Source organism: Salvelinus namaycush, chromosome 3 (assembly GCF_016432855.1).
Source record: "Salvelinus namaycush isolate Seneca chromosome 3, SaNama_1.0, whole genome shotgun sequence".
Classification (NCBI taxonomy): domain Eukaryota; kingdom Metazoa; phylum Chordata; class Actinopteri; order Salmoniformes; family Salmonidae; genus Salvelinus; species Salvelinus namaycush.
The window spans coordinates 65,343,749-65,415,691 of NC_052309.1; the positions used below are offsets into that span (position 1 = coordinate 65,343,749).

Here is a 71,943-nt window from a genome sequence, read left to right on the forward strand (position 1 = left end):
TGGTCTGGTCCCAGGTAGAGTGGACTAGATGTTTCACATGAGAAGCTGAATGAACATGTCCATTCCCATAGCGACTCACTTCAGGAGGTTGGGAAGTGCTAGCTTGAGCTAGCTGAAGTTGAGCCAAGAAGTGACTCTCTGCTGAGATGCAGCACTGAGGATACAAGTTCCGACAGTTTAGATGGGCTTTCATTTGGTCAATAAGACACCCCAGTTGCCCTTTTCAACCTTAAACTTGACATGAATCGTAATTCTTCGCCTTCCACTAATGCTAATGTTAAGTTTACTAATGCTAATTTTGTTAACATCTCACTTTGTCAAAACCCATGTTTCCATAGCCTTCACGATGTATGTTGATCAGCTGATATATCCTGAAAGGATCAAGTGATACACACCCTTGTCAAATATGAACACACACCACCTCAATCCCACTCTCCTCTATCTCTGCCACATACACACCTACACACACACACAAACACCAAGGTATACCACTGAACTGAACTGACCCCATTCATTCCGGGGGTTATTTGAACGTTCAATTGATTCATACCTGTCACGTTGTGAGTGTGCTCTGCCATTGACGAGGCAGATAGGGACCTCTGAAGTTGGGATCGATCAGGTGTCTTTGTCTTTCATGGAAGGGGGGAGGGGGGGGGAGTGACGATTCCTGCCACACACACTAGTCTTAGCTGAACCCTGTGTGGACCACTCCAATGTTTTTCCTGAAGGCCCCCTGAGTCTGATGACTCCAAAGGTCTGTGACCCGGTTCTAGTTCTCAGTTTCCTCTCCTTAAACTTGATTCCATGCACACTAGGAAGCCATTCTGGGTCTAGCTGGTGCACACTATACATTTGGTTTCCCCACCAGGAGTACAATGTAAGGGCCATTACTTTGGCAGAGACACAGTAGGCTAAGTAATTGCAGTATGAAATAATGATAGTGTTCATGTTTGATATAGGAACTTAATATCAATGTCTTTAATAAAATAACTCCCTCTAAGTACCATCATAAAAGGGAATATTGGACTAGCTTGTGAGTTATGTAGTGATGGCATAGTAATACTGCTTTATAAGATAACATGTATGTGTGTAGACTATGTGATTATGGAGAGGCGGGTAGACAGGCAGTTGACAAGGAGGAGAGTGCTTATTGGAACACAGATCCAGGAGATGCATTTTAAATAGGTACAGTAGACAGGCTGAGTCAGAGAAGAGCTTCATTTATGTCTTAGGAATACACATTATTCATTGTGAATTTTAGGCCTACTATAATGCATGATTATTAGGCATATTAGGCCTACATAAACAATGCAATACTGCACATAATTATTATTATTATTATAATTTGTATTATTATTATAATTCTTATTCATATTATTCTTATTCTTATGTTATTATTTTGGTTCTGACAATGTCAATAATTGAGGTATAAACCAAACAAAGGTATAAATAGTCAGTAGTGCTAAATACTTCAGGCCTATCTCATTAACATAAGGTACGGTTCAATTACATAACTGGTTTATTTTGATCAATTTGACTATAGGCCTATGTATTACCCAATTATCATTGAAAGTGTTGCAGGATGCTGGGCTGTGAAGCCACATACCCCAAATGTCCTATAATGGCTGCCGCATTATTGTTCATATCTCCCATTGTGTTCTCAGCGCCATTTTGCATCAGCATGACAGCAGCCATGAGCGCCGTTAGCTCAGTCATTCCCTCATGCTACAATGCTAGCTAAAGTAAGCTAAGCTAGGTCGGCTAGCCTACCATGCACCAAATTCCCACCAGGCTAGGCTAGACAAAAACAATAACTTGGCCAACACATTGTGTTCTGTATCAGCTCTTGATTATGAGGATTTCTCTTGGCTAACATCTTTACCCAAACAGTTTTATCATATGTGTCGTGTTTATTTTTGCACAGAATTAATTCACAATAAGAATGCATTTGCCCCAGCAATATCTTATTGGAAGATAATAATTAAAACATTTCAATAATATTTAAAATAGCAAATTATGCGTTTTTGTTTCTTTAATACCCCAAAATCTGAAACCAACGGGCTATACAACCTTTGGAGATTTCATGTGTTGCCATATAATAGATTAAACCATCACAACATAATTGTGTGGAAATAATATTAACGACAATAATAATATTACTTATTATTATTAATATTATTAGAATTATTATATCAACTGTGCAATAGCAAATTATGCATTTGCCAAGACCAGTAACAGATATTTGGTAGACCAAATACATCTCAAACAATCTCTAATTGCAATATTTCTATATGTTTCTTATCTGAAATAATTGTTTCAATTATCATCTATCAAAAATAATTGCACTTTCCATTTACTAGTAACTACATAATCAAAAACACTTAGGCCACATTATAAAAGTTGGTTTTTATTTCAACTATGAAAATAATGTACAATAAATAATTTGAAATTTACTATTAAAGAATCTCAATAAATAAACTAGTTCTAAACCTCATCAACAGGATCAACGCCCGTCTCGAGATCATTTCTAAAAGCAGTTCAACTATCCTTTAGGCTTATATATCTGATAGGCCTACATTTCCTGAGAATTAAAAGATTGAGCTGCACTGAACAGTTTAGAAACATTAAGGAGACAGTATAGTCTATTACTGTAACTGCCAATTAATACTGTCAGAAAACAAGAAGGCAATAAATACCTGAAATTTGAACAAGGGGAAATCCGTATGTGATTTCGATGGAGTAAACCAAAATTATAATGCCAGGAAAGGACATAATAGCTCCTTTGCTATCTCAGGTTCTATGTTATCTTCAAAATAAACCCAGGAATCTTTTTCATAAATGTGTTTCAGGACTGTTGCCGAGAAGTATTCACCATTGTAAGACGGTGGGACATTCTCCTTAATTCGATTGTTCTGTACTATTCTTGTTGTTAGAACTGTAAATGTTGTAAATCTATTGTACAAAGTGTGCTCGTAAATAAGTCAAAGTCCGCCTCGGAGAAATCTACCGGGCTGTCGAGCGAGCTCTGCAAGCTGGGCGATAAAGCGTCAGAAATCTGGAGGCAGGAATCAGCAGAAAAGAAATTCAAATCGGGCAGGGAGGAGGCGTCCTGCTGCTCTGAAAAAGAATGATCCGGGCCAGATGCGCCACCGTCGCCCATTGTTGCGGGGTTATCTGCAGTGGGCGTTGGGAACTGGGTCGACCGCACTGTTGTGTCAGAGACTGATGCGGGCTCCTGGCAGCTCAGCTGGCCTTCCTCAGGCGTGGGCTGGTTATTGTCACTGCTGTTCGTGTAGGAGGCTGCCGAGTTACACGTCTCCTCCTCGGACGCAGCCGAGCCCGAGGCTTCCAGTGGCTGGCTCGAGTAAGGCGAGGACGCATCGGCACCTTCCAGGGGCTCGAACCCGCCGGGGTCGCCCTCTTGGCCTTCCCTGTGGTGTGTCGTTTGCCGCTTGTGCTTCATCCTCCGGTTCTGGAACCACACTTTGACCTGTCTCTCGGTTAGATCCAGAAGGGCAGCTATCTCCACCCGCCGGGGCCGACAGAGATATTTGTTGAAGTGGAACTCCTTCTCCAGCTCCAGTAGCTGCGTGTTGGTGTAGGCAGTCCTCAGCCTCCGGGATCCGCTTCCGCTGTCCAGTCCACCCTGCGCCTCTGCAAGAGCCCAGACATAGAACATAAATAAGTCCAAAATAGCAAGCTAATAGGGTTGAGCCTAGACATTTGGCACGCAGCTACTGAAAACTATAAAAATGAACGAGGCGTATCAAAATCCCAATAGGCCTTCCACACGTGCATTGTTTTCAAATGACTGCAGTGCTTCTCTGATGTCAGTGTATCAGGTTTGCAGAGAACACGCGTTATTCATCTAAGCCCCATATTTTGTTTTGTCCCATTGCCTCCACGTTATATACTGACATCCAACGTGGCTACCCCAAACCCCGAGACATGGTTATGAATATATATCATTAAGACAGCACTGACACTGACTGCGATTCAATCGTTATTCTAGGACAAGATTTGCAATCTGTATCTTGAGAAATGCAACTTGATCACCAAGAATACACACACACACACACATCCGCATTATGCATAGAATATCTGACACACATGCATTACAAAGACTTTGCAATATAGCTAACATATTATGTGTAGGCTGGATCAATGTTTATATGCCTGACATCAAATCACGCAATGCAAGATATGGATATGTTACAGTGAAATACAATCGAAAGTTGTGTAATAGATTAGTAATAATAAGGATTATGACGGGAAATAGCTCATGCAAAGCACCACTGCAGCATAATGCAGGTCTCTGTGACTCCTCCATACACACAACACAGAGCAGAATGGCACTCATATTTCAGAAATAAATGCATGGTTATTGTCCTTTTATTAACATCAACATGAGAAAAATGCCCTGCAACAATAATTTGAGAAATATTAGGCTTCCATATCTGTTTCTATGAGTTGCAGTATAGACCAACATGCAATGGAACCATGCAAATAAAGAAAATGGAAAAGAAAAGAAACGGCAGAACAAATGTATAGCCTTGTCTTTTACATCATGTACCGACCTGTCGGTGATTCAAGTCCTGCAGTGGCGTACCCGGAGGATGCAGGAGAGGGAGAAGAGGAGGCTACCGTGGCATTCCCAGATTTGGGTCCCTTTTTCGAGGATTTCTTCTCTTTCATCCAGGGGAACTCGTGTGCCAGCGGGCCAGCCGCGCTCGCCGGCGGGGCTGGGCCCTGTTGCGGCTGTGGCGTCCGAAGCTGGAGGCCATTGGAGGTTCGCTTTTGGTTCCTCGGTCGCGCCTGGCTGCTTGTGCAGGGACTCAGGCTGGGGATGGTGTGCTCGAAAGGAGGAGGAATTACTGTCGAGTCCTTGATTGATGAAGTTTGAAATGACTCCAGGACAGCGGGAAAAGACGTCAGGCACTCTGCAAGGGAAGGCTGGCTGTTTATGAACCCAATCTCCCTCTCAAATTCAAAATTCATAGCTTATCCTGGTCCACAGGCGGACGGCGAGATCAAAACGAGCAAAATAAAACAAAAACGCGTGATTATTAGCTCCCCGCTATCCCGTATTTGCGGGCTTTAATAATTGTGTATATTGGTGATATTACTAGCGTATGGGGACCTTGGTCTACTAAACTGAAGACTATGGGCGAAATTGCAGCCAATTCCTGGTCACATGACAAGATTCAACCAATGGAAAGCCGGGGCCTGGTGGCTAAAGAAAGCATTATTTTCAGCAAATGCTCAAAAATACCATAAGATATTGGTTTGTGTTAGCAGGGGGTATTATTTTCGAGAAGAAAAAAAAAGTGTTCGGTTGCCAACTGTCTCACCTCGTTGTTTCGAGTGGGAGGTTATGTGAGGGCCTTCATGTCAAACAATGGAGATTTGCATGCAGAGATTCTGCCTGGACCCTGGTGATGTAATCCAGTAAAATTTGGTTGTTGTTAAGAGCAGATATACAATATGGCAAACGGCGTGTTAATACAAAAGAAGCCCATTAATCTTAAAAGTTTGACAGGAGGAGCACACTTAAGGTAAAAATAACTCCACCCTAGATGGGAGATGTCTCAACAAGAGGCTGAGATTCGCTTGGCAAAATACTGAAAAACGGTTTCCTAGAGCCTAGCATAGTGCAGGTTAGCAGCCTGCATGTTGTAATGGTAGACTGCTATATTTTTGTTTTCATAACGGGAAGCTACAGAGTGAAGAGCCAGGTCGGTGTGTGTAAGTGTATAATTATATTATGTTATCTTTCTAGAACTGCTAGCCTAGCTCTTTATCACCTTGCAGAGAGATATGCTACTAAATTATGTATTGTGTGTATGTGCGTGTGTGTGTGTGTGAAATGGTCCTAAAAATATCCAGCCCATCCAGGCCTTCCACTGACTGCTAGCTTGGAGTTTTCTCTCACAGTGTAAAAAATGAACGGCTTGTTTACTGAGCCGACTGACTAAAGTTCACAGCGAGGTCGCGTGTACAACTGGGAATCCTAGCTTCTTAAAAACGAAACACTTGGCCTGTGTTTACACTACGAATTTGTTGTTATTGATAAGCAAGAACGTAGTATATTGCCTATAGGGCTAGGTTACATGTATTTATTTGAAGGATATTGTAGAAGTTTAACACGGATAGTAGCCTAGCTGCTAGGATATTTTTGGAAACGAAGAATTTGTGAAAAAAAAAGAACTGCGGTGATCAATCTTTTCCCAGGCAAAGCGCTTGACAGCAACCAGCCTCAAGAATTCTTCTCTTTCCTTCAAAATCGCAACAAAGAAACGCTCTTTCTATCCCCCAGAATCTAGGCCTACTGATTTTAACGCAAAAAGCCAGTAGTCTAACAACCCAAACGCAGGCCTAATAATTGTTTTCCATTGCGCATAAAACCCTGTTGCTGAAATAAGCTTCAGCATTATCTCAAAATAGACGAAAAGGGCCAAGATTGCAGTGCACTATTCAAATCCATTTGACTTTTAAAAACAACGACGGGAGAAATGTGCGTGGGTGTTTGGCCCATTTAAAGCTAAATAGAAGGCAGTGAGTAGGCCGCGTTTCTCCCATACATGCAGGCTGTAGAATATGGAAAGGAAGTCAGAAGCACGGGCTCTCTTTGCTTATATTGGCGCTGACTGTGCAAAAACTGGGACAACTGGGCAGTATTTCTCACCATCAGGAATTGTATTCCCATTTTTTATGACTATTTGTTTGGACTTTTTATGTGTTTGAGAAGCTCTGCGTTTTTACGTGTGGTTTGTTTGTGCCACAGAAATCTTTACGTTGACAGAACATGGACTTGCAACGTTACTTGTTTATTTATATATTTATTTATTGGGAATCTGCTCTTTCATATTTGGAGTGTGGTGGGAGTGTGCTCTTTTAACTGTTTGTTTTTTTACAGCTAAGCAAACAATTCGAAAAACGATGATTCTCTTTTAACTACTGTTTAGCTAGGCTATATGTTGTCTTTTTATTATTCATGTTGGGTGATGAGTGTTTTCACACATTTACAATTTGGTGTAAGTTGATTTGATCATTTTAAGACAAGGCAAATGTTTTTTGAAGTAGAAGCATAGCACAAACCGTGTATTTTATTACTTATTATTATTATTATTACTATTCTGTTAGTGTTATTTGTGTTAGTACTGCTATATTAATCAACTTCCTCAGTTGCAGTTAGTTTTAGCAAGAATATTAGTCTTGATGGTTGCCTTTCAATATTTAACAGCATCTGAAAGGGAACTTAATTGCATTTTCAACGATAATGAGTATTTTCGGTAGCAATCCAAGCTATTAAACTATATTTTCTTGGATTTAGGTATAGGCATATTCCAACATCTGTGATCTGCTCCTTTGCTTATTTGCCAATAAATGTTGATTTCTATTAAAATAAATGTTATTTTCTATACTTTGATTTTCATACAGTAGGCCTACTCTCGTTAAAATATGATTCGGGATATGAGGCGATCTATGAGTAAATTATGTACTAAACTATTTAGCTTTTTGGCAAAGATTGTGTTGCCTTGGACCACGTGACCAACCCAAGCGCATACCCGAGGGCTCTTTCAGTGGTCTGGCACTATAGCACAAGGAAAGATGCTCCCAAGAAGCTGTGTGCGTGCGTGTGTGTGTGTGCGTGCGTGCGTGTGGCTGAAAGAGAGAGAGGGGAATAGAGCCAGCGAGGGAGCAATAGAGATTGTGCACATGTCTACTATACGAATTAATACCTCTGCGTTTTTTAACAACTTTAAAAGTATGGCCCTCGTTTTGCCTCAGGTGAAAACTTGAAATGACCAGATAGAACTGAATAACATAACATTTTATTAAAGAATTGTTCAACAGACAACTCTTAACAATGAAATAAAAGGAGCTACAAAGGACAAAGGAAGTTCTCCAAAAGTGTTTAGCTATATTTCGTCTAATTCTCGACTATGCAGGAACGGTCTGATTCCGTCCTCGCGCCCCCTGTACAAGTCAAGACATTATTTATGTACAAGGGTAACATTAAACTATTTATTTCTAAAATACAATAACTAAAATTAATTCCTTACAATGACAAGAACACAACGTCTTTATAACAGGTAAATACTAAAAAAATTACATTTTTTTCTTGATATAAATACATGGGGGATAAATAATACAAAAAGAAAGTATTTAAACTGGCTATAACAAATAAATATATATTTATGAATGTTCACTTGAACATACATTGAGAAAGACGCTGATTGGAGGTCTTCCGTTTCCGAAATAAGATGTATTTTTTCCTTAACCATCAAAATGTAAACTCTAAGTGCAACAATGATGCCCAGACGAGAAAGCTTTAGTGTAAACCTACACTTCAGCTTGGTTCCCGGACATGCATTTTGTTCAAATATACCCTGTTTCCACGTTAAGTCAAGACATGAGAAAATGTGAGCCTTTCGCATTAGTCTTGGCTAATGTAAGTGAACCCTATCGATTGAAAGGGAGAGAGTGAGAGAGAGTAGGGGGAGCGAGAGTAGGGAGTGATAGAAAAGAGAGCGAGAGAGTAGGAAGGGGGAGGAGGGGGCAATGAGCCTATCATAGTTTTCAAAAGAGTTCTCAACTCCTTTTTACCCTGTGACGATGATATAACAACATAGCAAATATCTATTTTATGTCCTCGAGTGTGTGTTTGTTTATGGATGTTAGCTAGCATAGCATAGCAATGTGAACCCAAACACCATAAACCCAGTGGGGGTGTAGGCCTACTATGCATCTGCGTGATGCTGAAGGGGCTCTTCCCTTGAAGCCACAATGTTTGGCGAGGACATGTAAAAAAAAAAAAATGTCACTGGACAGTGGGTTAGTGAGACATTTCCAAAGAGAGGTAATATGAATAAGGGAAGTAATCGAAAACAATCCAGTGGTTTGCTTGCACCAATTGAAGAATGCATATTGACCTCAGTCAAGCTTAGCCATTTGTGCTGACTGCAGGGAATCAGGCTAAGCATAATTCCTCGTTGACATAACATGTGTTCCATCGAGTCAAAAAGGTCTGACAGTAATACATCTCCCACCTTGTTAGCTGTCCATTAAGCCCAACTATTACTGTTTAATTACTTGTTTTCGAGGTGGGGCTCCATATTCAAGGAAATAAACCGTTAATCAAAACGCAATTCTAGTGAATGTTACTAATACGCACAATGATAAAGACAACAGACAATACTTTTTTGGCCATGGCAAGAAACCACTGGATCATATTTTTTTTCAACCCCATTGCAGCGTCCCATGGGTTAGTTATTTGTAATTGTAATTTAGTTTTTTCCCCCAAACCTGCTACTACAGATGAGTTAACTTGGGAGCTTCCTGGATTCTACCCTGAGAAGGATGTTGCGCTGCCAACTCCGTGTATGTCGGGTGGGGGTCGCACGGTCCGTGGTGTTGGCTTGCTGACATCTGCGTAGCACCGTTGTAGTCCATGTTCCCAGCCTGGTGGTGTGGTAGATGATTGAGGCCGTACATGGACGGCCCAGAGGTGGGCATCGACTCCACGTAGTTTCCTCCCACATACACGGGGCTGCCCTGCATGTTGGGAGTCCCATAGTTGCCACTGTTACCCTGTAGCCCGTGCGGGTCGTATTCTGGTGCTGTGTTGGCATACTTCTGTTGGGAGGGGCAGTTTTTCATGGGGTTTTGGTAGGCTGAGGACATGGCATATGCGTTTTGATGGGACTTGTTAAAAGATGTCGGGGAGGGGGCGTCGTAGTTGCCTGCCATTGAATGCATGGAGTTCATGAAGCCAGCTGAGGACTGCATGGGTAGGGGTGGGCTTCCGGTTGGAGAGGGCCCCCCTGATGACGAGCCCAGCCCTTTACATTTCTGATCCTTTTTGTACTTCATACGCCGGTTCTGGAACCAAATCTTGATCTGGCGCTCGCTGAGGTTGAGCAAGTTGGCCATTTCCACGCGGCGAGGCCTACACAGGTAACGGTTGAAATGGAACTCCTTTTCTAGCTCCACCAGCTGCGCGCTCGTGTATGCGGTGCGCGCTCTCTTGGAGGCTGCGGAACCCGGGGGGCTTTTTTCACCTCCGCTGCTCTCTGCTGGGGTGGGAATGAAATAAAACATCATTACTACACACGGAAATTGAATGCATCATTTCCTAATAAAGCAGAGGCCAGGAAACGAAACGTATCCCCTAGATATTAGTTGTCAACATTTCCTAACTTTGTCATTTATTAAGAGATTCGAGACCCTACATTGACCGTGTACGTAAATTGCATCATAGACAAAGCCCACAGCCAGAACTGTAGCCTACTATATTTGAAGGAGCTGCACGTTAACTGTTTTCACTTGAATTGTGTCACAAATATACGAGGTTCAATGAATGTACATAAATTGGTGTGTGTGTGTGTGCGTGTTTGTGTGTCAATATGTTCATATCAATAATCTTTGACAACCTACAGTTTAGATTAAGCATTCCTCTTATCTACAAATAAACAAGAACATTCGGATTCCAAACGTATCATCTCTGTCTGATGAAAGATACACAGTATATGCCAAACACTGCCATGTTCTAATGCAATTGTTTCAAATGCTCATCAATAAAGAGAATGACTGCTTCTATTTTCTGCGAGTCCAATTAATAGAGGTCTCAGTTACCAAATGAATGTGATTATGACGAGAGGGCTTTTCCTAACGACCTAACTAGGAAAAAACCCAGGCTTTAAATATATAAATAATAAGTTAGGTCATTAGATACAAGTCCATGATTATGTTTTGTAACTGTGTTGCAGTTAAGCTATCCAGCTTTGAATGTGTATATAAGGGGCATGAACAAGGTAGCGGGCATTGGGGAGGGGGGAGCGGGGCACACACCGTTAGCTGAACTTGTGCTTGGAGAGCTGTTTTTTTGCTTAGTATTCTGCCTCGACTCTTTCATCCAGGGGAAGATCTGCTTGTTGAGGGTAGGGTTGGTGGACAGAGTGTACGTCTTGGGCGCTGATTTGGCGGCCCCACCGCTGCCTCCCGGCTGCTGCGCGGTGGCACTGCTGCTGGTGGCGGTGGCACTGCTGCTGGTGGCGTTGGCGGGGTTGACCGGAGGGGACACCTGGGGTGGTGGTTGGTGTTCAGGTGGCAGGCTGGGCCGCATGCAGCTGCCATTCAGCTCTTTCGTCTTGGCATGCTGCTGGGGAGGAGCGCTGTTGCCACCGAGGGACTGCAGCGAGCAGGCGGACCTCTGGTAGTCGCCTTCGAGCTGAGCCGCGGACTGGAAGGCCGGTTGAGGAGCATCATAGCCAAAGCCGTTGGCCCCTTGGTACGAGTAACCTCCGAAAAGCGTCGAGTTGTCGTAGTAGGTCGTTTTCTGCATTTCCAAAAGTGGAGTTACCGGCTACCAGGGTCCTGACGACCTTCTGGAAGAACATTGGCACCAGATGTCACGTGACGGTCTCTTTCCAAAGGCCTCTTGGAAGCTGACCTGAAAGGTTATAAGAAGCACATAATAAGAGAGGCGCAAAATAAATCCATCTTCTGCCGCTGAAAGGCGCCATGACATGAATAGCGCTTTCCCACAACACGGCTTGCAGATGCCATGTCAGGCCACAGTGCACTGGGCCTACTCTATCTCACTATGAGCAGCACTCCCCCTCTCCCAACTCTCTCTCACTCTCTCTCTCTCTCTCTCTCTTTCTCCTTCTCTCAGACACACACATACACACAACTGCACACGAACACAAACAACATCCAGCCAGTCACTCTGCACTCGCACATGGGAGCACGGACACGATTGTCTTCAAGATGTTGTCCTTGAATAAATAACGAATATAACCTCACAAATATGTGTGCTTGCATTATTTGGGTAGGTATATCCCATTACTTGTGCTGCATATTGTCCGGATTTTCACATTATAACATTTTGAATAATGTTTCAGCGTTGGCCTTTGTTATTTCTACGATAATAAAACGTGTTTTCGTTATCATTCTTTTTTCATACATTGAAAGTCGTTTGAATTGCGACAGAGCGATGTGTTCGTTTTCATACGCAAGGTTGTTTGTATTAAAATACTATCCTAACATGTCTTGTGTTATGGTTGTAATAGAAAAGTCATATTTATTTGCACAATTGAAAGATAAAGACAGAAACCTGCGTAAAGAAGGTGCATTTCGGTGTTAAAAACAAGCAAGGCTATATAGTGGCTTGTATTCTCGTTTGTCTTCATGAATGAAAACGAGCAAAATACAATTAGGGATGTTTGAAAAAAATGTGTCTTAAAATGCTGTCTGTAAAATGCTATCTAGCCTGTGCAGAAAGCTAGGAATGGGCCTTTGCCATGTTGTTGGGCGAAATCAGTGCATATGTCGCGCTTAGCTCCATTTCCTGACAGGTTTTCTCAGGTTACACAACATTGTATTTGGGCAACATTAAAACCCAGACAAAACGGCACTTGAGACTCCGTTGGGAACGTTGTTGCAGGTCCCCATAGAAGGAGAATGAGATAGCGTCCCGGAAGCTTCAGGCTAGTTTGATTCATAACTGTCGCTCGGCCAAAGAGGACTATAGCCCTAAAAAAAGCTCGAGACCTTATATGTGCTAACTGCTGGGGTGGCCAAGAGGGCAGTGTGCGTGGCCCCTGCCAAGCACCATAACGCACCTGGGACTAATTTCGTTTGGACGTTTAACAACCGAGATAAAACGTTGGAAAATAGATTTGAAAAGACCATGGAAGCTTTGAGGAATAGTTAATTTTTTTGTAGTAGGCAGCCTTCAGTTGGAAAGCCAACTAGCAGGTTCACTTACATATAAGTCAAAACAAAAACACATGCTTTGTGTTTGTGGTTACACTTGGTATTATGATGGCAAATCCCCCCAAATAAACAAAGTCTAACAGTGAATATAGTTATATCAATGAAATTGTTCTATTATTAGTCTTTTTGCATAATAATATTGACATATTTTATGTTATTGCCTATTAATATCTATTATAAATTACCCAATAGCCTACAATTACATAAATGGTAGACGGAAATTGAAATGATATAATCACTAGAAAATCCCTGGACAACAATAAAACAATACTATTGCCTGAAAATAAAAAAGACAGTCTGAATAATCCAAAGAATAACCATTATACACGTTTTTAAGGTTAAAATCAATTATCCATAAAAACACGATCATTCTTACACATGCTATTCCAAGAAAATACAAAGCTTGTGTGTCATAAATAAATAATTCATCTTATTTTATGTATATCCTTTGTGAGACTTATAGCTCATCCTAATAATATAGGCCTACCCACTAAAACGACAAACGAAATGGAATATGGAGACATTCTCCAATTTGAATAAAAATATGTGTAAGAGGTAAGGAATAGGCTAAATGAGATGAGAGAAGTGCTATGTCTGAGAGAAGGAAGGGGATCCTGGGCTACAGCTTTACGACACCAACTCTCACCACGTCACAAATGTCGCTCATTTATCTTTCCAGTAGACGGCTGGAATCCTAATTATTTTCTCTAAGGAATTGTTCGAGGGAGACATAGAGAGAAAGAAGGGGGGGAAATGGCTACAGGAATAATAGATATTAAATCATATCGCAATGCCATTAAATGGAACACGTAATGTCCTGGCCTGCTTGTAACACTAACACAATAACTAACTTTCCTATAGATTCGCTCTAATACAATTATGGGGTCCAGAGCGAATGGGGGCTGGATAAAAAGCGATCCCATACAAGGACGTCAACAACAACATGGAGACGAGCTAGACACCAGTTTGGATGTCCAATTTGTAGTTTAGCATGGATAAAATTACAAATGGCGCCTGTAATACACACACATAAAGACATTATGTATCGAGACATGTGTTAGCCCATTTACAGATTGAGAAATGGCAATTATTGCATCAAAACAACCAATGAGTAGTGCAATGGTCTCTCATGTCGAGCCGTCTTCATTCGCTCCTTGCCTTCGTTCAATTAAAAACAAAAGGCCTTGGACGTCTGAATGGCATGTCAAACGAAAAACACCGTATCAAAACATTTATATAGATGGCCAGATAGAATACAATTTGAGATTAGTTTAGCACGGCAGTCCAATAACATGGGGATCCATGCCTCGGTACTAGCTGAAAATAAACGCGTACCCATGTCTGAACATCAAAGCCCACGAAAACAGATAGCCCAAAAATTATTTCCCCGTTGCTTTGTAAATAAATAGAGAGAAAAATGAATCTGTTGGAGGGAGATTCTAAAGGGAAAAAGGGGGGTGGGGGGGTACGGCGTGGAAGGAAGCTTAAAGCATTGTGAACTCTTCTTGAACCGCGATTGGAGTCATATGGTCATAAATCACCGGGACACACTCTCCGCCATTCACAAACTGATAGCCTATTTCAGACCAGCTTACCTTAGCCTCTGACGAAGGAAGCACGGGCAGGCATCATATATTTTTCACATTCGGCCTCGATGCAATCAATAAAACGAGAGCTCTCCGCTTCCCTTCAAAATCTCGCAGCGAATGTAAATCCGCCGGTATCTCGAGGACTGCTGCCCCGAGCCTGAGTCCGGGCGCTCCTGCACGGATCCCCTCGGCTTGGGAAGGGGGGAGACGGTCTGGCATGAAAGATCTGAGGAATGCTAGGGGGGCTGCGAATGGACAGGCAGCAAGTGCCTAGCTGCCCTGTCGACTGGTACGCCCTGCTCGCTGATAACAATGGCCTCAGATTTCCCTTTCTCTCACAGCGCAAACCTTAACATCATAATCCGAGCAGAGCCGCGGCTCGCCGCGAAATTTCCCCCATTGCATTTCCCCCCATGCGTGTGTTTCTCTCCGTGGTTATTCTCGCTCCTCGTAGCTCTTTCGGTGGGTTATTGTATTGTCAACACAAGGCCTTGGTGCAGCTATTCGGATATAGCGGGGTTGACTTGGAGCGCCAGTCGCGGCTGTTAATCCCCATCAAATAACGTCACCAGTGGAAAATTATGCTAATTGCAGACGTGCTGGACAGGACAGGGGCCTACAAGCGGAGAGACAGCGCTAGTACTTTTTGATGATTCACGTGTTTCCTGGTTAGGTGTCAAGCCATGGTAATATTGTTAAGTATATGAGAGGAGCCTCTGTTTTTTTTCCTCCACTGGTGTAGCCTATATTAAATTACTAGGAAGTGGGTTTCCACAGCCGGCTCCCGCTTGGCTCGCGGCAGAAACCGAATTCTCCCTGTATTGTTAATGTTTCAACACATCTCTCCCAACACACACAACTAGTGTAATAACAAATGGACAAAATGAAAAAGGGAGGCTGGTGGGGGGCTCAGGGAACAGACAACAGGCGCACTTGAAAAACAAGGGAGGGGTGTAAAAACAAATCAGTAAAAGGGGAAAAAGAAGAGAGAATCTGTGGTATTTAACAGCTAGGACGAGCCGATGCCACACAAACTTCTTAGAAAAACGTCGATAGCGAGTCCATGTTAAAAATAGAAGAAAGGGCTTCCTGTGTTTTTACTGTAGGCTATGTAGGACTTTAACACCCAACGGAAAGAGAAAAGTTAATCAACAAGAAGAAAAACCGAGAAGGAAACGAGGAGAAATGAAAACACGAAGGCGAAGGTTTTATATTCTCTCTTCACTACCTCTCACCATCTCTCCCTCCCTCCCTCTCTCTCTATTTTTTATTATTCAGGGCACTACCCCCTTCGTTTATGGCTACGTAAGATTTATGACTTCTACCACACAGGACTAGCTGTAAACAGCTACTTTAAAAAGATGCATTTCGTGTGGGAACTTGAATAGAGAGGATCACCAACCGTGTAGGAAGAAGGTAGGAGACAAAAATGTAGGTGTCTGCAACTTTTTCTGCCTGACATTGTTCTGGATTTGCAACTACTGCTAAATGGACAAATGCAACCCACTTAAAATATTACTAATTAACTAAAAACACAAACACTCCAGTATTTTGTATCTACAACTGGTATTTTTTTTCACGACTAAGCACATACCGGAAGAAGACAAGTCATTTTTTTATGTTAGTTATGGCAAGAGAAGAGTCTATACCAACATGATTTTTGGGATTACAACATGCCGGTGCTTGTTAGAAGATTGAGGAAGAGTATTTTCGTTATTTTTATAGGATGACAAGAGATGCATCAGTCTTCCTGATATATTGGAGTTGACTGAGTCATGGATATACTATTTCAACGGTGGAATATATGGACAGATTTGGGGATCCAAGGTTTTCCTTTTTCCTGCAGTGAACATTGCAACCAACATATTACATAAAGAGACTACAAACTCCAATGAGAAATTTCGTTGGGATTTCCTATTTTGTTAATGAGAAGGAAAGCTTTTTAGGTGGAAAGTGTTTTGAATGTTGTGTATTGTTTTTTTTTCAAGGGTAAATGCTTGTGATTGTGTGGTGAATATGCCATTGAGTGTGAATATATTTAATTGAAAATGGATTGAGCAATTGTCTACTGTATTCATATGACAGACCCCTTACATTGCAAGACATAGCCTATCTATTTATGATATATATTGAAAGTGTTCGTTTTCTATTTTGGACAATAGGACATTGCCACCTCTGTGCCTATTTGACTATGTGAGTTACCCTATAATGTTATTGCATGGCTAATCTACATAATGCTACACGCCCATACTTTCATCATCCACAATGTTTTTTTCTCCAGATATTACACTATGGCATTCATTGACTCATCGAAAGAAGAGAGCGCAAGCACACACAAGAACACACACACACATGCACCACCATTTTGACAATGATTTTGATTAATCTGTGGTGCTTTATGCACATAAACCAAGAGATGTTTATTTATTTATTTTTTAAAAAGCTCAATTTAAAAGCTCATACTTATATTCCAACGCCTGAAAAAATATATCACAAGCCATTCTACATGCATGCCATACTAGAGAAGATTAGAATAAACACTCTTGGCAAAGGAAATGTTTATCGATTATGTGAATGTCATATGCAGACTAAATCATCATTGTTGAATGTATGCGATGTATGCATACTTCATTCCAATAAAAACATATTTACTTTCAAATATGTAAAAGTATGTTTTCTTATGTTCAAAAATATTATTTCAATGGGATAATGAAACTATTAATCGAAGAGATTGCATTCAATCGCACATCCGTTTTTCATTCATATTCATAATAACGAGCAAATAATAATTTGCAATGTGTATATACTTGTCATAGGGTGACTTACCGAGATTATGTTGCTTCTTATCACTGGATTTTATGCAAGAATACAGCTTCCTGAAGGCTTGAGGGAACTGCAGAGGAGGGGAAAGAGAAAGATGCAATCAAAGGAGGCCATAAAAAATCCAATACAGTGCATATGACCTCTTGTCTACAAATCGAACACACAGGCAACCTGAGAGTTTACCACAGGTGACAGATATCGTTAACCTTAAATTATTCCTGTGGAATCACGGAATAAATGCAAAGCCAAAGGATAGAATCCAGTGTGTTCTTATGAGCCCACTGTATTGATTTCAATTATCTATCAGATTACATATCATATTTCTCATGATTTATTTTTGAGATTCCGTTATCTCGCGCAGTAGGCCTGCATATAGAGCAAGTCAATCAATCCACACGACAGTGAGGTTCATGTTGAATAAATAAATAAATAAAAATGTTCCCGCAATGTTCATACATGTAAAAGCAATTGTGTGGATATTGATGTAATCATATTATAATCATCCATAATAGTATGCTAGTTGTTGCTATGTTGACATTCACTCATTATTATTAATTTAGCAATTAATAATAGCCTACCAATCAAGGCAGTAGGGATGAAAATATGTTCTAATGACAGTCATATTCTAATAGCCTAATAAGAACAACAACAATAATATCCACCGGCTAATAATAAGGAAAATAATGAACACAATAATAATAAGGAAAAAAGTATAATTATTATAATAAAGGTAGCTATGAAGGTGAGAAATAGCTTACAAAGTCCCAATAAACGGAACAGCTCAACGAATGAAATCGAAAATAAACGAAAGTGTAGCGCCCACTGAGAAACACGGTAAATAAAAGCCCCACCATTCTGGGAAAATAATCCCAAAGTCTAGGGAAATGTAGCACTATATCCAGTTTCAGAGTAAAAGGAGACAGAAAGGGGCTTTATCCAGAGACAGGGCCGGAGCAGAAATGAAATCAAATGGCCATGATGGTCTGCATAGTAGCTCTTATTAAAAGTGGAATAAAAACGTTGGACGCTCTCGTTCGCCGGCTCCTGACAGCTACCCCAAACACATAAATCAAAACGAGGATTCCCCGACCTCCCCGACTTTGCGGCCTATAGCGATATAAAGTTATTTATTGCATCCCCGCACTCACGCACAGCATTGGCTCGCTTCCATCCCCGTTGCCCCGGTTTTTACTCCACTGCTACCCTGGTAGTTTTGAAGATTTTCAGCACCGATAGCTCGCTCGACCCGGAGACCTACTGGACTAACGTAAAGTTACCTACAAAGTGCAGGGTGCTACAGCCCCCGCAGCTAGCAACGCTGCACGCTCAGAACAAAGGGAGGAGGCAGCTACAAGCAGAAGAGCTGATGAGCCAAAAAAAAAATGTGGAAAAAGGTTGAAAGAAGCCAGGGAGCGAGGAAATTCAGAAGAAATGACGACTAACCAAGCACTAATTCAACGAAAATCATCCAAAAAGCCTGGCATGTGCAAAGGGCTATCGGAATAACGGAGACAAACAACATAGGGATTTGGCTGGTTCGTTTCTGCACGGGTTGCAACAAAGGACTCCTGAATAATTTATCAAAATGCATATTAAGTGGATGCACAGGCATTAGGGGGAATGGGGAATGCTTGCCCGCTTGGAAATGTTCTATGAAATCTACGCCAATGATCAAATCCCACAGCCCTGAAGCTCCACACTAGAGCCCTGGTATACAAACAGTTTCTGTCCAACTTTATTACCCCCCCCCCTCCTCAACACTCCGTTGGCTGTCCGTTCACCAGCCTGCGTCTGGCCATGTTTCCCTCACACCCTCAGAGGCCATTCGTTTACCGAAAAACGGTTCTCCACCATCACAACTTCACCATGTTTATGAACATGAGCTGGGTGCAAAACACGCGAAATTAACAAGCATGCAGCGGGGCTACATCTCGATGTGACGGATTGGCGTTCGGTTTTCCAAGTGACCTTTGCGTTGAAGAGCAATAACTCACCAGATTAATGATCAATCAACGGAAGAAGTCTACTTTGCAGTCCTCTCTTAATGTATTATATTTATGTATTAATCCGGGCCTTGCTGTCCAAGGCTTTCAAAGAGGCCGCATGGGCTTCTGGAAGTCAGCGAAACGCCAAAATCCCATTTGTTGTGTAATTACCAGGCAGTTGTTAACAGCAGAGTTAGTGACTGGGCGAAAACACAGCCAGCAAGCAACAATAAGGTCCTTTCCAAATCCAAAATAATGCCCCGGTATCATGCGCTCACGTGATGCGCGTACGTCAACATACTCTGGTTTTGATAGAATTGTGGCTACACTTCCCCCCTTGTTTGATGCTTCCAAAACGACGGAGAAATATATTTTCCTTCACCTTTGCCGGATTGGTTGCTTCTCTGAATTTTGCCCCATTTTGCATGGCACCCCCCACCCCAAAAATTATATTTTTCTCCCAATCTCTGGGAGGATGTCGTTTTTATCGAGTCCATTCGCCGAATTCCCGCTACCTAGAAATGCAATGAGATCTAACGACTGGCATTCCAAATGGCAAGCGACAAATTGTTCTAAACGAGGAGAGACATGATACATCTTATTTTCTCTCCCATTCTGCCGGATGACATGAGATTTTCAACACCACGGACTTAGTGAGCGAGACCAGTGTGGATGCGAGGCCTCTGCCTCCAATCTTTGCGTGATAAAAGGGGTTTCTGCACTGCTCACTGGGCGACTGGTGGAGCAAGTGGGCTTGGTTTTACACCCACGCAGATAGCCCTCTACTAAAGATCTCCAGATTACAATTAAACTCCCATTTGAGGCCCGGTGACCTGAGCGTTATGTCTGTATCGATCCCCGTGGAGCTAGTTGTCATTGTGAAAGAGGACCTACGCAAGTTCAGAAGTGGTGTGCTACTGTTTGAATAAGACATATGGCCAAATATGTCTATGCAAGATTAGCTCTTTGTGCTTTTAGAGTGAATGTCATTAGATGACGTTCTTATGCTGGCGTTATAGCTAATTTTACTAAGTGTTTATTTAATTTGTTCACCTCCTTTCTTGAAGGTGCGAATGGAGAGAGAAAGGTGCCAATGGGGAGGGAAGAAATTGATGCCTTGCTATGGCATTAGTACCACTGACTTCTCTGCATATGAGGGACTTCAGCATATTGGCTTTTGGTTGCAGAACATAGAACATCTTCATGTTCTAAATGCTCAACAAGGAATCCCTTCCATCAGCTAGTTTCATTGAGAGATCAGGGTTAATCTTTATGAGAGAAGGGCTCTAGGTGGTAATCTTTAACCGAGAATTCAAAAGAGGACACTGACTTGGAGACGGTTGGTTGGGGGCCTTATAGGTCACAGTACCCTTTCTGCTCCAGGGAACTAAAAAGTGCCAACCTCACCAATATGACATGTGAGGATGGGGTAGGGGGGACGTGACCAAGCTTTAGGTAATGAATGGTTGAATATAGTCGGCTTTACTGGAACCTGGACCTATTTTCAATATAAAAGCGACTTAAATTGAAAGTTTAGATTTTCATAGTACCTTCTGATATTTCATTTGCTTTAGAGATGATGCTAATGATTGCTGTGCTGCAACGTGATCCAAGGCGTCTTAAGCAGATGCCACTATAGCAAATAACTTGCATAAAGGTCACATGGATGCTGTCCAAAGCTGTCAGATATTATATACTGACACACAGGAGTTTTACTTTCTCTTTTTCCATTGGAGCTTGCCTATACTGTCAGTGATGTATGATAAAATCAATTAAATCATGGCCACTTAGACTTTTGTGGTTTCATTCAGTTTTCCACCCCATGACGCACAAACTGCCAGGTCATGATTTCCACCGAGTTATCCAACTACTGGTTGATATGCAGTACAGCCTATAGCCTATAGACAAAGTTAGTCTATAGAATTAAATGTATTTTATGGAAGTGTAATGGTATTGTCAAAACATGGTCGTCATGTAGTGAGATGACCCATGGACCATGTTCAAATCAAAGTGTATTGGTCGCGTACACAGTTTAGATGTTGTAGCGGGTGCAGCGAAATGCGTATGTTATTAGCTCCTAACAATGCAGTAAAATGTCAAACAGGTTCACAAATAATGAAATAAAATGTTTAAAAAAACAGAAAGAACAACAAGAACAACACAGGTGTCCCACATATGTGGGTGTCTTGTTAGGTTTTCCTTTACGCGCAGCTACTTAGTGTGGGTTAAAGAAGCTATAGTTGGCGTGATGTTCGTGTAGCGTCATTGGTTCCTATATAGTTGCAAGTCCACGTGCCTTGAAAATGTCTTTCACTGACATCTTGCTCGTGTTTATCTCGAGGGTAGTCTAGATAATGTTTGCATAGATAACGTGTTTACAATGTGTACTTGTAAAATGGCAGTTGCAGATAATCGTTTTACAATGGTTTCACATTGTGCAAAGTTGACATCTGCACGTAATAGCATGGCTTCATTTACTGCATCTCTTGCTGTACAAAGTCCTCTTACGCCGTTTATTTTCATGTTCTTGTAACATTAGAACATGTTGTTAGTGGGGTTGTGTGCCATATGCCTTCATCTATATCTCAATATTTCACGGATGGGTCATTTAGAATAGAAACAACATATTTAATCGACTCAAAGTATTTGGTGTTTGCAGATGTACAGACCGAGATGCATGGGAAGCATAATTAGCAATGTGGGTGTAGGCTCACTGAGGGCCTATGAATAACCATCTTACTATTATCAGTGAGCTCTCGATGTCCTCTGAAGTCAACATGTTCTATTTTACTAGAACACCTTCTATTTTACACGCCTAGAGGTTAACAGTTGTAGTATGAAATACAATATCTTTCAATATATCCATGAACCTCCAGGTCGTGTTAGAATCAATAGCGCTAATCTACATTACTTGACATAGCCTAAAACGCCATTTGTAGGTTTGTGTGGCGCACCAGTTGTTCCACAAACAGCAATGTTGAAAATAATAACAAAGAGAGCCCGTAGTGATGGGCTTGATAGTATATTGGGATTCCTGGGGGGAGAGAAAAAGCCGAGGGTAAATTGGGAGCAGCTAGAGTAAGCAATCCTTTCACACGGTCATAAATCAGCACATGCATCTTCTTTTTACACCTAGCCATCAGATCCATTCACGGCTCACCCCACACCGCGAGTCCCCCACTCCCCTCTCTTAACATTTGATACACCGCACTTTACGCAATGAGTAAACTTTTAAATGGGGGTGTGGGAGCCCAGATATTAATGCTTGACAGAGAAGTAGAAAGAAGAAGAAGGGGGACAGTCGGGGAGAGGTAAAGAAATGCACTGAGAGGGAGAGAATGGAGAGAGGGTGAGGGGAAAAGAGAGTGAGGGCAGCGAGTCACCCTTTAGCCCTCCTCGGTTACCTATTCGAAGGCATCTGTCTTCGGCTGTTCGAAAACACAAAAGTTTGCGAGCTCAGGCACACCCAAAGATGGGTCACACAACGGATAATTAATGACTTGTCTACAGAGGAGCATAGGACACTCGGAAGAGCTCAAGCATCCGGCGTCAGTAGATGCCTGAAAACCTTACCTGACTTCCAGCACTTCTCTGGGTCTCACGAGCCAAGCTTGGCCAGCGTTTGAGGGATTATCTATTGTAGACGCGCCTGGAATATATCATTTTTTTGCTTTTTGGTGACCTTGGATGCGTTGTGCGTAATTTGGTAATGATATCTTTCCACTAAACAAAACAAAAAAGAGAGTCTACATGGCGGCTTTGGAAAGCTATATATCCTCAACCACGAGCAGGACGGACTGCTCACAACACATGCGCGCGCGCACCCATCAACACGAGCGGGTCTTCCGAGCCCGAGCACTCCCGAACACGGAGCCCCCCTTTGCACTTCCGAACTCTTCGAACCCTGCATGCGATTCCTTCGGGCTTAGCAGTCAGCAGCAGGCGATAGATTCCACCTCTACCCTCTGCCTCTTTTTTTCCGCCTATAGCTGCTTGCATGGAGCGTTGTGGATTGACAAGGTGAACTACTGAACCAGTGGACTGACAGGACACACAGGGTGGAGAAGGCAAAGGGGTTCGTCTGTCCAATAGGGATCTGACTGCACGGCTGCGAGGCCGACACGCGGGCCATATGGCGATTACAACCTGCGGGCTTCTGCAGGGTTGAACGTGGTCAACCTCATTCCGATACTGCCATTTTCTTGCCAGAGTTGAATTCATTTTTAGGCTGGGGATGGTTGGCGGATAGCGGATAGTACGTTCTTCACGAATGAAATAGGCTTGCATCATAGCAGAGGGCTAGTAAGGGGATATGAAAATAAATGACTTCTGTCTTGATGTGTTTAAAAGCTCTCACCCTGTGATTGTTTTTACTGCACTCACGTTTGTAAATGTAGATTCTTACGTTTTAGAATTTGTGACTAAGTCGGATGCACTTGGCTTTGTTTCTTGGCCGATCCTTTTGTGCGTCTGTGTGTTATCTGCCTACGCTCAGACAACACAAAGAAACACACACACAGACAAACACACGCACACAGTGAGAGAAGGAAATAAATAGAGAGAGAGGGATATAAAGAAAGGGGGAGAGAGAAGGAGATAGAAGGTAGAGGGAGGGAGAGATACCCACACGAATAGTGGGAAATTCAATTATGCTGATGCAAATGTGCCACGATAGTATCCGAGTTATTTTTAGTCCTGCATGAAAAACCTTGCCTTTCTTCTGAACATTTCCGGCTTAGTACTCTTATCGCTCTCCTGCAAGCTCTTCAGCCGGGTGAAAATTCTCCTTGCAGCCTCTGGATACGGTTTCACCGGTCATTTTTCATGCGCCTTTGAATTGCTGCTCTTGCAGATCATTATAAATTAGCGCGGGGCTTCATATTGATTTATTTCCGAAGGGGTAATCATTCCTGCATTACCGAAGGCCGGGGAAATACCTACCTGGCCAACCAATACCTACCTGGCCCTCTGAACAGAATTAGGAGTTTGAAATAGACTACTCAAAAGGATAATAATAATAATAATAATAGAAGTCATATAACTTGGGTTGAAATAACAGCTATTATTTTCAAGTTTAAGACTCAAGTTTAAGACTAATCTGACCACTAGATTTATATTTATCTGTATTTTCATCTGCTTTTAATAGATGGTTTGGGGAGCTAAATTATTGTGTAGCTTTTGGGCAAGTCATTGAGTAACATTATATCGAAATTGTATTAGGCTACTCGAAAGCTATTATGTTAAATTTCTGCTTAATATTATGGCTAAGGGTGGTCAATGTGACTGAAATAAAGAGGATACATATTACGCTTATGTTTTATAAGTGCAAGATATGTTAGATGGTTAGACTTCCATTGCGTAAAAGTTAACCTAATGCTTTCGATATGTTTGTTAACAATTAAAAATATTGCAAATATAGAGCTAAGTTAGATCGAGGTAAGGACAGGCTTTAGATGGAACAATTATCTCTTGTTAGGATATATTAAAACAATCACGTGGCGTTTTGTGGACCTCTTGTCCAGGCTATTATTTCGTGGATAACATGTGTTACTTATTTACGCGTAAATTAATTATTAATGGTACGTCTTTTGTTCTTTGTCCACAGGAAAAGTATTGTGTTCTAGTGAATCTTTTATCGCCTGCAGTGTTATGTATGCATGCTATTTTACATAAAGGTTCCATTATTGTTTTTATACTAGAACGAGTGTGTGGTAAGCAGTGTCGTAGTCCATCTATAATTGTAAAAACAAAGTGCAACAATCGAATTTAAGCTACCTCCAAAACACTAGTATTATAAAGCCACCGTTTTCTTTATGTAAACATAAAAACGGATGGAAATACATTTATCTCGATATTTTTGCTGTAGCACTACAAAACGAATAGTTCGAGGTAAGCGAGAGAATATTCCGGAGAAAAGGGGCTATGCTTATGAATGGTGTATTCTTGGAGGGTCGCGCCTTTTTGTGAGAGAAGGGCTCAATATGGCTGCCATATATTTGTATTGTTCCCAACGCTGTTGAGCGGGAAGATGCGCTCTTGATGCCTCGTCTCTTATGCGTGGGATTCTAACGACCTTGTCTGCGACACAAATGATAAACAATATTCCGACACACTTACTGCATACATACATAGAGCCCTATAAAGATATACATATACAATCTGGATGCCGTGAATCAGTTGCAGGTTGTTTAAAGGTTTTGAAGTGCAATAGCCTATCCTATAGAATGAACCGAAGAGCCATTCAAACAAAGGGCCCACTTTCAGCTTTCAACCTCTAGTTAAGGCAGGGAGGGTAATATAGGACATTTGCAATAGTATTATACTGATGCTATTATAGAAGCCTCATAACCCACTGTTGCTACCATTACATGTTACTTACAAATGTTAATGCTAATCTATTTGTAGCCTATTTACGTGTATTAGAGCTGTGCGTAATGCTAACAGTTCGTTTTTTACTATGATGATGATGCACAATTGTTTCCACCCAGAATCTGAGCACCCAGTCTGGCTACCCATCTGACTGGCATTTTGAATAATTTTTCCAACGCTGGGCTGTCATTGAAATCAGACATGAGGCGGTTTCAGTGAGCAACCGTGATCTCTTACGCGCACAATGTCCCCTTCTCATCGCCCCCTGAGCATCCACCGAAATGAGCTGGAATATTGTTTTTGACACAGCGCCCGACAACAAGTAGCGCCGCTGGAATAGACATTTTGAAAAGTGCTGCCCCTCGCTGCTATGCCCATTAATATTTGATGGGAGCCACAGAGTTGTTCTAATTTTGTTACACAAAGGTTTACACTAGCGAGGCGAAGGGGAGGATTGTGGAAGGAGCCAGCCATGGGAATGACGTTTAAGCTGCTTTTGTATTCATGAATAGAAAAAGGAAGCACTGCATTATAAATATGTATTATTATCATTATTATTATTATTAGGCCTATGATCATTATCCTACAACATACTGATTTCATTATCTGCAATGTCATCCTTTTTCAAACCAAAATGTGAGTAAAGCATTTTCAAATGGAAAACTGTTGCAGTCTTTGTCTGTCTTTTGTAGTTCTCTCTTTCAATAGCATCAATGCAGCATACACATATTTTATATCCACACCAAAACAACGTTAACGCGTCATATACGACATTGACTACGGTTAGCCCAGAAAAGAACATATGCCCCCACCCCCCAAAATGCCACCACAACCAATAAAAATGATGCCTGTGCTATTCTCACAACCTGCAGACATTCGATGGCATAATGGACACAATAGTACACCAAATAATAAAAAATACTATGTTCTGTTTGCTAAACACCACCATACTGACATAAGTTATCGAATGTTGCATCATTTCATGGTCGAACAAAATCCACAGAAAATGTATCGAAAAAAATATGTCGGAAAATATTCTAAAAATGAATCCTTCCGTCCCATTAGCTACTACTTTAGCTAGTCGATGCTATGCCCGTCATGCCACCCTTCTATACAACACATCTCATCTAGCTTAATTATAGCCTACTCTTCTCCTACTAAGTTTGTATTCCAATTAAGTTGTCTATCTTGTCCAAAAAAAACGCCTGGAGCTCAGGTATTAAACCCCTGGCTATGACTAGGCCTATGCTGGCGAGCTCCGGCGCTTTTATGAGATTCACATGGCGACGAGGCGTTCCCGTTTTGCCAAATTTAAACAAATCTTCCCTTAATTGGTAATCGCATATGCAGTAACTCAAGACCTCGAGCTACTTAGCCTTCATATTAGTCGCTGATCCATTGCCGTAAATCGCCCGCGATAATCAACTGCGGGGGGAGAGAGGAGTGTAAAAAAGGCAAACGCTTTTCTCGACCGGCGAGAGACAAGAAGCACCGAAAAAGCCAGAGTGAGAAACGAAGATCCAGGAATCTCTTCCTCATTCCCGTTTATCATCACTCGCCAATCATTTTCCCCGAGAAATGATTTATCGTGGAGACGGCCATAAACAACACAACTCCCTTACAAACACACAATGGCAGCCCGCTGCCGCTGACACACATATCACTATAAATCAAGCGAAGTAGCTGGCTGAAAAGAAGAGAGAGGGAGAGAGAGACATGCAGACATGAGGAAGACCGAGATGGGATGGGGGACGGATGAGAATAGTAATACGACTGCTTTTAAAATATATACATCGCTATCATTGCATTGCAATACAGTGCAGTACTATGACATGTAAAGGCTACTATTGCTCATGTAACCAAGGCTGAAGTCAAACGATGGGATGATGGGTGCAAACACATGCATGATGTCAAAGTACAGCAAGATGAGTATTTTTGACATATTTACCACAATATTACAAACAGCATATAATTCATTGACTCGGGTAAGCCAACGGCGCAGCAATGCACTTGCGTGGAAGTGGCGTCCCCGTTTCCGCTATACTCACAATGTCCACACGACGAGAGGCTCCCGTCCAAATTTGTTTTATTGCAGCCTCTGTGTGTCTCTCCCCTCTCTTTTTTTTTCTCCGCTATAGGGCTTGTTTTTAAAAGGACAGTTGAATTTCACGTCAGACACAAGGAGACCATGTCTGCGATATTCCTGACGAATACATATCTATTCTGCAACCTCTGCATTAATTATTTAATGAATCACGTGACCAGGAGGGGATGGGGTACCTCTCCTTGCACGCTCCCGGGACCACTCTGACCCAACACTCCAGAGCCCACGTTCTAACTTAAATCTTTTACAGAAATACACAATAAAGACTACCCTATAGGCCTGCACCGTTTACTCTACAGCTCTTTGTGAAAGGGAGAAATACGTCTTATGCTATGTGTGTACTATGTAGGCTACTGAAAGAAGTTATGGTAAGTGGCCATATGAGAGGGATGGCATGATACGAGGAGGATAGTGAAACACTTGGGTCCGTTCGTTTGGTCTTTATTCCTTACCACCTCTGTTTATGTATTTCTAGATAAGGGTGTTTTTATTTCGATTGAAAACAAGCAATCCTTATTTAGATATAGATTTGTGCACAGAAGGCGTACACTAAAAGCCAATGTTGTAATAGCTAAACTGGTTCGCTTGGTCTATTGTTGATATTATTGATGTCATGTTATTCGTTGAAGTCCTTGTTGGTTTGCACAAATCTTTTGTTTACACAATAATTAAATACATCTTTGGCCATTCTGGAAGAAATGAAATCGATGCATACGCTCTTTCACCCACAGTCAATTTCATAATAACACTATCGTTACTGATGGTGATTCAATACGGCACAATTGCTAAGAGATCAAAGAAAACAACTACCTTTTTGTGGAATCCTTCTTTTCGAATGACTTCGATAGGAGCTGTGAAGTGATGGCACACATAGCTGCGCCAACGAGATCTCTAAATAGCAGGCATCTAATTATTAACAAGTTTGGTGGAAGCCCGTGGCACGAGGGTGATTAATTTTTACAGGGACCATTATGGAGCGAATAAAAAACAGGTAGCACGCGGCAGAAAGGAGAGAGTTGTATGGGGAGAGACCCTGCCCGCAAGCACTTAGCAACAATGGTACCAATCCTTTGGTGTGCTCTGCCATTGCACTCACTCAGAACAATAGACCTGGGGCTGTGTCCAACAAACCCATGCAGCTATGTCTAAAGGAGAATCCTGAAGGTCAAACAATAGCAGGACTTGCTGCTGTGCCTACGAGTAGCAGAGAACAACAGAACACTGAAGCTGTTTCCCTTTTCCCCAGGAATATCGTAAACAAGAAAATAAACAGCCTGAGGGGAAAACGGCACAAACTGGTTTGATATCAAATGTAATTACCCCGAACTATTTAGGAAAGAAATCAACGCTGTGTAGATAAGCTATTTTGCAGCTATAACTTTGCCCAGCAGGTTCTTTGAAATATTTGCGGCCGGGGGAAAATGTGAACAATGCACGCACGATAGGCCTACATGCGGATGGCAGAGTAGAACAATACAATTGCGCATATCAGATCAAATCGTTATTGTATCATTATTGTAGCTTTGCTCTCTTCGATAACAGAATAGGGGAGACACAAAGAAAGGTACGACTGGGAAACATAGAAATCCAAAACTGACAACACATTTCAAGGAGTTCCAAAAGATCTCACACATAATTTAAATCAAATATTTGCAGCGGTGATAGCACTATTAATGATGGCTATAAATTATACTAATCACAGTGGGCCCATATAATCGCAACAAAGATTACCACAATAAGAACAACAAACGAATACTACTCACAAAAGAATGACACCATATTGTGTAGCCTAATTATAATAATAATATTGATATCAACAACAACACCAATAGCTTAATGAGAATGATAGTGATGATTATATAGGCCTATTTTCTTGGGGGGGGGGGGGGGGGGGGGGTGGGGCGAAATACATTGCAAGAAAAGGTCTAAGAAAAATCCGTGATCGATGGGAACACCCAAAAGCCTTATCCTTGTAAATGATTAACCTAATCACTCTGGAATTGAATAAAACTGCACTTAAAAACGGAAGTGTCCATAAAAAAAAGCAATTGAAATACTGTGTAAATAAAGTAAAGAATAGCCTATATGTGGGTTGCTATTGCTTACAGAAAACATAATAATAATAATCATCATCATCATCATAATAGTAATAAATAGTCAATCAAAAAAAATCTACAAAAATATCAAACAGCAGTCCATGAAAATCAAAGCTGAAGTTTGGCTATGTAAACACAGCGTTTTGCTAAAGGCTAGGTTTATATGGGGAAGCAGAGATTGATTTACGAAGCCCAACATCCCGGCCTTTATTGGGGATCGTAAATCTGTCAGAGCCGGCAGGACACACACAACCTTTTTTCAAATATATTCTGCGAAGGACATGGACTCCATAGGACAGCATCCAGCCAGCATGTAACATAACCTGACATTATACTATAGTTATTTTAGGTATGTTTCAATCAATACTGTATGCTTCTGAAAATAATTTTAAATCTATGGAAGCCAGTCTGAAATATGATAAAACATGAAGGTAAGCCTACATGGTGAACGGTATCAAGGTATTGGCGTTGCGATCATAATTATAAAGATGAATTATGGATGCTGTTAGTGTATGTACTGGTGCCTTTGTATGTATTTATGTACTGTGTAGCCTTTGTATGTATTTACTGTGTCTGTCTGTCTGTCTGTCTGTCGGCCTATCATTATTTGTGCTATTATCATTAGTAGTATAATTAAAGCAGTAGCTAGTAGTAGTAGTAGTAGGCTATAATCATAATAATAATAGTAGGCTAAGTAATAAAGAGTAATAAAGAGATTAGCTAGACGTACGCTATAGATAGGAGCAGTGCTATTATTCATTGCATTATCCATTATTATCATGCATTACTACCCTTGAAACCAAAACTTATTCGCTAAAATAGTAACATGGAACTTTACTTATATTTTCACATTCCGCATTTGGTGACGACATGATGAAACCGCATCATATTGAGCCACACATTCAGTAATAACCCATGGGTCCACAATGAAAAGGGAAAAGACTCCAAAGAGAACAACCACTATTCTAGGTAGCTTGTGCAAGTTAACATTTGTGCACAATGAATGTAAGCTGAGGCATCAGTGTTCACAAAACAACACCCTACACATATAATACAGTAAAACGTTATACTGTACAATGTATTAGTGGACAGTGGGTTAGAAGGGGGGGGGGGGGGTCGTTGCTGGCAGAAGTAACAATGGTGCTTTGCTTTACTTATTAATGTCTCCTTTAAAAAAAAACGCTTCCAGCTTTTGCACACAAAGTGCGCGTGCGTTAGCTATATATCTATGTGACTACATGGCGCTGACCTCCGCTCCATGGCTGTCCACAATAATAATTCAGCAATGCGCGGAGGCTATTTGTTTCGCAATTAGCGGTGTGATCTGAAACAGGCACCACACCACCGCAGCTCTGCGGGCCAAGCGGCAGAGGCTTCCAACAAATCTTGGAGGGGTTTTAGGGCCAAGGAGGGAGGAAGCGGGGCTGGAGAGAGACTGAGGGAGCATGATACAATGCAAGGCGTTGGCATACCATATAGTAGTCGTATCTGGGGGAAGAGGGAGGGGGGGTATAAAGCCCCATGACTTCCTGTGTAAAGCTGAAGCTGCTGAAATGTACAGTCTCACTCATAGCGAGGCCTATCAAGATGTGAGACACAACCCAAACGTCTCCTGTAGCAACCAGAGGCTTAGCCTATATATTTGTGATTCTGAGGGGAACGAGAAAGAAAAAAATAATCCATGCAGCTAGATAGCTCTGGTGAAGGGCACCGCTGTCTGTTTTCTTAAGGCCCTGTTTGGTTTACGTGGGTGTCTGAGACGAGATAGCACCGTGCCCCGAGGTTACAGTGACCTGGCCGCGGTGTTATGACTAACTCGCCCGGGGTCTTTGTTGGAAATGTAACATGGAGCGGTGTCCAGTCTGCGAGGGGTCAAGGGGTACCAAGGGTCAGTCTGTGACTGTCCCCTGGTTGAACTCGCTCTCGGCCAGGCCATTCTGTTGTCAATTCCACCCATCGATTTTTCTCTCTCTCTCTCTGCCTCTCCCTTCGATACCAGTACTTATATTTTTATATATATAGTCCTTAGACTTTTTACATACATATATCCACAGAGATTGATTTGAATGAGCCAACCAGCAGTGAATGCACTTCTGAGGCATTCGTGCTCATCTAAGCAAACGACTAAATGCAATTGCGTTGCAGAGTTGTGCTACAAGTCGTTTATTTCGAAGTAAATTATTTTTTTCCGGTATCCCCCATGAATCGTTCTTTTGGTTTGACCAATTGATCATCTAATTACTCATAGCCAGGCCTCTGTTGCATGTACGCACCTGTACACAAACGATAGGACTTAGCCTTCATATTCAAATTAAAATATAACTGCAGGTAACACTAAAAAAGTATATTCACTTAGAAAAATATGAATAGGCCAATTATAGGACAGTATTCTAATAATGTAAATATCCTCTAACCCTGAAAGAATGCAGTGTCAAGCTTTGAAGACAATGATGCTGTCCATTCCAAAAGGCCAACATGATGCATGGGTGTGTAGGCCTATTACAACGCCTATACACCCATATCCATGTATATAATGTACTAAAAACATAGGCCTATTGAAATAAGCAACACATAGAGCGAGAGAGGAAGAGGGTGAGCGAGAGAGACATCTGACATGTTAATACCATTTCAGAGGCGATGCTTGGAGCCCAAGAGAAGTAAACAAGTTGCACAAATTCTCAGGAAAACGCAACCTCATTTCTACCCTCCACGCCGTTCGTGGATACACAACAGTAGGGATCCACACACTATATCAAAGCGACCATAAAACCTACCTAGCCTTCCCCCCCGACCTCAACAAATGCGCGCCTGTTACCCGGCTGTGAAAGCAAGGGCTATAAAGCAATAAAACTCCAACCAAAGCATACCAACGAAACAAAAAGTCATTACCTTCGTCGCTGCCATCCTCGGTAATGCGAAGATTCTCAATGTCGTTGGGATTCTATGGGGATTTTCTTCAAGGAAAAAAGTTTTCTTGTGTGCAAGACTTGGTCAAAAAAAAGGTGGTGGGTTGAGAAGGGGGGGGGGGGGGGGTGGTATCTTCAAGTGTCTTCCAAGACTCCTCTCCCCTCCTAGCAGAAGGTCCGTGCAGTTGTGCCGCTGAATGACAATAGAGAGGAGAAGAAGTGTTTAAAGAGAAGAAGTGATTAATGATTTTTCTGTATAATTTTCACATTTTTCTTGGCTCTGTCCGCAAATAATGGTGGTGAACTTTTGGGGCCCCTTAGAAATCTGTTCGCTCCTATTCACCCTCCGAAAGCAGAAGTTCGAAAATAATAATAAAGGATAAGAATAGAATTCTAAGGTGCATATTGTATGTGATGTCACGCGCAAATTCATTTATTTTACTATGCAAGTGCTTGGGTGCTTTTTGTGTGAAGACACATGTGCGTGGGGACCAATGTATCTATTCAAATAAACGACGTTTGAACTGTTGTGAATATAACAACATTTGGACATAATATCACTTGCCATCTGAAAAGTATAGAGACATTGCCTAAGGCCCCACATGAAAATCAATTGTGTGCATCTATGTGTGTGAGCTATAGTGCCTACCATCGGTTTCACGCGAAAACAAATTTAGAACTTAAAAAAGAGCGCATTCAAAAATACTGCGAACGAATTCAATAGTAGGCCTATCACATTGTGTGTATTTCAATGGTACCATGTGTGTATCTTTGACTGAACTTGCTTCAATGTCTTGAGGCATAGCATAGGCCTGTAGGACGCTGGTGTTTTTCAAAAGGCATTTCATAAATATATGGGGAGAAATATAATCACATAAAGTGATTGGAGGAGGCTATATGGCACAAGGGCTTACATCAACCAGCAAGTAATAGAAAATCTTCTCTGTTCCACAGAATGCGAGGAGACCAATTTGAGGCCACACTTTTGTTTAAAGTTCAACACCCAAACGGAATGTTATTTTCTTCTGCTCTATATTTTCGATACCTGCTCTAAGAGAAGAAAATGAAAATTAATACAAGAGCCGCGCCTTACAAAAGAAGCCATTTGTCTTCTTGATTGTCTATTTGGTTGTCAGGGTTTGAGCTATGGCACCGACCCGCTCCTTTGTAATATAAAAAAATACACAGCGAGCCAGCAAACACCGAGAAACTGTTGTGCAAAAATTAGACTCATTAAAGCATTAAAAGCCCACGAGCCGAGAACCTATTTAACATTTTTTTTCAAAACGAGGATCCATATTTTCAGGCTGTTTTCAGCACCAGCGAGCAGCGGGTGTGTGAGCACCGTTAAATTAACGAGAGAAGAGAGTGAAACGAAGGGGTTCGTGATTTAAAACGAGATTACAAGGCATAATGTACCAGGATCACTCATGACCATAAGATATAAATCACCACGGAGATGTTCAGTGTTTTTTTTAAAGACAGACTACATAGAAAGGCAAACGAAAACCCACCATGGGAGGACAAAATTAAATTGAATCTTTTTTTTTTTTTTACACATCCCTTGCTATGAAAGGAGCTGGTCTGAAGAGAGCGACATATCTCAGTATCTTTTGGACCCAGAGCATTGGGGAAACAGCGGCAGAGGGAAAGGAGGACACAAAGAGGATTGATGGATGCTTTTTCAGCCATTTATTACATTTCTATAGCTATTTACAAATAATAGGTAGACACTGAGGAGAAAGAGCAGAAAAAGAGCAACATTCAAATATGGAGGAAGAAAAAACTAAAATGTCGACATTATCAGAGACAGGACTGATCTTTGGAATGTAAATAAAAGGAACACATACAAATAAAATACCCAAAATGGCACATGGTGAGAAGAAGGCGAGAGAGAGAGAGAGAGTGAAAGAAAGAGAGAGGGTGTGCGCATGTTTGTGCCAAGAAAGGATACCAGATAGAGAAAGATAAAATATCAAATAAATGTGTATTCAGTCATGCAATATACGCACCTTTTTTCTCTTTACAACCCTGGCCAACAAAATTGCTTAAATTACATTTCACTTACAAGAAATGAATATGTTCGTATTGCAGATACTTGCCACAAAATTCAAATGAGCTTAACCTGTCACTTCATAACACAAGGCAAGAAAATAATGAACATAAGTACAACTGAGGTAATTATAATAGCTAGGTAGTACATTGTAGTGCTGTGTTTATAATGCTTAGGTAGGTTTGTACCAGATTTTGGTTCATATATGTATCTATTCTATAAGTCCAGCTCCATCATTCCACTGCGACGACTATCCTTTGTTAATACCGTGATTTACCATCTTTTGTTCAAATGCACCCTGTCTTTGCTAGAAACAAAGAAGGAAAAACGAGTCCCTGTAAAAATGAACTAGCAACGGACCTCACAATCGTTGTCAGTCTTAATATATAAACATAGAATATAACTGAGATTCAGCTATATTTTCTCTTACAAAATACTTCATGTTCGGAGAACATATTCGGTGTATTTTTTAGTTTTGAGGAGAGAAAAAGGAGTAAGAAAACGGCTCTTGACGAAACAAGGGGGCTCATTTATTAAACACAACGTTGGACGTCGAGGTAATGGGCAGGCCCACGGTTCATCCTTTGTACTGCAGAGTAAACATGACAAATGGGGCCGAGTTTGGCATGATTAAAGATGAAACCCGGATCCATCTTCACCAAATCTGAAAAGTATCTGCCGCCTTCTGTTCTAATGGAGGGGGAGAGAGAAAGAGAGAGAGAGAGGAGGAGAGGGGCATGGGATAAAAAAGGGAACTGGATCAGGTTGTGAACACATCATTGGAAGTGTTTGTGTTTGAATCTTCTCCCCTTCTACATTTTTTGAGATACAAATGTTCTCTTCTTCGTTTTTTACTCCCCCTTCTCTTTCCCCCCACATGTTCTATCCCTGTAATTGAATTGAAGAGGGGAGGTAAAAACATGGTGGAATCCATGTATCCCACTCCAGAAACGGAGGTTTCAAAGTGCATGGTGGGTGGGTGGTGGATGGTTAGGGTGGAGGCTATAGGCTCGGTGGAGGCCCGCTGGTTCGGTTCTGAGAACTCCCCAACGCGAGCCCGCTGCTTTGCGAGTTTGTGTTGTTGGAGTTACTGTTGGAGCGGATCTTTGTGTTGGGCAGCTTGTGGTCTTTCTTCCATTTCATCCGCCGGTTCTGGAACCAGATTTTGATCTGGCGCTCGGACAGAACCAGGGTGTGGGCGATCTCCACTCTGCGTCTCCGGGTCAGATAGCGATTGTAGTGGAACTCCTTCTCCAGCTCCAGGACTTGCTGTCGCGTGTAGGCTGTCCGCGAGCGCTTGGGCTCACCCACCCCTGTGTAATTTGGATTCACTGTGGGACAGAGAGCTATATATTACAGGCCGTCCCCAAAACACACATGTGTTGCATTTGTAGGCCGAAACATATATTATTAATACACAGCTCAAAACATTTTGAATATTATATTAAATCGGCCTCAGAACGTGTCACAAGGTAGGCCTATATAGACATAACCTTGCTGAATTATGTTATGCAAAATTCTACAAGTAAGCCTCCGTCCATGGATGCTCATTGTATTTTCTTTACGTTCACTGTGAATGAGGGTCGCATGAGGGTGTTATTATAGTCTGAATGGGTGCTGGATAATGATTCAACTAATTCAAAACTAGACAAAACACAGTGGATGGTACCCACAAAAAGCCTAATAAAATACAAACTTAATAACCTATCTAAAAGTAAGGCCCTAACTCCTTCATTTTGAATTTCTGGCGTATGGCGCGTCTTTAAACAGTGACTTTACAATAGTCTCATTTGTCGTTGTCTGAACGCATGCTCTAGTTCTCAAAGCACACACTCTAATCATTGCAGAATAGTTGTGTGGGTCCATAATAGAGTTCAACTATTTGCCTTTCCATCAGTGTTTTATTGTAGTCTCCATAAATATGAATATTTTAGCTTCCATAAAAGTTTTCCATGAACAATAGAGAGGTGACAGAGGAAAGTACACGTTTGTACATCCAACCACTTAAAATCAAATTACCAAAGCATAAAACTTAACTTATGGGATAGTCGAGTCGTCATAAAACCAATCTTAGGAAGAAATTAGAAGGGCTAGGTTGCATAGACTTCAAAGGTACTTGGCGAAGAAGTGCAATAAAAATTTATGGGGGATGTAATTATATTGCCCTGCAAACAGCCGATCGTAAATCTAGACCAAGGGTTACTTCACGAGGGGAGAGAGATTTAGCACCGAACACTAAGCTTCCCACCTTAGGTAAACTGATTCAGGCTCACAAAGACGCAGAGTAGGGAGAAGTTAGCAGCACTTACCGATGTTTACGTGGACTTTTTTCATCCAGGGGTAAACCACGGGATCCTTGCGAGAGCTGGCCGTGGAAGGGCTTTGGTTGAGGGGATTCTGGCCACAGGCGGGTGGAGGGCTTGGGGTTACGGAGTCGCAATGGTGGCTAGGTTCCGGGAGAGGGGTTGAGAGTCCGGCTGGGGGGAGGACGTGACCCCGTGGAGATATCACCACCGTGGGCTGCCCCGGACCCTGGCACGTTGTGTAAGGCGGGTCGGCGCAGCCCGACCGCTGGTTGTAGATCGACTCACTCTGAAAAGCAGGCTCTCGCCTCTGGGCGCTGTAGTAGTCCGGAGAGTGACTGGGTAGGTAGTCATTCTGTGAATATTCCTCGCAGGGTGGAAACTTGGGGTCCACATAGTTGGAGTTGATCAAATAGGAACTCATGGCCATTAATTTCTTTGAATTGCACACAAAATATACTAAAATTTATATCTATCGCTTTACTCGTTTTCCTGTTTCGTAGAACCCTCCTACTTTCTGTCAAGTGAACAAAGTTAAGAATCCATGTGACAGCGGGAGCCAATGGCGTGGATCCTGACGATTCCCGGATAAGGAAACAGGATTAGGCATACCCGCACATCATCTGGGCATAGTTTGTGGCATTCGAATGTTGCATAATTTTTTGCACACTGGCACGCTCGCGGAAAGCACGAATCAAAACAATAACAACCTGAAGCAGCCACGCCAGAAATACATACCACCGGAGTTTTCAAACGTCTACAGAGCAGATCAACTAACCAACCACCTCACCTGTCCAATTCGTGATACAGTACATAAACAAGAAACGTGTTGCGTCCAAAGCTTGATAGTTAAGCCATATTCACTCACTATTTTTTTATTCTTATTTTGGCTGGAGCTTTTGAAAACAAGGGCTGGGAAAAGTGATGCCGTGTGCTCGTTCTTGCCAAGCTTTTAAATGGACTCACTAATAATGGTGAGAGAATGCCCTGGCGTGCGCTGCGTGCAGCAGAAGGCTGTCAGAGATGAATCTAGGCTTGTTTAGAATCGATAGAAAATTCATCAACTAATTCAGGTTACAAAGCCTCCTAAATCACAGCTAGACCTTTGCATTAAAGCGAGTCCACCGTCAGTCCCCCCTAAACACCACGTTTATCCTGCACACCAATTTACACACCTACCTTGCATAGTAATTGAGACCACGCGCCCTTGCATTGCCAACCGAATAATAGTTTTGGTCCTTATCAGGACTCCATTCTCCTAACCCATGCAATGCTATCGTTGGAATAAGGCTCCATGCATGGTGAGTGATCATGCGATAAAACTCCTTTGTTGTCCAAATTGACTGTTTCGCAATCGAAATGGTGGCACCGTGAATACGCTTTTCAGTGGAAGACAAGCAAATCACAGCACTTGACAGATTAACATGGCAAATAAAACCCATTATAACTTTCGGTTAAGCTTTTCTACTGAAATTATCAACAATGAAAAACATTAACAAAGTTTCTCACCCCATTAGCCTACATTGGGATAATATATCCTAATGGCACAACACAATTCAAATAAACATCAACTGGCAGTCGTCTGTATCCATCGATTGCTTGTAGTGTATACATCAACTACATACTCCCTTAGATACGAATTTGTGACCGTGAGTCTGTTCACACAAATCCGGATCTACAGGGTATATATAGATGACAGGTATTCTCAGGACAGGTATTGAAAGGGGCTGCTCACCTTGACTGCGTCATGTGAGGTATCAACGTGCTTCGCCCAAAGCAGGCTTCCTTCAAGTGTGTCAGCAATGTGCCACAGCACTACTTAATGAAAGGTGCTTTGCTCGTAAACATAGCTAGCTCGTGATGTGCAGGGACCAACTTTACAAATTCACATTTGTTTCTTCCATGCATTTGTGTTTTGAAAAAGACATGACTCGCCAAAATATATTGCACAATAGGTGAATGGCATGGTGATTTTCGGTAACCACAAAATAATAATAAGAGCAAATCAGTGTAAATAATTGGTTAAAAAAAATATTCATATTCAGGGGAGACTGAAGCTCACACTTCTACAATTACAAGAGAAGGGGTAGCTCGTTTATAACCGAAGCCAGTAATCTATTTGACAATGCAGAGCGAACAAAAGCCAAGTGAATAAACTTGAGGGTGTAAGGGATGATAAGATAGCCAGCTCCTTATCGACTATTGTACACAATATTGACAAGCAACGATACACATACTAAGAAAGATCAAGTGAGTCAAACTTCAGAAAGGTCAACCGAGGCTCGAGCCCTGGCTGTAATACAACATTTGTTTTTTTATGACAGGTCATTTTTGTTAACAATCACCGGCAAACACCACTCAAACGGCGATATCCGGATGTAGGGTATATAAAACAATAAAATATGCACGAAGGAAGAAGTGGCCAACTCCTCTCACATCCTTAAAGCAGCACAGCAGAATTTACGACCTTTTTAACAAGTTTCCCCCTCACAACAAGCACAGAGTCTCTCATTTCGATTTTAAACGTCCTGGGAAAAAACACATATACTCATTCTGGCTACTCAAGACTCAAACCTGACGTAGAAGCAAGCATATTGACCATATACAAAAGGCTAAAATATCATCAATACTATCAAGGTAAGACCTGTGTACGAGAGCATTTAGAACCACAATAATCTTCTACAGAGTAGACCATTTGATGTCGACTTCATTGTGAGAGCTAAATATGTGTGAAATCTGTTGCAAACAATACCTAATAGGAATAGGTTGCGTTGGTATTTTATATCTGTAAATGACTTACAGAGTTATTTTAAAATGCGCATCAAACGATGTTGAAATATTTAGGATAAAATGTGTGCATAGGCTACCCCTGAGAATGATAGGCCCGGGCTACGTGTGAAATAGTCTCTGAGTAAAGCTTTATTTTCCAAAAATAAAAGAATGTACATACACATTCAACAAAGATCTTCACCTCTAATCAACATCAAGCATGTTTCTCAACCCATCCTCTGTAAGAGGAATTTCAAATTAGATTCACTTGCAAATGTTTTGAAATAAATTGCAATATTGACTTAGAAAATATATTTTTTTTACATATTCAAATAGGCTATTTATTTAATGGGGAAATATTATTTAATAATATAACACGATACCAGTGATAGGCTACTCATATGATGGAGAATTACAATATTTTTAAAATATCTTATATTTAAGAGGCTACCAATAAGTTAGAGCGATAAAACAAGCAAAAAGTAGGCATATTGATATTTCATAATCCCATGTGTCCATTTTAGTCTAAATATATATATCTCAAAGTGTTCATATATCAATGAGTATAGGTTCATCTTTGGATGGGTCTTTGTTTAGAAATCGCAAGGGCTCTTTGTTAAGGAATTTGGGACCAAATTCAATTTAAGGAACTATTACTGCGCAAAAGCCAACGTAATGTCAGAAAAACGAAAAAATGTAGATGGAATCGAAGTGAACCTCTCTATACCAAAATTCTCTTTGTTCGTTTCATACTTTGTAATGAGGGAAAAAACAAACCAAATCTATATTACGAAATCTTTAGCACCCCTAGCGTTTACATATTCGTTGGGCTGCTTAATTCACAAATAGGCCTTAACAATGTCCTGAACACTCAAATCGTCCTTTTCTTGCATTGTCTCAGTCTATTATTTCTTACTCCTCAAAACAGCTGGAATTCTTTATATCACGGCTGAATGAATCAAAATACAATGTGGACAATATGAACAAATTAATCCAGCTAGTCCTAATCATACCTGTATAAGAAATTTATGTCACGCGACTAAATTCTAATGCACAAAATAGGACCAATATGTTTTCATAGCATAAGGGAGAAAGTCCAGCCCTCGTGCCCACTCTAGCCCTTTCACCCCCTGGAGTCCACGACCTCGCCTTCACCCCCTTAACCATCCCCTCTGAACGGCATTGGGACCCCTGAGCCATCTGCCCCTTCGGGGGTTAATGTGTACACCGACAGGCATTCAAGGAAAGCACCCACAAACTATAGCCAAGGTAAATATTCACCCCAAAACACCACACGGTGCTCAGGGTCCTGCGCCTCAATGGGTTGAATTAAAGTCATAACTACTCCGAATATGAAAGGAGGGGGAACAGTGCCACTCACCGCAGTGCAAAGCACGTGGTCCGCCCAGGCAAGCACCTGCTCTATGGAGAACACCGCGATATGTAAATGAAGCGCCAATTTCTTACTTACTTCTCTCCATGGCACATTTCATCTCTTCTTCGATTCCCTCCTTTCCCCATCTCTCCTGCTGCACACAGGACGCGGTCTTGCTCCGGTTATTGTCGATTCTCCAAGCCTTTCTTTCTCTTTCGCCGTACCGTGAGCCCTGAAGCCCCCTTTTCCTTTCTCTAACGCTACAGGTTTAGCCCGTGACCTCTCCGTGATACCTTTCTGCGTGAAACTCCCTCTCATTTCCGCGGTGTTCGCCTAAGCTTCACTCCGGTAGCATAGGGCGACAATGGGCAGGCGGACATTAAACTATCCAAAGGGCGCAAGCCAATCTCCGACGCGTAGGCTACACATACTATAAGAGGAAGAAAATAATTCGATTAAACAGCAGGAGACCAACTTCCTCAGTCGAACGAATGCGACATAGTCGCTTTAACCTTGCGGTGGGCGACTAAAGAGGGCTAGTCTATCCCCCCGCTCAACACCACCGCATGCCACCTAATACATCTAAAAAAAATAAAATGCACATTACCCCTCTACTGTTGTGAACGCGACAAACCACCGGGTGCTTTAAGGCATTTTTGTTGTGGACTCAAGTTTTCGTATTAATCTCGCAGTTTGGCAGTCTTTGTTAAACAGCAAGGCGTGTCAAGAGTCCGAGGACATTTTAATATTTGTTAGACGTGCTGACCTGCGTTTCACCCCTTCTTTGGGTCTCTCCCACACGCAACTTCTATAGTAATGTATGCATAGCTTGCTCGGTCATATAGAATTGTGCCCAGGTCATTACTTTGAAGAAAAATGGACTAGGAAGGGGGCTAATTCAAAAAGGCTTTCCAAGCCCGAAAAACAACTCAAGCATAGTGATTTTCATTTTCTTTGTTGCATAAATAAAATCTCCTGTGCACAATGGGGGGAACCAAATGTGCAGTTAACAAACCGTGATATACAATATTGTTAATGTAGACTAACATTTAGAAATATATCTTGTTTAAAATGTATATATATGTTTTGTTTAAAATTTTATAAATTGTTCAATTGATTGTTAGTTGATAGCCTATATTTCACCATAAATGCACGACTTGTCGATTTAAAAGTATTAAGTAATTGCAGTTGAGGATATTCGATACCATTTCCTTACACTAGATTTATTGATTATTGTGGATCTAACATATGTGCTCACTTTTTGTCTTATTTTCATCTAAATATATAATAGGCCTACATTGGACATTTTAGGGAAGCACGCATCGAGTTTAGGCTCAACAGAAATGAAATAATCTTTGCTATCATTCGATGTTAATTCTTTTGACGTCCTGAAAAATGTAAAGCTACGATAGCTACATTTATTATTGTCTCTCTCTAGCCGTGTGCAAACTGCAGATATTAAAATTCACGGCAATACCCTGCTAGGCAACCGCACAAGCTACAATGGAATTGAAATTAATTCAGTGAACTCCGGATGAACTCCAATAGGGATATGTTCTCTAACACAATTATTCACCACTTACGCACTTACTTGTTTGCCAAAATACCGACCAACCAGAATTATATCATCCTAAACTCTACCATTAGGCCAAATGTTTGTCAATAACGTAATTATTTATTTACTGAATTATCAATTTTCTCGTTTCTCCCGTCTCTCTTTTCTCCCCCAACATTAAGCATACCTCAACAATATGTCCAAAGTCATCCATTCAACTTCTCGACGTAGATAAAGAGGTTTACGTAAAGAGAAATGGAGGCCAATGTGTTTATGAATTTGCTGAAGGATGGTGTTTTAGGGTTCCAAAGGTCAACCAGATTGCATGATAGCCGTATTCCAGGTATTCAACTTTGATATTCTTACTAGGGAAAGTTGTCACCATGTGGATAAAACGTTATCTAAACATCCCCTTTTTGCCAACCACTATCCTTTACCCATCCTTTCGCAGTGAAATGAAAACTGTTGTTTTCCTCAGGGTGGGGGCACGGGATGTTTTCCTTGTATTTTCACTGTTTACTGCAGTTCTTTGTGGAAGTGACACATTTACATTTTCAACAGAGAGGGTGATTTCCTTCTTTTGAATATTGAAATAATCTACATTGCAATACGCCTTTAGTAGCCTACAGACTTTGTTGTGTTTTGTTTAAATTGTTACAGGGGTTGCAAAATACATTATCTTAAAATAGACATAAACGAAAACAATCTAACACATTTGTGAGGGGAAAACCATCACATGCAATTGTAGCGTCTGGAAATATAATGAACCTGCTCAATAAGGATTCCAGCCTGAACATAAACCTTCTTTAGGATGCCTAAAGACTCCTTTTTCAAGATGTTGGTTCTGTCTCCGTGCACATTATTTTTGAGCGGAAAATCAGATAAGGTGAGGGGTTTTTAAGATGGTAAGCAAGATAAAGATTTTTGTTGACGGCGTTACGCTGATAAGCACAGAGAGAGGAAGGGAGGGGTCATAACCGCAGAGATTTCAGATATCTCACTACATTCAAGTTTAACACAACTTGTATTATTGGGCCTATACTATAGCCTATTACTTGTATAATTTGACCTCCACCATGGCAGTAACACTAACACCATCATTATTTACTGCACATCACTACTGCCAGCTGCTGCTACAACTACTACTAATACAAGTATAATAGTTGCAGTTGTTGTAGTATTAGAAGAGTAGAATTTATAACAATAAAGCAAATCATTCATTTTACATTGTCCTTTCCCATATTTTTTCAACTGACAAGTGTCCTCATTACAGGCCAATTAGCTAAATGTCTGACACTAAAAGAATGCAACATAAACGGAAATATATAGGCTAGTGTCCATGAAGTGTGCTTAATTGATAGGCCTATCATTATTTTGATTATCCAATGCTGGAAAGGGGGAAACTATATAATTCTAGACCTAGGCCTATATGGTGATGTTTTTAAACACACCCACGAATTAACATAGAACCACACATGTAGCCTATCATTTAATTGCAATACGATGAAGAGACGTGAGCTATTTTATAGAAAATTATCAAAATTCCTCATCATGCAATTTTTGTATGGGTAGTTTACTCTCGTTCTCTTCGTAATGCTTTGCCAAAAGGTAAACTAGACCACCACAACAACAGACTGTTTGATTCTGTTGAAAATAAATACAATTTTATTGCACGAGCCATTAGATATTTCCCGTTGTCCCTGTGACAGGACGTTTGGGGAGAGCAAACACCTGCATTGTGCGTGAGAGACCCCCAATGTCACCAAATCCTTCCGTTTCTTCCCTCAATCTAAGCGTCCATTTTTCTCTCCGTCGCGCGCTGGGGCTTGCTTTGTTACCAGGAAGGTCAGCCCTTCACCTATCCCTCTCCTCTCTCTATCATTTCTCTCATCTTTGCGCATGAGACAATCTATAGCCCCCTCCCTCGCGCCCCTCCTCTCTATCCCTCCCTCTCCTCTCCCACTTTGCCATTGACACCAAGCAATTGGTCTAGAATACAGAGTCGACAGCCGACTGCAGAGTCACGCACGACGTAAACTTTTGACCCCTCAACTGTTTGACCCCATGCAGCTAGCTATACAGCCATTCTACCAATACTGGATTCAACTTCCTTTATTAGCTTCAGGGGAGAAGAGAAAGACCGGGAGACTACGATGCTTACTCTCTTATCTCAAAACTGCTTTTAACAGACACTGCTGGTTTATTTTCTTGTTGCCTTTCCAGCTCTTCGTGTAGTTAACAAAGCGACGAAAAACAGGGAGATAGACAGTCTGACGTGAATTGCTGTTTGTATTGTAGTAAGACTGTTTCGATTCGTGGTCTCCACTTTGTAGAATCGAAGTTTAATTTTACGCAGCTGAGAGGGCTATTTTAGTTAAGAACAGTGTTTAGGTTATCGACTGTTATGTTTGAAATGGTCGAAGCGCTGGGTGGGTGGAAGATAAGCGGACTCACAACTCTCTCTTGTGGCTATGAACTTGGTCTAAAGCGGGCTCTGCTGGCGACGGGAGAGAGTTGCATTTAAAGTGAATATTCCTTGGCACAGATCTAATTGTGTAAAAATAACTACAAGGGGAAGACATCCAGCTTTTTGTGTTTGTGGTTTAAGGCCTACTCCAGAAAATATTTAGCCTGATGAAGGTATGCACCATGCGTAAAATTGAGATAGAAATAAGATCTGAAACATATTTAATTGTATAAGTATTTTTGAAAATAGGTAGGTCTACTTAGTGGTGGATGGTTGGATTATGGTAAAGTGGTTTTCGAGGAAGAATAAGATCACCAAAGTTAACTAAACTTTATTGGAAAATACAAATGCTTTGTAATGCTGACATCAAATGGTAAAAGTGTGAGATTCGATATGTATTCACATGAAACAGTCCTGTATATCGTACGTGTCTTTCACACATTACATTTTGATCAGTAATGCCCCACTTTCATTGTTAAACTATAATTATTATTATTTTTTATTGTATAGATAGAATTGAAAGACGCAAACCATTAACAACTAGTTTAGAAGTGAAATAAATGTTACACATCTGCAATATGCAAAAAAAAGCACATACATAGGCCTACATAAGAATTTGAAAAGTTGCACAAATATAACTTGCGGTTTCTGGATGAATTAATAGCCCGTCGAAGGGAATATGTTGAAGTAATGAAATGATGTAGAGATTCCCTTTCCTCCAGCTATCACTAAACTTCAACATGCATGGAATACACATCCAATATAGGTGATATACAACCTCAAATATTTGCAGGAGGGTGATCCCCTTATCATAAATCTTAGCGAATATTAACAAGGATTTGGCGTTATCAAGTTCTTATCTCAACGCAAGGAATATCAGATTTGCTCAGCCTGCAATTGCAAACAGATTTATAGTAGTACTCAGCGCGTTTCCGTTGAAGTTCTCGCTCAAACGTGGAGACTACATGGCCCACGTGCAAGACACATTTAGGATATTTCACCCTGAGAATCGGATACAGAAGCAGGTAAACAATAGGTAAATAAAAACAACTTACTGTATTCCTTTTCCCCCTGTCGGTGGTACATAGCTGCGCTTGACGGGCTTGCTGTAATGTGGTTGCGCCTGCGCACTCAGAGCTCGCTTTGCATCGCTCGTCTGCTGACCTCGCGGTGACACCCTATGCATTATGGATGAGATATGCGCCCAGATTACCCCTATCAATATGCAAAACACATTACGCGGTTTCAAATGGCAATTTAAACGTTCGAAATTGTGGAACACGAATGTTCCAGGTCCTCCATCGAAAAGACCGGAAAGATTTTGAGGTTTTTGTGATACCAAATAACAGTAGAGACACAGACAAACGGGAAAGTCGTGCTCATATGGTACACAAGCAACAGCAATTCTCCAAATTCCATGAACAAGTTTGTCATAATTCAAGATCAGTCATGTAGGTCAGTCATGTTCTCTTTAAACTCAAATGAAATTGGCTATATTACACGCCTCAAATTGAAAGCACTGCAAAAGACCAAGGCTTGTGACACACATCTTAGAATATCTGTTAAAACCACAATACAATTTGTCCTACCCATTTACCGATACGCTTCTCTCTGCTCTCTCATGTTGTGCCTACACATAACCAAAACACACCCCACACCCACACGTAAAAGCACACACACCTTGCAATGAAAAAGCTGTCGCCTAGTTACTCACCCACACATCTACAAACTGTTATGCTCATGCTAAGCCTCTGACTGTTCAAAAAGTACATGCAGCCTACTTAAACGGTAAACGGATGATGAAAAAACTAAGTGGTCGACATCGTGGGGGTTTAGGTCGGTGAACCCGTTGGACAACTTTGAAGAGAAGAAAATGCATATGTCGCGCTCTACTTCTGTGACCGGCTGAGGCCTCTGGCCAGAGCCCTCCCGACTGTTGTCTATCATTATAAAAAGGAAGCCAATGAAAAATGAAATGGAAGCCCTAACCTCTCCTCGCGACCTGAGTTTCGCCTTCCTGTTTACTGGCTGGAACTTCCTCGGTCTGTTACGCGCTCACAAGCACATACACACACACACCACGAGCCAAGAGTAAAAGACACCGGAATCCCAATATTCATTTTTTTGGTATAAATAGGACGCTGTAGGATTGAGAGTTAAAAAACACATGAGATCCCACTGGACAATATTGGATTTTCAAATTGTCTACCGTATGGGACGCTTCCCAACAGCTGAATATATGATTGATTTTGCAATGTTGATTTTGATAATATTTGTGAAAAGAGAAAGTGCAATTAAATGCAGTCTCAGTGAAAATAATCTGATATTAACCTAATTGGCAATTGTTATTGTAATATAAGTATTCTTGTGAAACTAAACATTAATAACGTGTTTACATCTGTCTGCTCATAGTTCGATATGCTGTTATTCGTCAAAGGAATAGAAGTTTAAATAGACCTCATATAGTAGTGTAGTGGATTTTCCATTTTCCGATTATCAAATGCAAAAGTTGCCATTAGACATATAAAACCTCATATCCTTGTGAATTAATTTTGGCCTGTCATGAATATGAATAATGCTAACCAAAACTGTTGATTCTGAATAACTTTTCTGGTGAATATTCCACTGCGTAAAGATGTTTTTTTCTTAATATTTTGCATTATGTGCACGCACAACTGTCCTTATAAACAAGAACTGTCCAGACGGTTGAAAATACTAGAAGAGGGCCAGTCGTCACCATATTGAAAATACATTGGGATAGATCTGAGAGAAAATAGTTAATGACAGTTGGAGATCTGTAGACGAGTTCTGAGGAACTTCCGAAATAAAATCCCTCCCTATTAGCAGCCGTTGATTCGCTAGCCTATCTCTGTTGCGGTTGCCCCCTGCTTTGGGTAGACTACATAGCTACTAATTGTTAAAATAATGACGTCTGTATCCTCTGTTTTTTGAACGACAGTAACTGCCAGAGATTCCACGATAAAGATCTTTACACAAGGACATGTAATGATTTAGAGTTTAAAGTTTACAATTGAGTTCAGCTACAGTCTCAAATGTAAGTGTCGCGTTGACACAACTATTAAACAATTTACATGATTTAATCATACGTCATACAGAGGTGCCATTTCCATGGTATTGAATATATCTCAAGGATTTTAACTCAAGGCTTTGTTCCTTGAAATAGTCCTGCCTACATGGACATTTTGATACAGGGGTCGAATGTGAATGTTCGCATCCAGTTTTGTTATTCACACCCTCCCTGCTTGAAAATACTTGGGCAGGGTACGAACAAAGATTTGCTTGTACCTCTAGGACGCATATCATTATTGTGTGTGTGTGTGTGTGTGTGTGTGTGTGTGTGTGTGTGTGTGTGTGTGTGTGTGTGTGTGTGTGTGTGTGTGTGTGTGTGTGTGTGTGTGTGTGTGTGTGTGTGTGTGTGTGTGTGTGTGTGTGTGTGTGTGGTCGTTCTATGAAAATCATGGAATTTGGCATAGTGGACTTGGTGACATTTTCTGATTGCTGGCATTGATATCCATTCCATACACTAAACCAGTGTGGGTAAAATTAATCTATTGCCCACTGGATAATCACAATAGCATATCTGATCCTCAAATCAGACAGATAGAAACAATGTACAACCATAATCACGCATATTACGCTCATATTCATATTAATAATCACTTTGAACTTTTCTCTTGTCTGTTCACAGCTCTATGCTGTCTAAGGACCCAACGCCATGAACGTCGAGTAGCCTTTGCTGCAATCTGTTTGTGGCTGAAGCAACTCCACTCCAGGTTACCAAGCACCTTAACGCCTTAGCTTTTTACATTTTTTTATTAATACGTCATGAGATTATTGACAAGAACATTTCAATAATTTTATATCTAATAACAATAATTCCGAATCAGGATGTCAAAGTGTATACCACAACAAAACTTTATTTCATAGATGCAAAACGACAATAAAAAACGACAGGCTATATGTCTAAGTAACTTCCCTCAACAGTTGAGTCTACATGAATTCCCTCAGAGGCAGAGGTCAAGGTTTGTATAGTTACATCCACAAATACACAACTAAAGCATATTCACAAGCATACATAAACACATGTATCTATGACGCCTATATCACATGTCCCCACACATAGCAGATAGGCCTAACTAAAATACCCGAAATATATGAAGGTCCAGAGACTCAGCACCATATCAAAACCACTGTTGAGAGTCAAATAAATGACAGTCATTACACACGATGCCTCCCCTCTCCTTCCTCCCTTGCCCCTAGGCCTAGCCACCAGCCAAATAAGCCTTAAAACTGGACTTACTGTGCAGTTGGTGCATTCATACAGTCCACGGGTTACATTTCTGCCTTGAAATGGTTCGAACTGGAGCGCTGACATTGTGTGTACCAGACAAGGGCACGGCAGTGGCCTACTACAGAGCTCTTGTCTAACTACTGACCCTTTAGAATCCCTCGGAAGCAGTTAAACCGTCACTTGCATTCTAGAATGTGAAATATATATTGTCAACTCCCCAAAACCATAAAACTAACTTTATGGACCCCACGTGACTTTTGAGAGCCAGTAAGGGGTATCTGTCGGTGGCCTGGGCGATTTTTACGATCTAACTTCAAGATAAAACCCTCATCCGTTTGACATGTAAATGTCATAGCTTCTTTTTGTATAGTTTGGCCAAAGGGGAAAGCAAATTTTCAAAACGCAATTGGCCAGGCAGCACCGGGCAGATGGGGCTTTTTGGCAGGACCTTTACTCGGCTCTAAAAAGTAGCGTAGGACCAGAAACAACGGTTGAGAACCCACGGGTAAGTTTGGAAGTTCAGTGCTTGTTTACTGAAAGTGAGACGTAAACTAATTTGTACAGGAGGGGCGCCGTTTAACAATGAGGAAATCATTACAGAAAAGTGCCCAATTCGTTAATGTTTTGGATGTCAAAGTTTGTCAACAAGAGATGGGCCAAGAGTGTGTGCTCAGTGTGTATTTTAGTTGAGTTTCAGTTGTTTTGTCGTTGGGATTGCCACATGTCCCTCAGGTTGCAGTTTAAACATGGGAATGACTGCAGTAGTGGCTATGTCCTTGTGCGTAATGCGTAAATGCGATTGTTCCATGTATGACTTAACTCCAGCCTATCATTTGGCCGACTGCATTTGTGGAAGACATATTCCCGAAGTATTTTGATAAGGTTTTGAGACGAATTGACAGCTGATGTCGTACAAAGCAGGATACATGTCTACCAGGTTTGGACAGTGGGTAGACAGGGGGTCTGGGAGTTTGATGCGTGTTTGACCCCAACTGGGTCGTTTGTGAGGTAGGCAGGGGGTAGAGAATTACAAGCAGTGTGCTCGAGGGGTTTGGTCTGAGTATGAGGAACTTTATTTTCTACTCCAAGGTAAGCTACAAACAAATACAAAAAGCTTATTGGCAAAATGCTCACAGGCAGTCCGACATGACAATTGTCATTTTCCCCCACACACTTGTCATTCACTCTGCCCAATACAAATAGCCAATTGGTCACATGAAAAATGTCTAATATATACATCCTTTCTGGAACATAAGCATGATCCAATAATATACAATTACATTTGGAATATAACTATACACACGTATGAACGGATACGGGAATTCTAGTCACGATTTTGTATATACAAGTGTCCCTTTTTTCAAAAAATAAATGAGTAATTTAAACACATGACACAATAATCCAAAGAAATTATTCAAACAATGGTATGAAAACATGAAGGTGATCATATATAACACACCGTGACTCCTGCTAAAGCAATACAGGGGCCTGTCTAAAATAGCTTAACTTCATGTTTGGGCAGAGGAGTCTCTAATGCTGTAAACTCGTAAAGTATATTCGTTATAGTTTGTAAATAAGTTATAACATTTAAGAGCTCACATGCCAACTTTCAAGAAAGCAGTAACATAGCACTTGACACACAAACGATATTTATAACAATAACAACGGGCGGCATTGATAGCTGTTTTTCTTTTTTCCCCCCTCCAAACAATAATCACTGTTGTATTAAAAAGACAACAACATATGAATATGAACTGTTTTTATAGAAGCAGTACCACAGTATAAGTTAAGTTGCCCTAAAACATCAACAACATGCCAAAAGATGCCGCGCTCTACAGTACTCAGTTATAGTGTTTTTAAAAACTATTTTGAATGTGGGGAATTCTTTTCACCCCTCGTAGTGTATTATTTACTTGCGTGACGTCTATGGCTGGAAAGCGTTACCTGCAGTAGCCAGACTCATGCTCTTCAGTTTATTGTCCTTTTTCCATTTCATCCTTCGGTTTTGGAACCAGATCTTTATTTGCCGTTCTGAGAGGCAGAGCGCGTGGGCTATCTCTATTCTCCTCCTCCGGGTAAGGTACCTATTGAAATGGAACTCCTTTTCCAGCTCTAGCGTCTGATAGCGAGTGTATGCTGTTCGGGCCCTTTTGCCGTCTGGTCCAGTCATATCTGAATAGCATGGATAAAACGCAAGGGGATAAACATTAACGAGAAAGAACGACCAAAAGCATTACACAAGCAAATACTCAATAACTTTGACCAGCCCACGTTTGTACCACAACACACGACCGAGTCCACCGATATAGGCAACGGCTATCACTGCACATAAAACTACCGCAAATTGTGCTTACACGCCTCATCCGGCTGTATTAGGGTATTTTTGTGTATTTTCTTAGGCTATCAATGCATTCCTTTCACTGGGCATCTTATTCCACATTACAAAGAACATGCTTGGTTACAACATTAGTATTTTCTTTCCTGAATAGCCACTGTCCTTAATACATCCCTCAACTTCTTGCACTCTTTTTCTTTCTCTACTGGCTTTCTCCATTCTCCACATTTTATTGCCGTTCTTCTCCGCCCTGCAGTAATAAAGTTCCCACACGTAATAAAGCTTAACTTTTCAAAGGAACAACAACTTTTAAGTCTTCCTGCCGTTTTGCCCTCTCTCTCTCTCCCCCCGTTCCCTTCTCTAGCCCTGCGAGGCTTACCCTCTTGACAGATTTATGGTGCTTTTGTGGAATTTGCTCAAATATAGGCACCATCAGGAGCAACAAGAGGAAACGCTAACGGATAAAACGAACACACAAAACACAACCTTTCTGATATCAAAATAAGTAAAGATAGACATCACGTAGGCTATATACCATGGCTAATGTGCAGTTTCCGCATCCAAGGGAATATCTGTGGTGCTTGGCCATCGCTCGATGCCGTGGTGTTGGAGGTTGCTGTGGACTCTTGCTTCTGCTGCGTCCGGGCGGCGGGGTTGGCGCTGGCTCTATGGGTGCCCTCCTCGGTCTCGGAGGAAGCGCTCACCTCGTCTATTTCAGTGAAATGTGTGGTGTTGGTGAGGTTACTGCCCGTCGTGCAGGCGCTCTGGTCGGAAGGGGGCGAGGAGCATTTGGGTCCCAGACTCTCGCTGTTGGAGCACGGCAGCGGCTCCGGGGACGCCAGCGAGCAGCTTGACGGCTGCCTGAACCGCGTCTCCGGAGCGGGAGACTGGAAACCCCGGGAGTTATCCCCAACAGCCCCAAAGTGGCCAGTATTGGATGAACGATTGACGGTCAGGTCCATCCCATTGTAGTTGTAGCCGTAAGAGCCCGAATGCATGGTGCCGGAGTCCCTGTACGAGGCGTTCATAGCGCTGCTGCTAGTTCCATAATTTAGTAACTGATAGTCGGGGCCATTTGGGTAGCGCCCTGAGAACGAGTTTACAAAGTAAGAGCTCATTTAGGTTGTTTTAGAGGGCTTGATTTGTAGATCTTGGTCGTTATAACGCTGTGCTTCACGATTTATGATGTATTAATGAATTATAGCAATGCACTGTACTTCGTTTTTGCTATGTATGCGGCCAAATATGGGGGTGGGGGTGCGTTTGAGAATCACGTGCTTTTGTTGACCAGTCGTAAATTCTCACTGATGACTTCAAGAGGTAATTCATGCTCTATGGTTACAAATGATGACGAGGAGGGAGTCGTTAGACTCAAGTCAACGTGTGCCTCCCCATTGCAGGGTTGTGCTCCGTGTTGGCAGAGAGCGTCACCTACTGGGAATTTAATTTAATGCAGTAAAGAAGGACTTTAGAGAAGGAGTTTTAGTTAGGATGTAGGTCTCTTTTCGGAAAGAATAAAAATTATTTGTTACCCCATAACTTTCTTTATCGGTTGTTGTGATCGCAGTATCATTTTGCGTCTTTGCTAACCTTTTCGATGGGAGAAAAAGTTGGCTCGTGGCAATAAATGCACCATTAATAACTGAATATTAATACAGTAGACCAACACACACTACAGCTAATAACGTTTATAGCTATGATGCCGATTTTAGAGTCCTGTTCATTCTACCATGCCCAGGGGAAGTGTCTCGTAAGATTTTAGTCACACTGGCTCTCCATCATAGATAATAATAATAATAATAATAATAATAATAATAATAATAACACCTGATAGATATTGAACACTATGATATTAGTCATATTAATATATAATTCCCTTTTTGTATTATTCATTTGAGGTTACGAGACTATTTTTAGGAAGTCGGAAAGGTCTGTATTTAGAACATAGCACACAATAGGTCTAGACTCTAAAGCGAATAATAAACCTTCAGTCTTAAGCTAATGGCACACCTCGTAATGTTTCTTACCTGTAAGTAAAATGTCGTCGGTGAGTAGGCCTAGCCGTGACAGGAAATAAAGTGTTGTTTCGACATCACATCATTTCTCTATGTATTTTATGCTCTTTTCTAATGCACCATGCATGCAAAGTTATTGACTGGAAACGTGTCGCTGTTCACGAGAGGAATGCAAAGTCATGATATACGGTAATAATTGATTTACGGTTTGTTGATTGAAAGGCGCAAGTTATTTCATGTAGGCTATGAGTGCCATGATATGTAACCCCCCCCCCTATACAGAACATACATTTATGCTTACATATAGACAGGAAAAGGATAGTTGAAATAGTCCAGACTATCTCCAAGAGGAGACAGATTGATACTTATGCATTCTACGTATCCACATATCACACGTGAGGCTATTTTAAGTGTGTGTGGTACTTCTGTAACATGAAACCTGGAGAATATCAGTCTACTCCAAGCAAGACCCACTTCTATAGATTCTGCTGTAGTTCACAAGTAGCCCCCATATGTATTTGTGCTGTTTTCCTTCAAACTCCAAATGACAACACTATGATGTCTTGGCTACTTTATGTGTCATGTACACTGGGGAGGTTGTCGGTTGACAATTTCCAGATCATTTGTGTGTAATTATCTACTAGGGAATACCAGGCCCGAGGGTTCTATTGAATATGAAATGTCACACTGATGGTACCTGGAAAGGGAACGTGACCATTGAGAGACATGGGGGTCGTGGAATGGACACTTGAGTGTCTGGGCGGACAGGTCAACTTTCTCTCCCAGCCATTAATTCAATCAGCCTCGCACAGTTTGCTGTCACTGTTTGAGCCTTAGGTATTCACTTGTATCGGTTAAACTTAAATTCGTGTGTTTCATACACCTGTGAAAGAGCAAACCTTGGTTTATGACCAAGTCAGTGTTTGCGCATACCTTTATAACTGCAGCAGATGGACGGTGCTCGCTGTTTTTATGCAGGGCCAAATGGTAGACAGTTCTTTAAAATACGTTTTCCAGAGGGGAATTTAGCTTTCCTATGATTTCCTGTTTCATAACCTTATCCACAAGTTTTATTCTGGACATAATTGTGAATTATATAGGCCTAGGCCTATTTCACTTCCTGAGCCAAATGTGTTCTAGTCTACTTACTGAAAATGGCGTTCTAAGCAGTGACAAAATCTCAAAGACCTGTAAAGTATGCTCGCTCAGACCGTGCAAGACAGGTTGAATAATTATTACATTTTATTGAATGATTTCGTAAGTAGATACCTATTTGTGACAAAACCACAAACATAAACCACGTATAAAATCCATAAAATATAAACTTTTGACCCAGTCTTTTGGTATTTTTGAATTATCAGTAGATCGAGTATGTTCTCCCCATGACACTATACAACAAGTCAACAAAACAACTGGCTGGGTATTTAACTTACAAAAGAAACACATTAATTCACCATACAAGGAGAATTTCATTTTATTTCTATACAGTTTAAATATGAACACGAATATGACATATATTTCAAATAGTTTCGTTAAACATGACCAATCGTTTTTTGGGCCACATCCTAAACCAAGAGGCAAGCGCACAAAAACACTGTCATTCGGCTACCAGAATCATGATTTAAAAAAAAGAAACATAAAATGACAATAACAATAACAAAAATAGACAGTTAAGTGAACTTCTGGAATGCTACAACAAATTTACCAAACACAACTTTACCGGTGGGAACTTTGGACATATGAAGGTAGTATCTTCATACGTGTAGGATATCCGAAGATGATGCCATTAGCCATTTTATGCATTTTTTTGTCTTCTTCTTTTCCTTACTCTGACCTCTTCTCTTCCTCCTCCTCTCCACTGGTCTGAGAGGAGTTGATCAGTTTGTTCTCTTTTTTCCACTTCATCCTTCGGTTCTGGAACCAAATTTTGATCTGGCGTTCTGTTAGGCACAGTGCGTGCGCGATCTCGATACGGCGCCTCCGAGTAAGGTACCTGTTAAAATGGAACTCTTTCTCCAGCTCGAGCGTCTGGTAGCGGGTGTACGTCTGACGACCCCTTCGACCGGGGTTACCGAAGGTCCCTGTCAGAAGAAAAGGAAGAGAGAGTCAAACATTAACTTGTGTTTATACCACTGATATAGACAGGCTATGTCCGAGGAGAAAGAGCTTGGGGCGAATACCATGACTGGAACTCGTGAGCTTTTGCTGAAGATTTACTCCTTACTGGTAGACATGTGGTGTACAGTAGCAAAAAAAATGATATAATTTATATAGTCCTGGAAGCTGCCCTTAAATTAGTTCGTAAATGTGCTGTTTACATCATATTGCACAGGGTTATGTCATATTTTTTACAAATATGCACGATATTTGAATCATGGGTGTATTTTTGCGCCAAACAATGAGCGCCAGCATTACATATAAGCAACTGAAATATCATGTTATTTCCTGTTTTTTTTCTTCCACACATACGACAAGATAAGTTATTCAGAGAAGGGGTGTTAGTTTTGACAAGTTTAATAACAAAGTATTTTATCTTCATAAACACATTCTAGCCTGCAGCAGGGGCAAACCATGGCGCATCATAACATTAAAGAACAATGAGCTCTTTATTGATCAACATAATTCTAAGCATTCACTAATTTACCCACACTGCTTCTGGCAAGTCACACACAGCTTCTGCTTAGAGACAGAAAACAATAAAAAGCCTATACAGAAGGGTGCACTTAAAGTGATCATAATTCAAATGTTAGGATATCCAACAGTCAAGGAAGAGTAGCTCTCGCTCACTGTCTATTAAGAGCTGTTTTAGTTCTTTTTTTGTGTCGAAACGGAATTCCCCGAATGTAATTTATAGTGCTAATTTATTCCTCTATTGTTGTGTAATGTGTTTCCCTATCATATTTCATGCCTCGGACATCATTTATAACTGTAACCCATAGCACTGTCACTATGTGTATTTGCCTTGTGATACATTTTGAACCTTGTGATAGTGAGAGTCTTTTTGTGGTGAATAACTAAGCACTAATAGCTGGAACCCTGTCAGAAAAACAATACGAGCCATTTTGTGATAAGAACCCATCTTTGATGGAACTGCTGCTCCATTGTTGCCAAGGATGTGTTCGTGTGCCGTGCGATTTTAATCTACAACGTGAATAATGTCAGCCTTGAGGCGATAGGAACCATAATCACAACAGTTTATGGGGAGAAAAAACTGTACTTATGGAGGACTCATCAAAAGTGTACATTTTATTTTGTATAGCATGCTTTGCTTCCTTTACTTTCAGCCTGGGTGTTAAGACACAACCAGAGCGACAATATTTCCCACTGTATGCTCTTCCGGCGCTATACAGTGCTGCTGCAGGTCACATGTAATAGGCAAGCTCTATGTATCAGCCCAGACAGGCAAAAAACAAAACAAACCTAAGAAAAAACAAATGACATGACAATGTGGACTCACCGTTACACGAGTTCATCCTCTGCATCCACGGATAAACGGGCGTCGAGGGCTTCTGGTCCTCGCTGTCCCCGAATATGCTTTTATTTTGCCCCGAGCAGTCCGTTTTGCGATGGTCTTGGCTCAGGACGAGCGAATGTTCCTCTATGCTGGCGAGGGTGCAGGCGGGGTCCTTTTCCCTGTAAAAGCTGGCTGCTGCGTAGTCGCATGCACCGGCGGCGCTGGCCCGGCCATAGGCACCGTTCGCCTGCTGGTAATACGAGGATGGATACGCCTTGTCTTGAACGCTGGTAGCGCCATAGGCAGCACCAGGATAGTGTCTTAAAGGATCAGTGTATCCGGAGGAGTATAACGGTATCTGTCCCAAGAAAGACTCTTGTCCTCCAGGCAGAGTCACTGGAAAAGTTGAGTTTACAAAATAGGAACTCATTGGGAGGGTACAGGTTCTTTTCCTTGGTTTATGATTTGTTGTGTTTTATAGTCCAACTGGTTTAGCTATTAGTAGTTTATCGGAGATTGGGTTTTAGTTGAGGGGGGGCGCTGGGTGGCGATGTGCCAGTGCGGGACAGAGGGAAACCATACCATCTGACCAGGCGCTGACCAATAGCGTGCGTCAGTGCCTGCAAAATAGCACCCTGGAGGGGGGGCTGTGATTGCATGCGCCGGGGGACCCCAGCGCAAACCCGAGAGCAGGCGTTTTTTCTCTCCCATCTCTTTCGCCTTTCTCTCCTTCCAATGAGATTGCACAATACGAATCACACTGGAATTTTAAAGTGGTAAATTGAATACATAGACATTTCTCCCCCTTCTCTTTGGTCTTTGGTGAGCCATATACGGTAAAGGCCCTATTCACTCAAGACAACAAATATGACCCTTCAAATAATCCCCACATTAAAAAGGACTTGAAAACGTAAATCATATAGAGACGCACAAATGGGAGTTTGAGTTATCTTCTGCATTTGAAATATTTTGTGTTTATATTTTTGGTGGTCTGATTTATTCGCTCGGTACAGTAGATATGTGATGAAATATGTCCTCTCCCCTCTTACAGCACATTATCATCACCATTATTTCCATAGCGATTTCCATCCGGGTATTTGACAATATACTTAAAGTATATTTCAACATGCACGTGCTTATTATATTTATTGGAATTGATTGTAATATTCAGCATTACAATTGCTTCGCGTTTTGCAACAGTTGCCTTCACTGAACAATATTCCTATATTAGTTGAATATGATACAATATTTTGAGAGCCCTGGCTTTTATAAATGTTTAGAGCAAATTAGCTGCCATACATTAGTCGATATGTTACCATTGGTTGTTTGTTGAACGGCTCTGGCCTACGTTGCGGTATCATACAAGTTCCTTATTACCGCATTTGTCTAGTCTGAGTATGTATTTACATGCACGCTGCCCTGACCACATTTCATGCACCGGTTTTTATTTCCAAATTATTGACTGGGAAGGTCATTACGCGTTGTAAAGCTTTACAGGTTTCGCTGACTTTTCTACCACGAGTCAAGTCAGGTCTGGATCTGTTTTTCATTTACAAATGGCATTTACAAAATCATAAATTAGCCAGTCCCATAAATAAGTCCGGTCCTCATACAAGTGTTGTCTGTAGAATAGCGCCGGCAGTCTGTGTATTTTTACTTTCATTTTGGTTCCCTTTCAAACCAGGACACAGAGCTTCCTTTGGCTTGGCTTAGTTTTGTGTGAACGGAAAACGTCCATTGTGTGACCATTTGTTAAAGTACACAGAGAAATGGGCCAGTCTAAGTCTCTGTTAATAATTAATTAATAATAACTACCATAAGACCATTTTTTTCAGTCTTAACAATGCACATTTTAGCATAATGATCTGATGATATGGGGCTATTATTGCGTAAAAACTAACTTTAATGTCTGTTCCTCTGAACCAATTCTCATTTTGCTTTTTGTCTCGTTGCAGGTCTCTTTATTACTTTACGAACAGCAAGGTAAAGCCAGCTGAAGTACTCTGACTTGGTAACTTTTGTGGACAAAACTGCACTGCAGAAAAGTTGTCTACAAATTGCATGAGAAGCAACACACTGGATACCAATTCATTGAACATTACACAATATATATGGACTATGACCGGAAATCCAAGTGAAGATGCGTCTGACTGTATGGAGAAAAAGTTGTGATTTGTTTATACAGACCAGGGAGGAAACACTCGCCTGTCACTTTTTGTCATGTTTCCCGGAACTACCTCATAGTCCCCCGAGTTCCGCATGACATATGCATATGTAAGTATGTGCTCTTTTCATGGTCTTGCATTGTTCTGTATATTTGTTTAAGTTATAATATATTAATACATGTATGTATGAGTATGTGTGTGAAACAAAGTCAAGTAGTAATAGGCCTATATTTCCTTGTAAATGTTATATTTGCTACTGTGGATAAAAGGGGTTTTACGCGCAGCATTTTGATGGAAATAATTGTCTTTACAAGTATATTTTGCACGATTAAACATCTCGATTGTTTGTTCTGCTAAGTTAATAACTGCGTATAATGTCAAAAGGCCAATTTTGTCGATTGTAGATTTTCATAGGCCTATCTGTAATCTTGGTGATAATGTAGGCCTTTCATTAAAATACAAGAAAACTGTAAACGAGTTGTGGTGTCTTGTGTTTTGGAGTTGCTGTTTTATTTCACTGGGGAAAGTGTTTTAGTGTTTTATGACTTTATGGGGGCTTGTAAATTCACAGACACGATTGGAATTGAAAACAAGTGTTGGCAACAGAAGTTATAACAAATGCCCCTGGCTTAGCTTTTACTTTACTGTACATTTGTTTTAAGTGGTTATTATATAAGTGCACTTAGCCTAACCATAACACAATAAACAATTCAGAAGTATTTTGAACCATTTGACTTCTATTCGCTGGTTTAGTGCGCACTTCTATTCGCCGGTTTAGTGCGCACTAGCGTGCGTAGCCTAATTCATTCGGTTATCGAAAAGAAGCATCTGTGTTTGACACTTCTCTGCCCCATTCTGCTACAGTTGTCATAAACAGTAATCCTACTTTTAACCTTTTTTATCATTGAAAGTGATTATTGTGATTGAAATATTCTACTTTTTAGTCAATTGTATTAAATTAAACCGAGGATTCACCAGTCTTATACATTTTCATTGCAAACACAGCGACTCGATAATTCTGAAGAAACTCCAGTTCTGCATAAGGCATTCTGCAAGTCTTTACATGCATGACAGTGTGTGGAAATATCGAATTAAACGTAGGTAGATAGCCTAAGTGAATAATGCATCAATTAAAGGTAACTATAACAACCATGCTTTTCCGCACATGTTTAGCTTGGAAATGCATAGTTTAACGTTTAGAACTATAATCAAATATTAGCAAACTAATTTGATCAATATTAGCAAATAGTGTTAGCGTAGCCTATATAGGCCCATGCAGCATCGTGTGGTTTTAAGTGAATGACTTGTACTGGTTAGTGACAGACAGAGCAGACCGTTTCTTACATATTTATTATTGTTCTCCAGAAAGTGACTAGTCCTTCACGGACTTTCAATTCTTGTGAAGTCACTAGACTGTTACCTGATCAGCCTACAGCCAAAAGCTGTGGACAGGTTACTCATTAAATGTGTCATAGCTTTAGTCTCATAGAGTTTCATATAGGCCTATTTTAGACCTAATTACTTCTAACACATTGTATTGCTAATATTCTGACGTTTTGTCAATTTTAATCATGGTTGTCAGTCAACATATAGATATTTAGTCATTACTGTATTCTGATATAGTAAAATACACACTTCAGAGGGAAATGATTATGTTGTTGTAACATAGGCTAGACGGTAGGTAGCCTAGTGGTTAGAGCGTTGGACTTGTAACCGAAAGGTTGCAAGATCGAATCCCTGAGCTGTAAAATTAAATTTGACATTAAAACTAAACAATTAGCCAGCTCAATGTAACACACACACACACACACACACGGTACGAAAAAATGTCTCGAGGTGTTTACAAATGACTGCCTTGAGTGTGCGACTAAACCAAATGAAAACAGTGACCAAGGACAAATCCTGTATGCTTCCAACACACACACACACACACACCTCCCCTTTATCCACCACCACAGCTCCATACCCCTCTCACTGTGTCTCCACTTCAACACGACCCTCACAAATAATAAGGCCATATTGCATTTATAGCACGGTTGTTTCCTTGGGGAGAGAGCGCACAACAGCACTTAATACACCAAATGACCAACTAAAGTCAGCCGCGTAATAACAGTGAAAGTTACACTGAGTGAGTGAATCCAGGTTGACTCTAACACGGGGCCGCCACTACACGCTCCACTCACTGCACAATGCAATAACCTTGGAGCGGTCATCCGCTTACGTCTTGGTGAAGGGCTTTTTAGAGGGGGAGAAGTGGGGGGGGGGGGATGCACGAAATCGAGCCTTAAGGCTTGGGCTTCTGCATGTGTGCCACAAATCTCCCCCAAACGCAGGCACATCAAAGCGCGGCAACAGCAGCTCGAGAATTTACAACCTCTGCATTCTTTTACGTTTCACTGCCACCGAGCCCAACCCGCCCATTACAGCTTTCCTGTTATCTCCTGCCCCAGCCAGGGCCAGTTTTGTTACACGCAATAGTTCAGAAGAGGGAGCAATAACACTGGAAATATCACATCTGTGAGCTCACGCACTTAGCGACAAACACATTTCTGCACAATCATAGGAGCAAAAAAATGTACGTTTCAACTGTACACTATTACACTCGAACACAGAGACACACATAAATGCACATGCACGCACACGCACACGCACGCACACACACACACACACACACACACACACACACACACACACACACACACACACACACACACACACACACACACACACACCAGACAGAAGGCCCTGATATAGGAGGCTGTTGGGCATTATGGAAAAATGGACGCTAGATGGCACCAAAGAGTTAGGAAGGAGCAGAAGCTGCATCCACCAGCGACCTGCGTCACTGCAAGATCAAATCAACTGGCATTACTGCAAAGCTACAAGACCGCCAAGTCAGCTTATCACACTTGGAAATTAAATCCAAAACAAAGTCTCTATCATCGTTAAGTGGAATATGATATATGTTTATGCACTAGGCTGCTACCGTTTATTTCTTTGATAGTTATTGTATCTGCATGGATTAACTTCTGTTGTAGGCTGCGTATTTTGCTGACAATATGCGATGCAATACCAAATGTACTATGCTATGACATAGTAAATGTATATTATAACATGTTGCAATTAAATACCATCTCATCCAGTGGTTCTTTGTTTTTATCATATCACTTTTTTCTTGGATTTTAGTCTGTATTTTTGCGGTACTACTGAATAAACTGAATAAGGAATTGTTGTGTTGTTTGATGGGATGTCATATACTGACGTGAGATGATAAAGAAAATTGATTTTGATATTAGAAGTATTGTGATAAGCTGTAGACAGACAGACACACGCACACGCACATGGATATACTTGCAGAGAGATATATAAGCAGATAGACTGCCAGACCCTTGATACACAGCTAGAAGCGAATAGTATCACACACAATTACGCATTATATACTAATAATAACAATAAAAGCGCCATTGATTATACATTGGAAAAATAATATGTTATTACTTTGGATGAGGATTGGCAAGCAAGTATGGGCTAATAGTGGTAGTTCTAGTATGGTGGTACATTGAAATAACTAAATAGTAGGCTACGTCTGGTTTAAGGCACAGACAGAATGAAAGAGATATCATAACAAGTGCACTGTGGAAGTAGCCTTTATGGTGGGTGTGGGGACCTTTTAATGATGAGGATACGACAAATGGGCACCAAAGGGTCTAGCGTGTAAAAAAATACCGGATGATGGCACAGAAGGGGGAATGAAAGGGGAAATAAAGCAATAAAAGTGGGCGAGATCACCCCGCAGACACATACAAAAACATTCTACACCGCACAGACGTACCAACTGTCCAGTAACCTGGAAGCGTTGTGTCGGTGATCTGGAAGTGATACGCTACATCACTATTTGTCAAGCCGTAGCGTAATGGAGGATTTAGAAAAAAAGACGGTCAGTCTCAATGCTAAACTCAAAAGATCATCTGCTATCTCTACAAAACGCCATGTTGTGTGCCTCGTGTTGTTTGTTTCCACGCTTTAGGGAGGCGTATGAGAGCGAAGGAATGTTGTATAGCTCCGTGCTTTTTGATTAAGGATTCCACTTAAGAGGTGACCCAAGACTGTACATCAGAAATTCTATTTGCATAGGAGCCGCTACATCAAACCTCGCCCTCGCAGCCCGGACACGGGTATTCTTATAGCACAAAACCCCTCAGCCAGCCACAAATGAGCACATCGAAATCGATATGTATTTCTCTAATATGCCTCCCAGCCAAATACAAAATCGTCATGCACACATAACAAGGTAAACATCTCCAAGCACTTTCGAGTGACGACATCTTATAGAACGTCATCATAGAATGTAATATTTACTAAAGGTTTATGCACACTTAAAATGTGAATATTTTCATTGGAGAGAGCAGTTATGATTGCGTTTACAATAATTCTTTTCAAACTTTCTGTGAAACGAAACAGCGTGAGTGTAATGACAGACAAGCACTCTTTACCTTTGTTGATAATCCGTCACTAAGTCCTTGGATAGCATCCGCGAGTCTCGCACAGCTCGCGGTACAGCATTCCTGTTGCCCAAGCTCGGCACCGCCATTAGCGCGCGAAGTCACAACTGTGGCTTTACAGTGTCGCAGGCCGCCTCCATACCGTTTCATTTACATTAGTCAACAGGAATGAAGCATCCCGGTATGAAAAATTAGACGAGACCCTCCGGTGTGTCCAGATCTCTCACAGTCAGTCACTCTCTCCATCGCAGCGGAAATCCCAATCACAGTCGGCCACATTAGCATAGCGCAGGGCGAGGAGGCAGGTCTTCCAGTTTCTCTGTAAACACTGCGCGGGGACAAGGTTATTTTTTTTATTTCATACATGCGATTAAACAGCCTAGAACCTTGAAGGAGCACAGTGTTGCTACAGAAGGTGCGGTGTCCAAAAGATTGCTGCAATATAACCACTTGGGAAATCATAAAAAGTTCATGTTCACGGTTACCCATCCACATGACCATCCTCGGCCAATCCCAGGACCCAGGCACTCATAAAGTTCTATCACAAAGTTGTAAATTTTCATAAAACAACAAGGAATTTATTGCGTTTCTTCATGACTGCTTTAGCAGCAGTGGTTCCTCCATCGCCATCTTTTTCTCTCAAATAGGAAAAGCATAGGGAGGATTTCTCTTGTGTTTCACATGAAAGATTTTGTAGGCCAATCGGTGAGACATAAACGTTTCTTGTGAGGGTGTTTCTGTGCGCTTATAAGCAATTAATACAACTACATTGCTCAGATATTTCATATCTAGTCTTTTTTCCAAAGATATTTGAAAGGGGATATCTTTGTGTGCTATTGGCACAATGCGTTGGAGGACAAGACTAGGCTTATATTGACCTTTTTCCAGCTGTTTAGTTATAATATCATTGTATTGTTGAAATGTAAAAGAAAATAAATTGTATAAAAAACAAGAACTACTTACAACAAGAGATAATGATGAACCAGCATATCTCATTAAATAGTTGCATCCTCAAATGACATCAATGTTAGCCATCTACGCATTCTCGAGGCCTTTGTTCAGATGTTAGTGTTATTATTCGCATCAATATTGCTTGCATGAGACCAGCTTTATGTATTGACGGTGTATTGGTGGTGTATGTTCAGAACAAAACCATTTTCAGAACAACAAATATTGCACGGCTCCGATATAGCATTGAAAACAGACTTTAAGGCGTGTAAACTAAACAACAAAGCATTCCAGTCTACCAAAATATCCAATAGGAGATACATTGATAAAGACGGTTTAATCGAATCTTGTGGAACAACACAACCATGGAAATATGCAAATATCAACATTCAACTGAACATCTATGCTACAAAAGGCGTGCGTAAAATGTTTCGCACTGCGGCATATAATCGCCGCATTGTGGCCAAGGCCCAAATCATAAAGATATCTTCTAAGAAGGTACTAAAGAGAATGAAACGCATTTGTATCCTGGTTTCGTTTTCGTCTAGTATACAATAACTAAACGATGCAAATTGATGCTGCCTATACGCAAATGAAATGTGTTGGTTATTAACGAATATGAAAAAGGAAAGACTAAACTCTGAAGACGGGCATTGATGCAGGGCCTGCAATCCTGGCACATGAGCAGACCTTTTCGTAAGCGCCTGTTTTCCATTTTGTTGATTTTTTGGTTACTTTTATGGTGGTTTCCGGTCTTTCATTGATGCAATAAACGCATTAGTTACAACCCCCAATATAAGCCTTCTTTTGGTCAGTGTTGTATGCACAGAACCAAGGCAGAGACTATAGCCAACAATTCCAGGGCAAACGGGTATATTTAACATCATAGGTCAGCCTAAAATATATGCCACTAAACTAAATATTCAAAATAACTCAAACGCTTGCATCAATAAACTAAACAGGATCGAAATCATGATACTGACAGGCTGTTCATAGCAATGCCAGTATCCCTATTCTTATCAAAATGAAACATAGGGCTGCATTAGAAATTAAACAGTTTAGGCTACCTTGTCTTTATAAACATAGATTCAAAATAATATTCAATGAAAATTATAACACTTTGCTATAAGGCCTACAAATTAATAGGCCTTTTTATTTATTTGACCAGACTAGCCTGTCAGTGGAAGGCTAGCCTACTATCAACAAAATGTGATAATGGGCGGGAAAAAAGTTGACAAAATTCGGATAAGATTGTGGATAGTATCATACTTTCACAAGTTTTGTTAAACAAAATGCTTAATGTAGGCTCATTTGGTGAAATTCATTTAAGAAATATCACCTACAACTGTACATGTAGCCTAGACCTAGTCATTGAACCATCATAAATATTAACGTTTGTCTTTTTCTTTTTTAATCTTCGATAAGAATATTATTTCTGATTCAACAAATAGCCTAAGCCTCCTCGATAGGCCATCGCCCATCGCATAGACTTATGTATTACAAACATATAGGGCCTAAGCATTTAGGAATGTAGCACACACCCAATCCAAGAGAAATCCAAAACAATTTTTTTTTGTAATTGATTACTTTTTGCTTTATTGACAGAACACTTGTGCAATTGAATAACAAATAGTTCCTCACAACACGAAAATATACAAATTCCTACATATCGTGGTCCACTGTAGGCCAACATCTCAAGAATAAAAACAAAATACGTAAAATCAATTGACATAGGGGTAAAAGCCCTTACAACAAGTCATAAAATATACATCCAGAAGATCACAAGATGACAGAGAATGAAAATATAATAGCTAGGATGATCTTAGAGTTGCCAAACTGCTGCAAAGCCGATCCCTTTTCTCGCATACAGGCTTGTTTTCCCAACCAGGGTTTTGCAATATTACAGGTCTATGCCAAAGAACTAGATAATACTTACCTAAATCAACATTTAAGCAACAATAGCTTATTTAGTATTGCTTAGAAATCATTGTAATTTTTTTCTTTATACAATTTCACTGTACTTCTAACAAAACAAGACGTGGCTATAGGCTACATTAATCATTAATCTTATAGGTAGTATTGTATGTTTAACTCAGTGTAAGAATAGGGGGGACACGGTTTTCCCCTACGGTTTTAATATAATATCAGTCTCATGTAGTGCTCATTAGTCTTTTCACCGTCCATTCACCGTCGCTACTGGTCTTCATCCTCGTCCTCCTCGCCCCCCGGCGGTTCGGCTGCAGGGGAGCTCCGGCCAGGCGTCTTGTTCTCCTTCTTCCACTTCATCCTCCGGTTCTGGAACCAGATTTTGATCTGCCTCTCCGTCAGACACAGCGCGTGTGCGATCTCTATGCGTCTTCGGCGGGTCAGGTAGCGATTGAAGTGGAACTCCTTCTCAAGCTCCAACGTCTGGTAACGCGTGTACGTCTGTCGACCTCGCTTCCTGTCTGCACCTGTATATAACAGAGGCAGAGCTTGCGTGAGAACACTGAACAGACAGAAATCGAGCGAAAACACATTTAATTTTTTCTCAGCAAACTGAAAGAGTAAAAATCGAAATGAATTCGAATGCTCTAGATCGAATCTGTTTATTGCTTGTCGTTAGTTTTCTTTCCAAACTAAATAACAAAGCTTTGATAAAGGTGCATGGAAAGCATAAGTGCAGTGGAGGGAAATGTTGTGATATTTGCTGAATAAATGCAACAATTTAGTTATATTTCTGAAGATTATATGATTCGAAGGATTAGTTGTGGAGAGGATATTGATATTATTTACTATCTTCTCAGAGGTTAATAAAAGGCAACTGGGGAAAATCTTTCTCATAGTTTGGAAATAATACAAATTCTGAATCTAGCTGGGCCAAATGTAGTGGATCTGTTGTGCTACCTCAGTAGTGGCCTATGTTGTAAACACGACTTGCAGAGCAAATATAAACACCTAAAAGTTACATTTAACGAGCTGTTTCCACTACTAATTTTAAGAGTGTACAGTAAACAGTTTTACAATCCCCGCAGGTATAACCGTGGGGTAGTAAGAGGGCAGCGGATGTATAGGCCTGAACGGAAGTGATAGTAATCTCCACACTGTTATTTAGTTATGGAATTCTAGTAAAAAGTATCACTTATCGGAAATGTGCTATTTTTTCATTATTATTCCTGGTCAGATAGCGTTGACTGTATAGCTATAGGCATACCACAAATCCTTAGTGTCATTTTGCTCTGGAATCCAGCAACGTTTCATGAAAATAATAAGAAAATAAATAAATAAGCAATATTTGTAATGAGATACTATAGGCCTTTACATGTTTTGTATGACCATCTTAGGTAATCTATAGGTTTCCTATTCCATCATTTGCATAATACATTAGATTTTGTAAAGTATCTAAACGAACTTAGCGCCACTTACTTTTCATTGACATTCATGGTGCAATTAATAGAACTCTGTAATGCTATATGGACTGATATACCGTATCATTCCGTATCATTCAAATACAAGTAGGCTATAAAACCATAAAATCCAGCTGAAAATGCTCAGCTGTGTATTCATGCATTTCCCTTTCGCACAAAATACCTAACATTCCATTGCCTTTGGCACAGAAATGGGAGTTTTGATGTGCTCAACAACACAACCTCCACCACACAACAGGACCCCTATCTCGTAATGAGGCGTAGGGCCTTCTCGAATAAACCTCGATGGCATATAGGCGAGGAGCAAAACAAGATCACTCCCTGTTGACATACACAAGGGGTTTTACTTCCAAAAGTTCCGCATACGAGGCGAATGGGACGGGTCTCCTCCCGTTTCCGCTCAAGGCAGACATCTAATGGAGTCTGAGCTGAGCTGCAGCACTGTGGGGTTTTATTGCACGCCGTGGTCACTGGTGTGGTTCTCATTTCCTCTCTGGCGACGTGTCACATTCTGGGTGAAACTGACTCGAAATGAGACAGGAGGAGGTTTGGAGGTCTGGGGAGCCCGCCGAGGAAGGGGAGAGGGAAGGAAAGAGAGAGAGAGAGCGAGAGAGAGAGGGGGGGGGGGGGGGGGGGGGTTCATATTGATTATATTTTTCTCTCCTATGGTGTCCTCAGTGATTTGTGTTTCAGCAGAGAGAAACGACTTGGGTGGAATTCTTCTCCGTGAAACGCAGTTTTGTCAGAAGTTTTAACAAGGGCGAGCATTGTGCTCTCAGAGGCCCTGTAGTACGCTCGCGCATAGTCTACTACACACCCGTCCCAGTGTATAAAACATTGAAAGTTAAATGTGTGTGTGTGTGTTACTATCTATAAACTATATTTGATAAGGGTATTATTTATAAAGTGACATTTGCTTGAGGATAAGTTATAGGGAAGTGGGTGTATTTCCAGACCAAATATTTCCTTTCACATACTAGCATTTGTTTTGTTTTAGGCTCGAACATCACACTCATATAGGCTAGTTAAACAACTCATCTAAATTAAATTATAGAAATTCATTGTTAGGCCATGCCATGCAGGTGAACATGTCAGGAAAATACTTTTTTTTAACAAGTCTCATCTCTGAAAGATTGTTGTGTGTGTGTGTGTGTGTGTGTGTGTGTGTGTGTGTGTGTGTGTGTGTGTGTGTGTGTGTGTGTGTGTGTGTGTGTGTGTGTGTGTGTGTGTGTGCGTCTGTGTGTGTGCGTCTGTGTGTGTGCGTCTGTGTGGACCAGAAGTCCCCACAGGAATAGTAAACAAACAAAAATTTGACCAACTGGAGACATTTTGTTAGTCCCCACGAGGTCAAATGCTATTTCTAGGGGGTTTTAGGGTTAAGGTTAGAATTACGTTAAGGGTTAGGAGCTAGGATTAGTTTTAGGGTTAGGGTTAGAAGCTAGGGTTACGTTTAGGGTTAAGGTTAGTTTTTTTCGGTTAGGGTTAAGATTAGGGTTGGGGTAAGAGTATGGGTTAGGTTTAGGTTTAGGGGTTAGGGAAAATAGAATTTTGAATGGGAGTGAATTGTGTCCCCCCACAAGGTTAGCTGTACAAGAGAGAGAGAGAGAGAGAGTGTGTGTGTGTGTGAGAGAGAGCGAGAGACTGCCTGTCACTGTGTCTACCTAGTCAACTTGAGCAATGTCTTGATTTGTTATATTTATTTGTGTATGAATAGTCTTAGCAATTGCAAACACCAATGAAGCGTATGTCTTTATACCAGGTGCCTCATTAAATGACACTTGAAAATCTAAATTAGGTTTTCAAAGTCAGTTGGTGGCTCCTATAACCAAATTAGCAATCGGTAGGCTGGCAAAGAGAGACAGACATGCCAGGCATGAGCACGCTTCCATAAGGATTTTTTTTTAAGTACGCATATTTCACACAAGGACATAAATAGCTTACACCCAACTTACACGACGAGTGTAAATTTATGAGAAAACGTGTGGCAACGAATACCTGCTAGTAAATGTCAAAAGCCCTGCTAATGAGGACGTATCTTTTTCAAAACGATTTATGATGTTGTACGTTTTACGCCAGAGGCTAACAAGAGAAGGGAGCACTAAATTGACAATTGACTGATAGGAAGTTTGTGGTAGTAGTAGCCAAGGCCTTGAGAGGTTACTGAAAATCATTAGACAAAAAGTTGTCAGACACTTTTTCACTTGAGCCGCGATCACTGAAAGTTGTTGTGTGCGTTAAAAACGCACACCTCACAAACACAGGCAGGCGCGCGCACAGACATATACCACAGCTACACAGCCACTTACACATCTACACACACATACACACATTATTTGACAGTACACTTAATCTAACACTGGCGTAACATGAAATGCTATTTTGTAAGCATCATTTTCTCAGACTAGATTTACTTGTTTGCTGGGTGGGCTGTAGGCAGCTGTAAGGCCCACTGAAACTATTCAACAAGCCAGTTCAGAATGTGAGACAAAGGCGTTTCTATAACAAAACAACACAACCTAACATCGCAAACCAAGCGCTAACCAACTATTAGCATCGTATTATTTATGGTGTTTGCAACATTCGGAGGCATTTCTGCGATACTAATATAAGCCAGTGAACACAGGGCAGGGACCAGGCATCTGGAAATCATGCAGCGTTGTAGAGCGCGCTTACCAAGAGCATAAACAACAGAAAGTGGTGGAATAGCCTAAGTAGGCTATTTCTTTCTACCCGAGGACGGGGTAAAATAATCCAACGCCCCCTCTCTCTGTTTTAACACAATACCGCCTAATGAATATTCAGATGTCTTAAATTATGGTTTTATTGAGGTCGTATAGCAATAAAAGATCTGCGCAGGCAAAGCGGCGTAAAACATAGTTCAGGAAGTCGCTCTGGCCACTTCGCAACGACACTGTTTAAAGACCGTTTAGCGTAATTATTAGGTGGGAGCAAAGCCCCATTCCTTTCTCCCTTCCTCTTCTTTTGAAAACATACATTTTAAGCTCACGTACCTGAGCTTCTCATCCAGGGGTAGATCCGTAAACTGTCCTCGTTCTGTCTCTGCTCCGCCTTAACGCAGCTGGACACCTTGGACGGGTCACCACCGGAGCAAATCATGGAGAGGTCGGGGTGTTCAAAGTGGGAACAGTGCATGTTCAGAGAGCCGGTGCCCAGCCCGTACGCAGAGGGATACATGCTGCGGGTTTGGGTGGGCATGTTCCCTGCGTTATTGTACAGTCCCGACAGTGTGGAGGAAGAAGAGGAGAAGCCTGCGCCGCCGGAGCCCGAGACATAGCTGCTGGCGCCTGGTGAACTGGACGCAAAGGCGCAAGAAGTTTGCTCGGGAAAGACCCCACTTGGAAAAACCGAACTTGCAGCTTGATATTTGGAAAACAAAGCGTTCGCATAATACAATGAACTCATAATTTGACCGGTGATTTGTAGGCCGGGAGGTTTTAGTGTCGGTTTTACGAGGTACTGTGATATATTACAGAATTACAGTCTAGATTTACACCAAAAATCACCCCTTTTTCCTCAGGGGCCACGTGACGAGGGCCATGTGATACAAACTCGTCCAATAACAGCAGGGCTTCCTACAAGCTCAGCTAATGTGGAAAAAGTGCACCAC

The 71,943-nt window shown here is 41.2% G+C and overlaps 6 protein-coding genes across 6 annotated transcripts; all 6 read right to left on the reverse strand.

The window, feature by feature from the left end:
* Positions 1-2,400: 2,400 nt before the first annotated feature.
* LOC120044504 (homeobox protein Hox-B2a-like) lies at positions 2,401-5,038 on the reverse strand. Its single transcript, XM_038989159.1, has 2 exons — positions 4,578-5,038; positions 2,401-3,654 (listed from the first exon to the last, which is right to left on the reverse strand). Exons 1-2 carry the CDS (start codon positions 4,996-4,998, stop codon positions 2,930-2,932), a joined length of 1,146 nt encoding a protein of 381 aa, XP_038845087.1. The 5' UTR covers positions 4,999-5,038; the 3' UTR covers positions 2,401-2,929.
* Positions 5,039-7,815: 2,777 nt separating this feature from the next.
* On the reverse strand, positions 7,816-32,745 carry LOC120034940 (homeobox protein Hox-B3a-like). Its single transcript, XM_038981651.1, has 4 exons — positions 32,639-32,745; positions 17,199-17,265; positions 10,855-11,455; positions 7,816-10,079 (listed from the first exon to the last, which is right to left on the reverse strand). The coding sequence occupies exons 3-4, from the start codon at positions 11,345-11,347 to the stop codon at positions 9,316-9,318; spliced, it is 1,257 nt and encodes a 418-aa protein (XP_038837579.1). The 5' UTR covers positions 11,348-11,455; positions 17,199-17,265; positions 32,639-32,745; the 3' UTR covers positions 7,816-9,315.
* A 1,585-nt stretch (positions 32,746-34,330) lies between these two features.
* Positions 34,331-38,448, reverse strand: LOC120034946 (homeobox protein Hox-B4a-like). The gene is made up of 2 exons (XM_038981662.1): positions 37,018-38,448; positions 34,331-36,039 (listed from the first exon to the last, which is right to left on the reverse strand). Exons 1-2 carry the CDS (start codon positions 37,439-37,441, stop codon positions 35,711-35,713), a joined length of 753 nt encoding a protein of 250 aa, XP_038837590.1. The 5' UTR covers positions 37,442-38,448; the 3' UTR covers positions 34,331-35,710.
* Positions 38,449-49,158: 10,710 nt separating this feature from the next.
* LOC120034955 (homeobox protein Hox-B5a) lies at positions 49,159-53,261 on the reverse strand. The gene is made up of 2 exons (XM_038981675.1): positions 52,360-53,261; positions 49,159-51,661 (listed from the first exon to the last, which is right to left on the reverse strand). The coding sequence occupies exons 1-2, from the start codon at positions 52,940-52,942 to the stop codon at positions 51,414-51,416; spliced, it is 831 nt and encodes a 276-aa protein (XP_038837603.1). The 5' UTR covers positions 52,943-53,261; the 3' UTR covers positions 49,159-51,413.
* A 1,798-nt stretch (positions 53,262-55,059) lies between these two features.
* Positions 55,060-58,157, reverse strand: LOC120044505 (homeobox protein Hox-B6a). The gene is made up of 2 exons (XM_038989160.1): positions 57,297-58,157; positions 55,060-55,920 (listed from the first exon to the last, which is right to left on the reverse strand). The coding sequence occupies exons 1-2, from the start codon at positions 57,721-57,723 to the stop codon at positions 55,664-55,666; spliced, it is 684 nt and encodes a 227-aa protein (XP_038845088.1). The 5' UTR covers positions 57,724-58,157; the 3' UTR covers positions 55,060-55,663.
* Positions 58,158-66,485: 8,328 nt separating this feature from the next.
* LOC120044507 (homeobox protein Hox-B7a-like) lies at positions 66,486-71,833 on the reverse strand. Its single transcript, XM_038989161.1, has 2 exons — positions 71,327-71,833; positions 66,486-67,361 (listed from the first exon to the last, which is right to left on the reverse strand). The coding sequence occupies exons 1-2, from the start codon at positions 71,736-71,738 to the stop codon at positions 67,102-67,104; spliced, it is 672 nt and encodes a 223-aa protein (XP_038845089.1). The 5' UTR covers positions 71,739-71,833; the 3' UTR covers positions 66,486-67,101.
* Between the last annotated feature and the right edge of the window lie 110 nt (positions 71,834-71,943).

Bases quoted from the DNA above. Each gene is read 5' to 3' on its own strand.
- LOC120034940 (XM_038981651.1), bottom strand. From the start codon at position 11,347: ATGCAGAAAACGACCTACTACGACAACTCGACGCTTTTCGGAGGTTAC. The intron at 10,080-10,854 runs GTGTGTGCCCCG...TTCCCACCCCAG, and splicing joins AAGCACAAGTTCAGCTAACG to CAGAGAGCAGCGGAGGTGAA.
- LOC120044504 (XM_038989159.1), bottom strand. From the start codon at position 4,998: ATGAATTTTGAATTTGAGAGGGAGATTGGGTTCATAAACAGCCAGCCT. The intron at 3,655-4,577 runs GTCGGTACATGA...GGGCTCTTGCAG, and splicing joins AGGACTTGAATCACCGACAG to AGGCGCAGGGTGGACTGGAC.
- LOC120044507 (XM_038989161.1), bottom strand. From the start codon at position 71,738: ATGAGTTCATTGTATTATGCGAACGCTTTGTTTTCCAAATATCAAGCT. The intron at 67,362-71,326 runs GTACGTGAGCTT...TGTTATATACAG, and splicing joins CCCCTGGATGAGAAGCTCAG to GTGCAGACAGGAAGCGAGGT.
- LOC120044505 (XM_038989160.1), bottom strand. From the start codon at position 57,723: ATGAGTTCCTATTTTGTAAACTCAACTTTTCCAGTGACTCTGCCTGGA. The intron at 55,921-57,296 runs GTGAGTCCACAT...TTCTTCTGACAG, and splicing joins GAGGATGAACTCGTGTAACG to GGACCTTCGGTAACCCCGGT.
- LOC120034946 (XM_038981662.1), bottom strand. From the start codon at position 37,441: ATGGCCATGAGTTCCTATTTGATCAACTCCAACTATGTGGACCCCAAG. The intron at 36,040-37,017 runs GTAAGTGCTGCT...TCTGTCCCACAG, and splicing joins AAAAGTCCACGTAAACATCG to TGAATCCAAATTACACAGGG.
- LOC120034955 (XM_038981675.1), bottom strand. From the start codon at position 52,942: ATGAGCTCTTACTTTGTAAACTCGTTCTCAGGGCGCTACCCAAATGGC. The intron at 51,662-52,359 runs GTATATAGCCTA...CATGCTATTCAG, and splicing joins GAAACTGCACATTAGCCATG to ATATGACTGGACCAGACGGC.